The sequence below is a fragment of the Setaria viridis genome, chromosome 9 (assembly GCF_005286985.2).
Source record: "Setaria viridis chromosome 9, Setaria_viridis_v4.0, whole genome shotgun sequence".
Classification (NCBI taxonomy): Eukaryota; Viridiplantae; Streptophyta; class Magnoliopsida; order Poales; family Poaceae; genus Setaria; species Setaria viridis.
The window spans coordinates 45686657-45743659 of NC_048271.2; the positions used below are offsets into that span (position 1 = coordinate 45686657).

At 47.0% G+C, this 57003-nt stretch overlaps 3 protein-coding genes and 1 pseudogene across 3 annotated transcripts; 2 read left to right on the forward strand and 2 right to left on the reverse strand.

Moving 5' to 3' along the window:
• Window positions 1-8109: 8109 nt before the first annotated feature.
• LOC117835019 (galactinol synthase 2) lies at window positions 8110-9795 on the reverse strand. The gene is made up of 3 exons (XM_034714369.2): window positions 9315-9795; window positions 8886-9209; window positions 8110-8797 (listed from the first exon to the last, which is right to left on the reverse strand). The coding sequence occupies exons 1-3, from the start codon at window positions 9642-9644 to the stop codon at window positions 8429-8431; spliced, it is 1023 nt and encodes a 340-aa protein (XP_034570260.1). The 5' UTR covers window positions 9645-9795; the 3' UTR covers window positions 8110-8428.
• Window positions 9796-23394: 13599 nt separating this feature from the next.
• On the reverse strand, window positions 23395-25202 carry LOC117835738 (galactinol synthase 2-like; annotated as a pseudogene).
• Window positions 25203-28300: 3098 nt separating this feature from the next.
• Window positions 28301-32073, forward strand: LOC117839812 (small ribosomal subunit protein bS1c). The gene is made up of 7 exons (XM_034720238.2): window positions 28301-28644; window positions 29898-30173; window positions 30745-30825; window positions 30986-31267; window positions 31348-31458; window positions 31546-31632; window positions 31765-32073. Exons 1-7 carry the CDS (start codon window positions 28360-28362, stop codon window positions 31855-31857), a joined length of 1215 nt encoding a protein of 404 aa, XP_034576129.1. The 5' UTR covers window positions 28301-28359; the 3' UTR covers window positions 31858-32073.
• A 16562-nt stretch (window positions 32074-48635) lies between these two features.
• LOC117836302 (transcription factor MYB2) lies at window positions 48636-50818 on the forward strand. Its single transcript, XM_034715705.2, has 2 exons — window positions 48636-49109; window positions 49583-50818. The coding sequence occupies exons 1-2, from the start codon at window positions 48953-48955 to the stop codon at window positions 50380-50382; spliced, it is 957 nt and encodes a 318-aa protein (XP_034571596.1). The 5' UTR covers window positions 48636-48952; the 3' UTR covers window positions 50383-50818.
• Window positions 50819-57003: the final 6185 nt, after the last annotated feature.

A 57003-nucleotide genomic window follows, 5' to 3' on the forward strand; every position in this document is an offset into this window, starting at 1 on the left:
GATTATTCTTTACAATGGCCACGTCCCTTTATATTTATAGGGCGGACGTTACATAATTGGCATCTAACCACGCACAAGGCAAGTCACGTACACAATCTTTTCTAATAAAAAACTCTATCTCTAACTAACCCAACTCTATCTCTAAAATATTTTATTCTATAAAACAACCTCCCGTACATGCACAGATCGGCCGCATGCATAATTATTCTGGAAGCCTCCCACGCATGGCATGCAAAGTGCACCAGAACCCATGTTGTATATTCTAATCATTTTTATCCATACGTGCTGGCCTTTCCTTTATATCATCCTTGCCTCTCCTTGCCGATTAATCCAATGAAGCCGATTTGGACTCCGTGCCCATATGCACGCATGCTAGCTTCTCATTGTTGTATGTGGCTCCAATTATCTTGTACTCCGAATTTATAGGATTGGTCAAAATCCGGTGTCAACATAGGCCCCCCAGTTTCGGAGTATGAATGCTTCATGTTCCGAAACTAATTATAGAAGTCTGATACTTGTCTTCAGAGCTAATGACGTCTGATTGCAATATCCAAAGCCACGTCGACTCCTCTTCAAATATAAAGGACACCATCGGCATTGCCGGCAGTAGAAACAACAGATCAGTCTGTTGATACCAAAACTTGGTGCTGTAACCAGCAAGCTTTTGTTGTCAACACAGGCCCCCTAGTTTCGAAGTATGAATATTTCATGCTTCGAAATTAGTATCCAATAAATTCTATAAGCAGCCGATACTATTTTTCTTGAACCAATCAGCCGATGCAATTTTCTTTATTTGCCAAGCAGTCAATCGGCCGATACTATTTTTTTTTATTTCAATCAGTCGATGCAATTTTTATTTCATCGGACTTGCCATCAGCCAGTAGTACTATCGGCTGAAACAAAAACCCCATAGGCTGAAATACAAATCCATCGGCTACTATGCTTGCCGATACTTGCTTTCTCTTAAAAAAAAATATTGTTACTGATCCTCTTACTCCATCGGCCAAAATATAGCAAGCAACGCCATCGGCTGAGACAAAAACTACGGCTGAAATATATGAAATAGTATTATCGGCTGATGCAATTTTCAATGGCCGACGTAACTTTTTTATTTCTTCTTTCATATATCCCTTTGCCCATCGGCTGAAGTTTCTATCGGCCGGTCTTCTTCTCTTTTTTTTTTAATTTATTTGTTGCCCATCGGCGAGACTTCCATCGGCTGGCTTCTCTCTCTGTCCATCGGCCGGAGCTTCTCCTATCGGCTGCTCTCCCCCCCCCTCCTTTTTTTTTCCATCGGCCCACTGCTTTCACTCGTTCCTTTGCCCATCGGCCGACTGGCTCCTCCTTTTTTTTTATCTGTTCTTTTCCCAATCGGCTGAACTAATTTTCCATCGGCCGATGCCACGTTTTTTTTTCTTTCAATTCCAACTGGCTGACGCTAATCGGATGCCTCTCTCTGTTTTTTTTTCTTTTAATTCCAACAGGCTGACGCTAATCGGCTGATGCCTCTCTCTGTTTTTTTTTCTAATTCCAACTGACTGATGCTAATCGGCCGATGTCTTTCTCTACGATCGGCCGTTGTTTTTTTTTCTTAATCAGCTGATACAACTCCAATCGGCCGATCCCATTTTCCATCAGCCGATGCAATTTCCAATCGGCCGATCCCTTTTAATTCTTCCAATCAGCCGATACAACTGCCGATGCACTTTTTTATTTCTCTCTTGCCCACCCGCTGGAGCTTTTCCAATCGGCTAAAAAAAATGTTGCATCAGCTGAAAAATACTTCTATCGGCTGAAAAAAAAGTTCCATTGGCTAAAAAATAATTCCATCGGCCACTATGCTTGCCGATTATATTCCATCGGCCGATGCTTTGTTTCCTTTGGCTGATAAAAAAAAACAAAACTCCATCAGCTACTATGTGCCCAGCCGATACTTGTTTCCTCTGAACTGGCCGATATATAACATCAGTAAGGAATGATGGTGTCGATGTTGTATCGGTTTCCTCCGTAATTAATCTAGCATCAAATTTATCTATACAATGTGCAGCCGATTAAAATTAAGATCATCTCTTTGTACCATCGGCTCTTCTGGTTGGAATATTATATTGATTTGAATTAACTCCAACACGCCAATGCCGATGAACTTGATACAGCTGCTAAAGATGCTTTTTTATTGAATAAAAATGTGAGCCTTATAACCGTGTCCCACTGGGCGTGCCAAAAGTGTGTTGGCGCTAGAAATCGGTCAACCGAATCCAAGCGACCGACACACGACCCGGGAGAATCTGCTTAGCTCCTGTTCGGGTGAATGCCCTGGTGCGGTTCACGCGGCGTGCCAGCCAATCTGACCTGTTGATTGGCAAGGAAGAACACGTGTCAGGTCCAGAAATTACGATCGGCTAAGTTTCCGATCGAGAGAGTTTATCGGCGAATCGGCCGATTTACTGTGGTAATGAAATCGGCTATAAGACAGCCTGATCTCTATAGCCTTGTAGACAGGAAATTGCTAAAGTGATCGGTACAAAGCTTATGATAACAACACTAGGAACAGATCTAATCGGCAATAGATGAATCTAACGATAGAAAATAAAGAAAGCCGATACTACCGATTCCTAGCTGGATAACTGGTGATAAAAACTAGAAAAACAGGTAAAAACCTATGAATCTAGCAAATATCGATAACTAGTGAATAAATCTAAACGAAACAACAGCGATACGCCCGGAGTTAAAGCTTAGATATTACTCGATAAACGGAACTTACAGAATCGGCCGGAGATCAAGATGATGCAGCCCTGCCAACCCGCACGAACTCGTGGAAAAGAGAAAAGTAGTAGCGAAGTCGCTTGAAAGTAAGTACGAGGAAAAAAGTAGCTTGTTGTATTGATTGGTTGATGCCTACAGATTTACAAAGGTAGCTATTTATAGCCCCGTACAGATAACTTCTTAACCGACTAGAATTCTATCCCTAATTCAAACAGAAAACGAATATCTACAAGCACAATTCGTGCTAGGTTGGTTACTCCACGCTTCGTGGGCTGATTTCCACCTTATCCTTCTACTCCTCTCCAAGCCCATACAGGCCCAATTAGCCCATCCTCCTAATCGGCCGATTCCTTATCGGCAAAAGATTACCGATTGGGACTCTGGTATATTCGACCCATAGCGAGACAGAGGTCACCGGCCGATCTCACACTGTAGCACCATTTGGCCGATTCCCAACTGTGCTTCTCCGATTCCCCTTCTTCTTAGCGCCGATTCTTCTAGTGACGAAATCCGGCGTCAACAACTATAAATAGTTAATTATTTTCTACCTCCTTTAATTGTTCGTGTAAAATTCACATGTTTCAAAATTATAGATGTTTAATATTCAAGAGGGACTATTGAAGAAGGAAAGAGTAGCGGCAATATGTGAAGGTCTCATTGGATTCCCGGTGGAGGAGGTGGTAAATCCACAAGGAGAATTTTATTACGATGGACGAAAATTAGACGCTCCGAGCAACACCTCGACGGAAAGATCGTAGATAGTTTGATTTTTATAATACACTCAGATTTGTATAGTACGCTAAGAATTGTATATATATAGTAAGAATTATATCTATAGTAATCGTATAAATACTAGTTTGATTCGTTTAAATAGATTTTTCATTATAAAAGAAGTCGCAACTACTAAAGGTTAACTAAAGGGGTACGTACGTCATGCATGAAATTACAGGCGCCTGCATGGCGCGCGCCTGAAATTTCAAGCAGGACTTTAGTCCCGGTTGGAAAACCCAACTAAGACTAAAGAGGACATTTACTCCCGGTTGGTAAATTCAACCAGGAGTAAAGGGGCCTGTCCCGCGCCTAGCGTGACAGGATCTTTAGTCCCGGTTGAGTGACCCAAGACTAAAGATCCTTTTGCATCTCGATTGCTTTATCCCGAATGTATTTTCGAAAAATTTGTTCCTTGGTAACCGGAACTAAGGCCCGTTTTCCATCGGTGTCTCACAGCCCGCCCCCTACGTCTACATGCACGCGTGACGCGCCCCCGCGCGCGATCGATGCCCATGCGGCTATGCGTCAGAGCGGGCCTGCCGAGCAGCCGCTCGATCAAGTCGACCGGCGTATAAAAGGACGGCAACGGTGCCTGTTAGCACAGTCGCACGTAAAACGCCGCCATTTAATTTCCCAATACGTACAACCACAGGCGCCGACCACCGATCGATCGACGTACGCGTCGAAGTGCCATCAACCCCGTTGTTCAATTCGCACGCCCGGCCGGCGCCCACGGACGCTCCGCGGTGTCGCCGTCCCGGACTGGCCCGGCCGGCGACGGCGACCGAAGACAAATCCACCACGTGCACGGCCCTGTCAGCTCATAAAAGTCTAAGCACCGGCCAAAAAAGAAAATCGCGAGTACTAGACTTTTACGCGGGGAAAAAAATTGTTGCCTCGATCGGCTAATCAGCTTGGCCGCTACGTCTGTGGCCGGCGCCGGTCGCCGAAGCATCGTGAAAACGACTCCATCGGGATCCAATGAAGCCAAGAGGCTGATCCATTCAGCGTGAAACCCAGCATGCAGTGCACGCAAGCTACACGGATCTCTTCGTTCCCTCTCCACGTAGTAACGGTGCGGTGCAGCACGTCGATTTGTCAATGTGAACAATCCTCGACATTATGGGTGTGTTTGGTTGCATGCACCACATGATGCATGCATGGATGATCCTGGATGGGGTGGTTCGACCAATTTGCTTGTACCATATGGTTCACTTTAATTAGTAGAATAATGTATTAAGTGGGATGGTCTCATCCTGGATGAGCTGGTACAATTCACCCAACCAAATAAAAGAATCATTATTATTTTGAATCATTTCATACATGAATCAAATGATACAACCAACCAAACGCACCCTATATATGGCCATCCTGATTCCTAACCCCTGTCACTCTCGGCTAGTCTCAACGGCCCTGTGCTACGTACGAGTCCAGGTCCTCTCCGATCCAGAACGATTCCATCGACGCATCACATTGATAAATATGTCGCAGAGTCGCAGAGTGGTTACTTGCTAGGTTATACTGTATATACGCTAGCAATTCATAAATATTGTAGCCGTATGCCCGTATATACTTAACAATAGAGAACGTGTGCAGATAACAAGTCCAAATGACCTTTTGCGATCGAGGTTCGTTGCTAAGGGAAAAGTATGAAAGTGTGGTCCTATGATTTGTGTGATTAGTCGCAAGTAATCCTTCTTAGTCCTTGGATAGCATTCGTGCCGTGTTCTGGTCCAGCCACTACAAGCTAGCCTCGTGTCCAGCAGACACACCCTCTCAAGATTAGGTCCCGTTTTCTTCCGCTGACTTATTTTTAGCACCCGTCACATCGAATGTTTAGATACTAATTAGGAGTATTAAACGTAGCCTATTTACAAAACCCATTACATAAGATGAATCTAAATGGCGAGACAAATCTATTAAGCCTAATTAGTCCATGATTTGACAATGTGTTGCTACAGTAAACATTTGCTAATGATGAATTAATTAGGCTTAATAGATTCGTCTCGCCGTTTAGATTCGTCTTATGTAATGGGTTTTGTAAATAGTCTACGTTTAATACTTCTAATTAGTATCTAAACATTCGATGTGACACGTGCTAAAAATAAGTCAGTGGAAGAAAACGCCCCTAGGACTACGATGGAGTACCACCCCAAACGTCCCTGGCAATTAACTTTTGATAGGCTAGTTGCCGCTAAACGCCTAAACCATAGAGCAATATAGTTCGTCATGAAGATCAATCATATCAAACCGCAAACGGGTAGTTAACTTCAGAAACATGTGTGCAATGAAGCTTAATTAACTGTTGCAACCTTCAAAATATGTCCTTTGATTAGGACTGGCACGTGTTTCTTTAATCTGACACCAATTGGGATTGGCTTGTCTCAACCGCTTAGCAATCAGCATATACTGCATATCCCTGTCCTCTCAAGAAAAATCGCCTTTCGGGCCAAACATTAACGTACTGTGGTTAGCATGTCATTTGTTTTCATCGCGTGTCCCCTGCCAGAACACTGATCTTATGTGAGGTCCGGTGTTATTATCCGATCGCTGTTGGTGATGCCATACAGGCTACCTAAACGATAGCTACTAGCGGCAAAATATCTTTGCTGTGCAATTGTAGCGATAACCGACGGAAATGTCACGATGCAACCGAACGATCTCGGCTCGTTTCATTTTGGAGGGAGTCCCACTGGGCACGCGTGTGCAACGGTTCGTCTGTTTGTTGGGGAGTGAATCGAATAACGTCGTGTACTGCTCCTTTATCCAAAAATAAAACGTCGTGTCCTGTTGACTTCCGACAGCATGCTGGAACGCTGTAGTAGGACGACGAGCCGATGTCCGGTCACGGGTGGATAAGGAAGCCAGTAGCATCAATCAGGTGTCCGCCGCGCGCACCGGCCAGCGCTTTGCTTCCGGGTGGCAGCCGCCACCGTGCATGGTGCCCGCGTGGCTGCCGCGTGCTCCCGCGGGTATGGCGCGTCCGGCGAGAGAAAAGGACGGAGGCCCCGGCCAATATCCGCCTGCCTAGACGCCGCGACGCATGCCTCCGCGCATGCAGTAGCATGCCCGCCATGTCACACATCGATCACGTGCCGCCGAGCGGGGAGAGAGAGAGGCCTCCGCACGGGCAGCGCCCCTTCTCTGCAGCCTTGCGTACGGACGTGTCTGCTGTTCAATCGATCCTCCAGGATCGGAGCCTGTGTCGTCGGGCGGTGGTAGCTCAACTCCAGGACTCCACGGCACGGCACGAGCGCGCCACGAGCACGCTGCACGTACACCGGGCGGTGCGTACGCACACACCGACCTGTTTGACCTTATCCTGACGCACGCTGCAGGCCAAAACCACCGCGAACACCACGCAGCGTACGTGCAGTGTCGACGACGACGCGTACGTGTGCACGTCGGTATGGCGCGACCGCAGGGACGAGGACGATAGACCCGAAAGGACGGCGAAACACTTGCCTATGGCAGGCGGCAGCTGCAACCAGAGCCGCCGAGATCAAATCTGTTTGGATAATTTGTCATCCGTTCATGTCGGACTTCCTGACCTACCCCGTCCGCAGGTCCTGTCTCTCCTCCCGGATTCCAGAATATCGGCAGAGGTGGCACTTGACCGAGGGACTTCACTTACCAACGCGCCAGGTAAACGAGTGAGTGGAGACACGTGTACGCTGCCGATTTGATGCGTCGAGTCCGCTCCTGTTGGAGTTTTGAATGGTTGATGTGGTCGCTTTCTTCCGTGATCCACAGGAAAAACTTGCACGCTTGACAATCCGTGCGGTAGATTTAGGTTAAGCTTAAATCATCAGCACCCCTACTCCACTACAGCAAAAGAATTCCCCCACAGCCAGCAGTTGATCATCTCATCCGCCATTTTAATTCGGTTTCCTGGGCACCCGACGAAGCAAACGGTAACGTCAACATCGCCTGCGCGGCTACGCCTGCATGCACATACACGAGAGGCGCGGGCAAGGAGGATCTTTTATTTTCTCCACACCACACGCACGGTCCCACGGAGTCGTGACCAACATCGTCACGGGCCCAGGCTACTGTGCGTGCACTTAATCAGGGCCCCACCTGATGCTCCTGCAGTCCTGCTGCTCTCACGGCCCACCAGCCCTACCTAAAGCAACGCGCACGTGCTCTACGCTTCCCGCCGGAGCGAGAGAAACATCGAGAGACGTCGACGACCGCCGCGCAAACAAGAAAAATATGCGCGCCTCTCTGGCCTCTGCCGCGGGGCCATCGGATGCTCGCAAAGGGCGTCTAGCCGGAGCACTTTGCTTGCTCCGTAGCATAATGCCGTAGCCAAGGCTACGTCACACTCACAATTCATGCATCCGAGAACAACGTGAGAACTATCCAGAAACGTCAGGGAGAACTCTCAGCGCAAAAGAAATTGCCCGTGCGTCACACGCATCTGCAGTGGACTTCAGAGCAGCTGGCCCGCCATTAGAACAGAGGAAAACGAAGGTCCGGAAAAGAAAAGGGGGGGAAAAAAGAAGCAACGGAGCATCAACCACCAGACATGCAAGTGACATCAGATCTGACAGAATCACAGAGCAGAAAAGATTGCCCATAATTTCGCGGCTTGCTACTATATATCATAATTTACCAACCAAAATACAGATAATCCCCCGGTACAGGACAAATACTCTAAGCTGTGACCAAAGGGCGTATTCACAAAGCTCAATCCTGACCAACCCTTACACCTTGGAATGGTATAGTAAGCTCACACTCAACAGTGAACTGAACTGATCGGAAATTAGGCACCCTAATTAAAAACAAATGGAAAATAAAAGATCTCATAGTAATGTTCTGAAGTGATGACCGCGCCAGCCACAGCACGGCCACCGCCCACCGGTGGGTGGGAAGCCAAGGCCCACGGGAATCACGCGGCCGAGGGCGCGGTGACGTACTTCATCGTGCCGGCCTCCGCCAGCGCCGCGCGGATCGGCTTCTTGGCCACGGCCTCCACCTCGTCGGCGTCGGCGGGGAGGGCCGGCAGCCCCTTGAAGTCCAGGGTCTCGTCGTTGTAGATGTTCCACCACTTATTCACCAGCATCTTGATGTCCTCCCTGTCCATGTTGGGCTCCTTGCCCGTGTACCTCCACGGCTTCGACCCCGCCGCGCAGTAGTGCACGACCTTCACCTTCTCCAGCTGCACGTTCTCGGGGTGCCTCCAGAGCATGGCCAGCACCAGGTTGTACACGTTCGGGATCGGCTTGTACTGCTCCCTGAAGAACATGTTCAGGAAATCCTGCGAAAATACAAGAGACCAAAGAACAGTGATGAGCACACATGTAACTGGCGGAGCTTAATGAGCGGCGCCTGCGCTGATCGCTCACCTGCTCTGCGAAGGGGGTGGGGGGAGTCACGCGGAGGGTGTCGAGCAGGGCCTTTGCGGTGGCCATGCTGGGCTCGTGCACGAACATGCCCGCGTTGAAGTAGAGCGCCGGCGGAGGGCCGAGCTCGGCGGTCGGCCACGCGACCTTGTCGGGGCACTGCTGGCAGTAGCCGATCTTGTACTGCGGGGTGTGGCTCCACGTCTTCTCGCAGAAGCAGTCCATCACCGCGTAGAAGCTGCCCTTCTCAAGCTCGAACAGCTCGTCGATGTTCTCAAACACCTGGATGTCCGCGTCCAGGTACACCATCCTCTCGTACTCCACGAACTGCACAAAGCCGGCGTCAAGTGAGTGATCGATCGAGCAAAGCATTATATCGCAGAATTAAGCGCGAGAATGGCCAAGTGGTCCATGGATCAGTTCGTCAGTTACCTCCCAGATGCGGAGCTTGGAGTAGTTGATGACGTAGTAGGCCATGGCGAACTGCGTCTGGTTCTCGGGCGGGTACACGGGCTCGATCTCGCGGACGATGCAGCCCTGCGAGACGAGGATGCGGCGGTGGGACTCCGGCACGTCGGGCAGCACGGCCACCACCAGCGGGTACGCCGAGCCCACCTTGCGCAGGCCCTTGGCTAACCCCACGACGCCCTTCCAGTAGTCGCCGTCGCCGGCCAGGAACGTCACGTACGCCCTCGTCGTGGGCTTCACCGCCGGGGCGGCGGCAGCCTTGGCGGTCATCTTGCCGGCCAGCTCGGGAGCCATCTCGTCGCAGAGGGTTCGGTTCTCGGGAGCTACGAGCGAGCTCTGTTTGGTGGGATTTGGAGGCTGGTTAGTGGACAGTGGTTGATTTGTGTGTGGATTAAGCTCTTGTTGCTTGCTTGAGTTGCTTCAGCTTTGGCTTGGGGGTTTTCGCAGCGGGTGGTCGAGGGTTTAAATAGATAACCGGGGGCGAAATGGCCCCCGTCTGCGTCGGTCACGGGGCATAGGGGCTGTGGGATCTGAGGCGTACGTGTTTCGTCGTGTAATGATCGGACGGCCACAACGACGTGGACGGAACCTTCTCGGTGGGGCAGTTTCGGAATTCCACGAGGAAGACGCCAGAAACGGGGAGAATTGTTTACGGCGTTCGTTCCTCGGGCTCTCTGGAGTGGTGGGCCGGGCGGCCTTGTTTATTCAACGTTACCATTTCCCCTCGCTAATGGGTGGTTGATTAGTAATTTAATTATCCTTCCATGATCCTGCTTTCGCTGTCCTTTTTTTGGCGTGGGATCCTGCTTTTAATTGCATAATATATATGGCAACACTTTATTGTGGATAATCCGTTTTTACCTTGGCTCCCTGATCTGTGGATTTAATTACTAGTATATTCCTTGTCGTCGGATCAGGGAACGCTTTTAATTTGGTTTTCAGAGACATCCCACCTTAGATCTCATTGACATCTGAACTTGAAAACGAGAAACAAATAAGTGCAGAGTATCACGATAATTAAGCATATCCTTACCTAGATACTCGATAATCGTTACGTAATCCATTCTGTGAATATAGTCTGATATCGTTACGTCCTTTCCTTTTTCTTTTTTTTGAGAAAATCCTTTCCTTTTTCTTGACGTCAGCAAAGGTTTTTTAGCTCATGAGCAAAGCGAATGGTGCTCTCTGTTCTCATCAAGTTTTTTTCTCTCTCATTTTTTGTGGAACAGGTACGTATAGCTGGTGTCCAGTTTCACTTGTCAGTTGGCGCTGCGAGAATTTGTGATCGAGACGGGCCTGCTGCGTGCCAGTAGCACTAGTATGGGATGAGCGTGGACTGGTGGGAGTGGGACATTTGCAGAGTTCCGTTCGTCCTCACAATGTGCCACGTTGTCTCTTGAGCATCCACATCAGCCGTTCTTTCCCAGTTCTCACTTCTCACACGGCTCTCGTGACCTCATGTCGTTACTCCATCGTGCCATGCTGGCTGGGTATAAACAACTCGAAGACCCAGGGAACACAGGCGAGGCCGCGAGAGGCCAGGATGGTTCCGGAACCATGTATTGTATTCCGGCCTCGTTGGGTTCCAACGACCCTCAACTTCTGGAGCTCCCGGAGACGAGGACCACACGTCAAAACGCATCGACGGCCGTCCGATCTCATCGTCAAGCAGCGCACCGTCGCAAGAGTCGGAGGTTCAGGAAGGCCCTATGGCCCGCGAGACGGGCGGCTGCCGTCTCGCCTAGAGCTGATGTGGGCCTCCGTGGGGCACGCCGTACCTTTCTCTTGGCCAGTATGGCGACACGTGGACCGGCACCGCAGCTTCTTGGATTCCCGCCTTCCCGGGGGTGCGAGCTTTGCCGTCCCGGAAATGGTACTCCGTTCTGACGTGCTCCTGATGCTGACCAAGCGATTGATGGAGCATGCAGGTCGGTCATGGTTTGGTCGCCACCTTGGTGGAGCTCCGCGAGTCGCGACGCTTCTTGTCCGATCTCTCACCATTTTTCTCATTGCACCGACAACCATGGCAATGACACCTCGCTAAACTTTACGCCTGTCACATCGGATTGAATACTAATTAGTAGTATTAAATATAATCTAATTATAAAATTAATTGCACAAATGGAATCTAATTCGCAAGATGAATCTATTAAGCCTAATTAGTCCATTGTCAAATCATGGACTAATTAGGCTTAATAGATTCGTCTCCTGAATCAGACTCCATCTGTGCAATTAGTTTTATAATTAGCTCATATTTAGTCCTCCTAATTAGCATCCGAATATCTGATGTGATCATACTAAAGTTTAGCATCTCATATCCAAACATCGCCTTAGACGCACGCGATGGAAGCTCCCGGTGGGTCCCACGTGGGCCCCCTGTGTTTTTTTTCAATTTTTTATATAGCAGGGAAAGCATAAATTTTTTTAACAACATTCTCTCAAAAGTTATGACAAATGTTACGTGTAGATATCATGGAAGTTGTATTACGAAATTTATCATCTAAATTGTTGTTAGGGAAAAAGTTATGTGTACAAATTATTCGTATAGGTTACAGTTTTTTAAAAAACAAAATTCAAAGTTTATACATATAAGTTCCGCACGTTATTGAAGTTGTGCTAAAAAATTATCTTATAAAAATTATATCGTGAAGTTATGCATCAAAGTTATTCTGAAAATAAAAAGTTGCGGGATTTTAAATTTTTCAAAAAGGGAAGTCGTGAGCTGTCAGGGATCGAGCGCCGGTGGCCCTCCTGACGCGCGCGCTGATAGACTCCCGATAACCTAGTTCAAAGAAAACTTATATACATCTCACGTTAGGGGTGCTTGAATTTTTAGTCCGGACTAAAATTCATGGCATATCGAATATTTGGAGGCTAATTAGGAGGACTAAATATGAACTAATTATAAAACTAATTACACAGATAAAGGCTAATTCACGAGACGAATCTATTAAGCCTAATTAATTCATCATTAGTACATGTTTACTGTAGCATCACATTGTCAAATCATGGACTAATTAGGCTTAATAGATTCGTCTCGCAAATTAGTCTCCATTTGTGCAATTGGTTTTTTAATTAGTTTATATTTAATATTCCTAATTAGTATAAATATTCGATGTGACAGGAATTTTAGGACCTTCTTATCGTTGCCTTGGCAAAAGGAGCAAATTTAAAAAATACCTGTTAAGTGAACGAGCGTTTGCCCACTTTTGAGTTCATAAGGTCTCCCTCACTATTCAAAAAGAAATTCTCTCATCAGGCCCTCATCCAGCAAGCCAGCATCACAAGTTGTGACCATGATAGTTATACTAAGAAGATATTTGGATATAGTCTAATTTTTAGTTTAGGTCATATCAAATATTTGAATACCAATTAGAAGGACTCTAATAAAACTAATTGCATAAGGCATGGCTAATTCACGAGATGAATCTATTAAACCTAATTAGTTCAAATCATGGACTAATTAGGCTTAATAGATTCGTATCGCGAATTAGCCTTCATTTATACAATTGGTTTCGCAATTAACTTATATTTAATACTCATAATTAGTATCTAAACATTCGATGTGACAGGGACTAAACTTTAGTCCCTGGAACCAAACACCCCCTAAGGCAAAGCATGTCGTCTTCTACAGTGGATCTACTAGGAGTTGATTAATTTCGAATAGACATGACTACACTTAGAAAGAAACCCAAGTACCACCACGTACGGGGGTTTTGGTTATAGGGACTACGTATTAAATATATAGATACTAATTAGGAGTATTAAATGTAGGTTAATTACAAACCAATTGCATAAATGAATTAAGGTGGCGTTTGGTTCCCTTTGCTTATTTTTAGCACGTGTCATATCGAATGTTTAGATACTAATTAGGGGTATTAAACGTAGACTATTTACAAAACCCATTACATAAGTGGAGGCTAAACGGCGAGACGAATCTATTAAGCCTAATTAATCCATCATTAGCAAATGTTTACTGTAGCAACACATTGTCAAATCATGGACTAATTAGGCTTAATAGATTCGTCTCGCCGTTTAGCCTCCACTTATGTAATCAGTTTTGTAAATAGTCTACGTTTAATACTCCTAATTAGTATCTAAACATTCGATGTAATGGGTGCTTAAATTTAAGTCAGCGAACCAAACCAGGTCTAATTCGCGAGATGAATCTATTAAACCTAATTAGTCCATGATTTGACCATGTGATGCTACAGTAACTATGTGTTAATTATGAATTAATTAGACTTAATAGATTCGTCTCACGACTTAGCCTTCATTTATACAATTGGTTCTGTAATTAACTTATATTTAATATTTCTAATTAGTATCTAAACCTTTGATGTGACAGGGACTAGACTTTAATTCTGGAACCAAACAGCCATGTAGTTTATTCGGATATTGCTTTGGATAAACAACTTTCAAATCAACATAGCCACGAATGTATCGTTGGATCGGCGATCGTTAAGCATGTATCGATGTGTGAGAGTATTATAAGCTAGCGGGCACATCGACTCGAGACATTTCAACGGTCAGCTCCTTATCAAAAAAAAAAAGGTCAGCCAAGAACGTGCCTAGGTTTCGCGAGCTTTCCATGACGTCACCCCAGCCTTCTACTCTACCTGGGAATGGATAATGGCAGTTTACTGGCGCTATCTCAACCTGACCAATTAGCTCCGGTCACCTCGATCTGGTCGCACGTACGTGTTCTACCAACCTCTCAACAGCCCGGCGCCCCCGGTGCACCGTCAGTCCGTCACCGCCCCCGCAGACGCGTGCGTATGTGCACACGCCGGGTGGTGGTCAGCTAGCTATCCGGATAGCACCAGTCGCTCTCCCGGTTTACCCGCGCGTTGGCGGTGGCCGGTAGCCGACCTTGACGGACCGCGATGCGCACGCGCCCGCACGGCCGGCTTGGGATCTCAGCCGCCGACGGCGCGGACGGGGTTCGCCCTCGCTCGTCGTTACGTACGTGTGGCCGCCTCGACCGCGCCCGGGTACGTGATGCCGATACGTGCGTGCTGCTCGACGTGGGGGCGGACACCTCGGCGAATGGTCGGCGTCGTCGGTCGCGGTCGCCGCGCGGGAGGCCGGCCGGCCGGGCGCGTTCCGCCGCTTGGGCAAACGCCATTTGACGCGAATGGCACATGGCCGGTTCGTGGTCGTGGGGGGCCTTTCGCGTCGCTCTCCGTGGCGGATTCAGAGCAGTTACGGCGGTTGGTTGGCCGGTTGTTCTCGAGCGTGGGCGCGCGCGGTCGGTCGGAACACGGCAGCGCACCCGCTCGCCGCACGGCAGCGAGCCATTCGTTCGCGGCTTCGAGCCAGGTCCCGGCGGCCGGCGGGTTTTTTGACTTTCGGTTCCAGGCATGTGGGGAGTTTTCGTGCCGACGAGGCGACGGTCCACGCGTACCGCCGTGACTGCGCATCTATGGTGACTCGTGTCCAATACAGCATCAAGAGCGCATAGATCGACTACTAGCTAATTCTGTCCGGTGGGTCGAGTGTGTTTTCTTTTATTGCTTCGAGTCGTGTGGTGGTTGTTTGTGTGTTTTTCAATGTGTCTCTTTCTTTGATCTTTTGTGCTCTCGTACTGGCCAAGTTCTGTTTGACTTCATCAAGATTGTGTCTGTAAACTGCTTTCTTCTTAATCGAAAGGTGCTAATGTACTCTAGAAAAAAAATGCTAATTTTGTTTGTGCCCTTGCTCAAATTTTTTCAACGAATAAAGAGACGGCACGTAATCTATGTCAGTTTGTAGTAACCACAAAAGGCGAGTTATTTTTTTCAATCTCAGACGAGTTTTTGTCACTGACATTTGTTAACTTCCAGCTCATGTCGACGACGCTAGAGGTGCCCAGTCGGAGTTAATTGTGCTAGTGCTAGTGCCTCTAGGGACGAACAAATATTTAGCCGCTTAACAGTTAGAAATCTGACACAGTGACAGTACAAATATTTGAACAATTGTTATTTAATCAAAAATCGCAAAGCCATCTCAAAATGAAAAAAAAAACACTCGAGTAATAGTTAAAAATTTCATAGAGTAAAGCCTCGTATGTGCATGTCGAAGGACGTCAGGCATGGAAATAGCAAAGGCTCGAGGCCACCCGCTAATAAAGTGATATAGTGTAAACGTCTTGGAGGTGTGACCGTGTGAGTTAGCATGTGTATGGTGTTGGGTATGTTGTGTTGTATATGCTCAGATACTATAACTTGTATTAGAGAGTGGAGGTCTAAAAGAGTAAAAGAAGTGATTGTCAGAGAAATGACATTTTTGGTTTTGCTTCTCTCGTCAGAATGCAAAGTGGGCCTTTTGGTCGGAAAATAGTACTCCTTAGCCCAGTTTGTTGGGGCCTGGCTACCAGAAGAATGGGCCAATTCCTGAAAGTTTAGCATCCAAGTATCACATCAGTAGCCAGAGAATCAGTCTAAAAAAAATCAGTAACCTGAGAAATACCTTCCGAAAATAAGGATAAATCTGTAATCTGTCACTTCCTTCTATGTTGGAGACACAAATTACCATTTTAGCTTGACTGCATGGTAATACATGGTAATACAGACACTGTTACAAGTCTTTTAGTGCTCATTTGCCTGAACACTGCTTGCTCGCGTCTGAAGCAGCTAAAGACTACCGTTGTGGGAGGTCAATGAGGTTGGCACGGTGAACTTCAGGTGAAGGGGAGTGATGATAACATGGTAGGACTAGGCTTGTCTACTCTTAGGTTTGAGAGACCGCGAGAGTATATGAGCGACAATAGAGGAGGATACGAGGACACGGGGTCACAAACTCACGATCCACCAATTCAACGGAGAAATGTGATAGGTACTTAATATTTAATATTTGTTAGTATATGAGCTTGGCCCATATAAATAATCCTTAATAAATTTTAAAAGCTCACTAGCGTTATTAGTCTATATTGCTAATAGATGAGGGTGTGGGGGTTTTCTTTCCTATAAATACGGATCATCTCTCATGGAAAAGACGCACCATAGATCATTATACGGGAAAGCCCCTAGTTCAGGTAAGGTATCCCTAAGGCGGTCTATACGAGTTAGATTTTGCCTCTTTTACACTGTTGCGCCACCACTGTAGTCTTCTCCATTCTGTTGCGTCGGCGTCCACCGGCAAGTGGAAGAGCAGGTCTCTAGAACCACTCGTCCTTATGATCCTGCACTGGGAGAGGGCGAATAAGCTTTTGGGAAGTGCTTCGCGCAACTGCTCAAGTTCGTCGTCTTCAACTCCAGCTGCTGCGATCCGTCTGCAACACCATCATCGTCTCGTCAGCGCCGCTCGTCATCACGGCTTCTCGGTACATGCGCCGTGATCTAATCTAGTTTTTAATCAAGTTTTTTAAGATTATGATTATGTTGTTTCTGTTTTCTAGTATATTAGAGTTTTGCATGCTAGAATTGTCTCTTGCCATGATTTATTTATTTTAAAAATTAATACAACAATTGCTTAATTATCCAACAATTCAAAAACCGGCAATCTACTGATTTTATGATGGCTGGTTTTGTTGAATCACCGAGGCTAGAAAAGTTTTCTGTTGTGAACTTTAAGAGATGGCAATCAAAGGTCCATCTATGGCTTAATGAGATGCACATCTAAGACACGAGAAAAGGCGAACTGACTATGTGGACTCGAAAGGATGCGAAAGAGTTGTGGGATGCTTTGGTTACAAATGATGGTGCAACAGATGCAAGCAATGAATTGTACCTTAGCGAGAGCTTCCATAACTACATGATGGTGAACAACTGTTCTGTGGTAGAGCAAGCGCATGAGGTGCAGTGCATTATGAAGGACCTTGAGCAGCTCAAGTGTGAGACACCTGACAAGTTTGTGGCTAGATGCATAACTGCAAAATTGCCTTCCACGTGGAGGAATTTCGCCACAACTCTGAAACATAGGAGACAGGAGATATGAATTGAAAACCTGATAGCATCTCTTGATGTTGAGGAGAAGGCTCGAGTGAAAGATGTTGTTGATAAAGGAGATCAAGGCTAGTCTAGCGACAATATGGTGCAGAAATTCCCACGCAATAAGAATAAAGGAAAAAACAAGGTCGTCAAGACTACTACCTTCCAGAAGAAGAAGATGAACAAAACCAAGTTGTCTTGCTATACCTGCGGCGAACTGGGACATTTCTCAAAGGATTGTCCAAATCGCGCAGATCGTAAGGATAAAAGGGCTAATCATGGATCTGGATCCAAGTATGTCAACACAGTGACCATAGGCAACACTAAAGACGGGTAGGTAATTGTTCTTTCAGTTTTTCAATCTACCAGTTGGTGGCTTGATACGGGTGCCAATGTTCATGTGTGTGCTGACATATCTATGTTCTCTTCTTACCAGGTCGCTCAGGATTTCTCCGTCCTGATGGGGAATGGGTCACATGCTTCTGTTCATGGTGTTGGTACCGTATATCTGAAGTTTACTTCGGGAAATATCGTGCAACATAGAAACGTGAAACATGTCTCTACTATCAACAAGAATCTTGTGAGCGGCCCAGTCCTATGCAAGGATGGTTTTAAGGTAGTGTTTGAGTCCAATAAATTAGTCGTGTCGAAACATGGACAATTTGTTGGTAAAGGTTATGATTGCGGAGGCTTGTTCCGCTTTTCTCTTGCAGATTTTTGTAATAAGTCTATGAACCATATTTATGGCAATGTTAATGATGATGCGAGTACTTGGCATTCACGTCTGTCACATTAATTTTGGTTTGATGTCTCGGCTTTTTAGCATATGTTTAATTTCTAAGTTCACCATTGCCAAAGGTTCTAAGTACCATAGCTGTGTGCAATCGAAGCAATCTCGAAAGCTTCACGAGGTGGTTGAGGAGAGAAACTTGACACCTCTAGAACTCATACATTCTGATCTCTGTGAGATGAATGGTGTGTTGAGAAAAGGTGGAAAGAGATACTTCATGACATTGATTGATGATGCAACTACATTTTGCTATGTTTATTTGTTACAAACTAAGGATGAAGTATTAGACTACTTTAAAATCTATCAGGCAGAAGTTGAGAATCAACTAGAGAGAAAGATCAATCTTCTAAGGTCAAATCATGGTGGTGAATATTTTCCTAAAATCTTTGATGAATTCTGTGAGAAATATAGTATTATTCATGAGAGGACGCCTCCCTATTCTCCCGAATCAAACGGGGTTGCTGAGAGGAAAAACTGCATGCTAACTGATCTGGTTAACGCCATGTTAGACAATGCTGGTTTATCTAAGGTATGGTATGGGGAGGCTTTATTTACTTCATGTCATGTCAATAAAGAGAAAACTCCATACGAGTTGTAGGTTGGGATAAAACCATCACTTTCTTATTTGCACACTTGGGGTGCTTGGCGAAAGTCAATGTACCAATTTCTAAGAAGCACAAGTTGGGATATAAGATAGTGGATTGTGTCTTTCTAGGATATACTTAGAGGAGTATTATTTATAGATTTTTAGTAGTTAAATTAGCGGTACCTGATATACATGTTGATACTATTATGGAATATCGTGATGCAATATTTTTTGAGAATATTTTTTCTATGAAAGATATGCATAGCACTTCTACATTTCCCTCTGAGATAATTCCTAAACCAATTGCATCTATTGAGTCTTCTGAACAATCTGATGAGCATAAGGAGGTCAGTGAGAAGGATGACAGTAAAGCTCCTAGAAGGAGTAAGAGATTGAGGATTGCAAAATCCTTTGGTGATGATATTACTGTGTACCTTGTGGATGATACACCCACATCCATTGCTGAGGCATTTGCATCTCCAGATGCAGATGATCGGAAAGGAGCTATACATAATGAGATGGACTCGATTCTTTCTAATGGAACCTGGAAGCTCACTGAATGACCCTATAGCTGCAAACTAGTGGATTGTAAATGGGTGTTCAAAAAGAAGCTTAGGCCTGATGGTACTATTGAGAAGTACAAGACATGGCTTGTGACCACAGGCTACACACAAAAAGAAGGTGAAGATTTCTTTGATACTTACTCACGTGTCGCTAGACTGACCACAATTCGAGCACTACTTTCTTTGGCTATCTCATATGATCTTATTGTCCATCAGATGGACATCAAGACAGCTTTCTTAAATGAATGGTTGGATGAGAAGATCTATATGGATTAGCCTGATGGATTTGTGGTGAAGGGTCAAAAAAGTAAGGTGTGTAAATTACTAAAGTTTTTGTATGGTTTGAAACATGCGCCTAAGCAATGGCATGGGAAGTTTGACAGAACTTTAACTTCTGTGGGCTTTTTCATAAATGAGACTGATAGATGTGTGTACTATCACCATGGTGGGGGGAGGACTTATATCATGCTTGTATGTGGACTACATACTAATCTTTGGCACCAATATTGATGTGATCAATGAGGTCAAGTGTTTTCTATCAAAGAGTTTTGATATGAAAGATCTTGGAGAAGCTGATGTTATTCTGAACATTAAGCTGATTAAGGATGAGAATGAGATTACTCTTTCACAATCCATTATGTGGAGAAGATCTTGAGCCGCTTTGGCTACATGGATATCAAGGCTTCTCCAACTCCTTATGATCAGTGTGATACTTCGAAAGAATAAGAAAATTGTGAAAGATCAACTGAGATACTGTTAAATTATCGGTTCACTCATGTACTTAGCTAGCGCAACGAGACCCGACATATCTTTTGATGTGAGCAAGTTGAGCAGGTTCATGTCAAACCCGGGTATTGATCATTGTCATGCACTTGAAAGGGTTATGTGCCACTTGGTGGGCACTATGAGTTATGGGATTCACTATTCTAGGCACCCTGCTGTGCTTGAGGATAATAGTGACTCGAACTGGATTTCTGATGCTAATGAGCTTTATGCCACGAGTGGGTATGTGTTTACCCTTGGAGGTGGTGCAATATCATGGAGGTCTTGCAAACAAACCATTTTGACGAGGTTAACCATGGAGGCAGAACTTACTGCTTTAGATACAGCCACTGTTGAGACAGAATGGCTGCGTGAGCTCTTGATAGACTTGCCTGTATTTGAAAAACCAGTGATGGCCATCCTTATGAACTGTGATAATCAAACTGTGATAGTCAAAGTGAATAGTGCTAAGGATAATGCGAAGTCATCAAGACATGTCAAGAGATGACTGAAGTCTGTCAGAAAATTGAGAAACTCCAGAGTAATAAGTGTGACTTATATTCAAATAGATAAAAATCTAGCAGATCCCTTTACAAAAGGGTTATCACGGAATGTGATAGAAAGTGTATCGAGGGAGGTGGGTATGTGACCCATTTGAGTTGTCATAGTAGCAACCCAACCTATGTGATCGGAGATCCCGTGAATTAGGATCTAGGAAAAACAAACTTTTTGTTAACTAAGGAGAGTATTTATTTAACCCTCTCTAAGTGAAGATGAAATACTCTCAAATAATGTAAGGCAGGTATGTTGTAAGGTAGGTTGGCTATATGCCTTAATGTGATTCTATTGGCTTGGCTTCGATAAGCGAAGATGCTGTCCTACAAAGCATTTTTGAAAGTACGAACCTATATGAGTCCGGCTGTTAAACGTCGTAGTCTATGAGACTTGGGTGATCTCTAATAAGCTCATGAAAGAGACCAGGGAGTATGATGTATATGCTCCACCCGCGGAGTAGGCTACTGGTAACCATGTACTGGTTATAACTTTGAGTGAAACTTGTCCGCGCAAAACTAGCAATTCAAGACGTAGTCCATTGTCAAGTTGTAGATGAGTGTAGCTTGAAGCTCTAGGCAAGAGTTCAACTTAACAGTTCTTGCTGAAACCTGGTATATCAAACAGTAGTCAGAAACATGCAAAACATCTAAATGGGTATTTGAGATCTGGTGGAGGATTGTTAGATTTATGGGCTTGGCCCATATAAATAATCCTTAATAAATCTCGAAGGCACATTACCTTAGAGGAGGTACACCATCTATTAGTCCCGTACTGCTAATAGATGAGGGTGTAGGGGTTTTTCTCCCTATAAATATGGACCATCCCCCTCATGAGAAAGCCGCACCATAGACCATTATACGGGAAGGCCCCTAGTTCGGGTATCCCTAAGGTGGTCTATACGAGTGAGGTTTTGCCTCTTCTACACTACTGCACTACCACTATAGTCTTCTCCATTCTGTTGCGTCGGCGTGCACCAAGGAGTGGGAGAGCGGGTCTCCGGAACCACTCATCCTTGGGATCGTGCACCGGGAGAGGGGGAATAATATTTTTGGGAAATGCTTCGCGCGACTGCTCAAATTCATCATCTTCAATGCCGGCTGCTACAATCCGTCTGTAACACCGTCGTCGTCTTGTCATCTCCGCTCGGTACGTGCACCGTGATCTGATCTAGTTTTTAATCTTGTTTTCTAAGATCTTGATTATGTTGTTCCTATTTTCTAGTATGTTGAGTTTGGCATGCTAGGATTATCCCTTGTCATGATTTATTTATTTTGAAAATTAATACAACAATTGCTTAATTATCCAACAATATTATCATGTTGTTAGAAACAAATACGACTTAACAAGGAAGCATGACGCGATCCTCACCTGCTAACTCAGAATCATGGGGCTAAGGGAGAGTTGAGGTTTGGAAGGACCATCTGATCAAGGTCTAGCCATGGCGCTCCTCATCATTCACGTGGTGAGTTCAAGAAACCTTGATGATAGTTGTGTAATCACACATGTTGAGTTAATCCGAAGAATAATGTTATGCTCAATTAATCCTTGGCAAAATAGGCATTGTGGTCCTTGAACTTTGCACCATCCCTTAACTTTCAAATTGACCAATTTAGTCCGTCAACTCTTGTCTTTAGATCAAACTCGTCCTTATGCCAATGTGGTGCTCTATATTTTCGTGAGATAAATGCAAAAAGTCCCTTTTACCCTTAGCTCTTGTAGGTCAAATATGTATGTGCTCATACTCCCTTACTACATACACACAACAATATATTTTTTTTAACTAACACAAAATATGATTTCTAAAAAATGTATCTACTCATACTCTTTAAGCCATGCATGTGCTCGTACGAATTTGATATGCAAACTGTATGTAATCAAACAAGTATGTGCTCATATTATTTTGGTATATATGCATACGCATGCTTTGAAATTGACATGTGCTCACATACTTGTGGTACGGTATATATGCTCTACATATGTATTCATACTCTCCTGATGAACATATATATGCTCATATTTATTTTGGATCATAATGTTACTGTACTCCTAACGGTGGAAATTGAAGAGGGAAAGAAGTAGCCAAGGGTATAAAAGACTTTTCGCATTAGTTTGATGCTAATATGGAGCTCCATATCAGCACAAGGGACGAGTTTGATAAAAACAAAAATTGAGGGTCTAGATTGGCTAACATGGAAGTTGAGAGACGAACTTGACCCTTGTGCAAAGTTCAGGGACCAAAATACCTATTTTGCCTTGATCCCTAATATATCTAAAATTTCTTGTATTTTTTCTATTTTTGGAATTATTTGTTGTTGAATTTTGTTGTTTTCTTTGTCTGTGGTTTCAAGTGAATTTCTTGGGGGTACTAATTCATTTTGTTTAATTGAAGCGATTAATTAGTTTTAATTTCATTGATTTGAGTAGCTTCTGTTTTGAGTAGTCCCGCATTTTGCCTCCACGAATGCTTTGATAAGATTATCTAGTTGACGTGTGTAGCCTTAACCCTAAGAAGAAAGGTGTATTTTAGGTTATTTTTGAGACATAGGTCTTTTATCTTTAGAGTATATTTTAGCACCTATATATCTTAGGTCACCATAGCTTCAATAGTATTTCGCACACATACATTGAATAAAATTGATCGAATATTATACATCTACAATCATGAACAAAGGCAAAATAATGCCTTATGAAGACTACCCTTCTCGGAAACACTTTAGGTGTTATCGGTCCGCTAGCTAGGTGTTATCGTGTTGCCAAACACGTTAGCACCTAAATCGGTGTATGAAAATTTTCAACTAAATTATAGACGGATACAGGATAAAATCATCTATGTATATGTAAAATTTTAGGTCGAATAAAAAATTATGAAAGAAAACAAAAGAGAGAAATCAACACTTGAGAGAGGATAAAAGCTGTCCTTTTCTGATCTTAAATTCGTGATTATTCATGTGATGAATTTTGTTCCTCTTTGCATAAGTTTTTGGTAAAGCTCAAATTTTATGCGTACATAGATGACCAAATCATCAATCCATTAATAGTTTGATTAGAATTTTTTTTGTGCACCTGCTTAGAACACATAAGCCAGCTTGTAACACCATAGGTGCTCCCTTCTGCAGTGTTCAGTTGACCACACCAGGTATAGCACGGCCACCGGCGGCAAGCGACGGGATCACGCGCCCGTGGGCGCGGTGACGTACTTAACCGCCTCGTCGGCGTTGGCGGGCGCCAGTGGCAGGTCCTTGAAATCGAGGGTCTCGTCGTTGTAGATATCCCACCACTTCTTGACAAGCATCTTGATGTCCTCCTAGTCCATGTTCGCCCCCTTGCCCGTGTACCTCCACGGCTTCGATCCCCCGGCGCAGTAGTGCACGGCCTTCACCTTCTCCAGCTGCACGTTCTCGGGATGCCTCCAGAGCATGGCCACCAAAAAGTTGTACACGTTTGGGATCGTCTTGTACTGCTCCCTGAAGAACACGTTCAGGAAGTCCTTGGAAATTTCAAGAGACCAAAGAGCACTGAGCATACGCATGTAATTGGCAGAGCTTAATCGATGAGCGCCTTGCTTCGACGACCCCTCACCTGCGAAGGGGGTGGGTGGAGTGACGCGGAGTGTGTCGAGCAGGGCCTTGGCGGTGGCCATGCTGGTCTCGTGCACGAACATGCCAGCGTTCATGTAGAGCGACGGCGGAGGGCCGAGCTCGGCGGTCGGCCACGGCACCTTGTCCGGGCGCTGCTGGCAGTAGCCGGCCTTGTACTGCGGGGTGTGGCTCCACTTCTTCTCGCAGAAGCAGTCCCATCACCGCGTACAAGTGGCCCTTCTCAAGCTCGAATAGCTCGTCGGTGTTCTCGAACACCTGGATGTCCGCGTCCAGGTACACAATCCTCTCATATTCCACGAACTGAACGAATGAAAAAAATCAAGAACTCCATTACAGTATTACGCATTCCAACCATGCATGAATGGCGCAATTCTTGATTGGTTCTGTTGACGTTTTTCGAGGTCAATATACGAACGCACACGATCGTGCGGTGCGTGGAGGGGCTCACTGCAGCATCTCGACGCGGGCCAGTCTGATCGGTTACAGGGACCGGTCTAACCGGTTGTCAGGTAAGCCGACGGTAGACCTTCGAATACTCGTCCGGGAAGGATCCCGTCGGGACATGCGCACGCAGGGTTGCTCTAGGATCGGCAGGCCACCTAAAGCGTCTTCGAACATCGTCGAGACGAAGGAAGAACAGCAAGTAGTAGATTGGAAAAGTTAGGGCAAAAGAATAAAGAAAAAGATACAAAATAGTAGATTGGTTTTTGTCAATTGGGTTGGATGTCCTCAACCGGCCGAATCCCTTTATATTTATAGGGAGGGAAGGTCTTCCCCACATAAAAGGCAAAATCCTAATACAACTCGTGCTAAACCACAACTCCTACTCGGATTACACAGAGGCAGACCGGTCAGACCGGCCTAGGCAACCGGTCTGCCCGGGTGCTGATCTTGTGAAAATCGTATCTCCCTTATCCGAACTCCAAATCAGTCGTTCTATATATGAATGTTGATCTACTCGACGAGATCTAGGCAATAGTGGAGTCCAATCTTCATTTGGATCACTTTGATCCAACCGGTCTGCCAGGAACGTCACGTACGCTCTGGTCGCCAGCTTCACGGCCGCGGCGGCCAGCTCGGGAGCCATGTCGTTGCAGAGGTTTCGGTTCTCGGGCTACGCGCGAGCTCTCGGATCCGAGCTGTCTCGTGGTTGATTTGTGCTTGCTCTTGGGGTTTCCGCGGTGGGTTAGCGAGTGTTTAAATAGATACTAGTCGGAGAGCGAAATGGTCCCCGGCAGCGTTGGTCACATGGAATTCCAGAGGAAGCACGCGAGAAGTGTGAGATTTGTTTAGGGCGTTCTTTCCTCCACTCTCTGGTGTGGTGGGGCCGGCAGTCTTGTTTATTTATGGTTACTAGCTGATTTGGTGATTGATTAGCAATTAATTATCCATTCCAATGATCCTGCTTTGATTTCTTTTGTTTAGCAAGGGATCCTGCTCCATGCCAACACTTTAGTAGGTGCTAACCGAATCAAACATAATGCGCGGTATGGTAAGGCAAAGATTGAAGGCAATTAAAGTGTGCAAAGATGGCTCCCAAAGGATTAACCCTCTTTGTTCATTTAATTCAACAAGTATATTTAAATGCCACACCATCCTCACTCGGAGCATGCACATATAGCACCAGATAATAATAGCTTTGTAAGTTTTGTTCTAAGTCAATATTTTACTTTTGATCAAATCCTTAAAAATATAGTAATATCTACAATGTCAGCTAAATACGCTATCATAATATCTTTTATGCTGAATTTAATAATACTAGTTTTGTAAGATTAAATGGGCCGGTGGCCTATTAATTTAATTAAATCCCAAAGCCCATGCATATGTGTGGTAGTTACATTTGGAATAAAACCATATTGGAAGTTGAGAGTTTCCTAACTTGTACCAAGTTATAAGGTGGAGCCATGCTGCGCCTATTGAGAAGTTGAGGAAGAGATAGTAGGATACCAGACACGTGTGCACGCTCGCTCGCCTCATCGAGCCGTGATGCGACGCGACCAGCTAGCTTTGGATGGGTTTTGTAGTTTTTAATCTTGGTTTGATGACCAGTAACTGACGCTGGTTGATTGCTGGCTGTTCTGACACTGATGAATGTTACCACTGTATGGCTGTTCTGACACTGATGAATGTTACCACTGTCGGTTTTGATAGCTGCCAAATTACTGCAATTAACCTGGACGCTCAAGAGAGGTGCTTCTTCTCTATCTTCCTCGCGCAACACACTAGCCAACGAGCTCTCCCTACTGCTGCGCTGCTTTTGCTATTCCGTTCCGGTGCTCTATGTGCATAGACCACGCCGGAAGAGCAAGCCTCCGAAGCTATGCCCCACTGTCGGTTTTGATGGCTGCCAAATTACTGCAATTAACCTGGACACTCAAGAGAGGCGCTTCTTCTCTATCTTCCTCAAGCAACACACTAGCCAACGAGCTCTCTCTATGCTGCACTGCTTTTGCTATTCCTGTTCTGGTGCTCTATGTGCATAGAACACGCCGGAAGAGCAGGCCTCCAAAGCTACGCCCTTACCCGAAACTCTGCACCTGAGGAGTAGAAGGGTGATCAAGTTTTTGTGGAGCGCATCTGCGCGACTGCTCGCTGCGAATCACTACTTCCTAGAGACGCAACTGCACGGCGATCATCTGCACAGCATCGACTTTGATCAACTACATCGAATAGGCTCGGAATGTTAAGTAACAGCGCATCTTGCCAGCACTGCCCCGCTAGTTCATTATTTGTTTTATGCAGTATCCATAGCATGTTTTATGTTTATCGCTGTACACAAAGGATCATGCTCATGTCTTTGCTGTCATATATGTCATGTCTTATTTAATTTTTCGAATTAAAATTAACCAAAAATATCTCTAATTCCAATAAGTTTGATGTCGTATATGTATTTTTCTAAAAATTTAGTTAAGATAGGAAAGTTTGACTTACAATAAAATTAAAACATATTATATTTTAGAATATATCCAACGCACTTCCAACAATGGCAGGGATCTCAAGCACGAGCTCTCAGCGGGTACAGAGTCAAGTCGCAGTCCTCCTTGGTGACAACGCCAAGTACGAGCACCTGAAGCCTAGGAAGGAGGCGCCACGTGGTAGGGTGATGGTGTCGACAAATTTCCTGGCTTTGCACATGTGAAACTATCAACAACCAGAATATTTGTTTTGTTCTGGAACATTTTGTTTTGTTCTCAGTATAATCTCTTTTTTTAGAACTTTTTCCCACAGCCGGAACGTTTTCATTTATTCTAGAACAATTCCTTTGATTTCTTTTTGCTTCGGAACAATTTTGTTTACTACCTCCATTTTTTATAATTTATGATGTTGGTTAGTTTATTTTTTAAATATTAGAGGATGGAGAGGATGGAGGAAGTACTTCTTGTGTTTTTCTGGAATGGTTTTTCATATTGCTATTGATGAGCTAACTAATAGATCCGCTTACGGTAACGCTACGTAACATGTGTTTAGAATCAAAAAAATTGGACACTTCGACATATATTACAATAGTTAAATATCGATGTTGCAATTATTGTCTTTGCATATTTCACAGTGAATGTTGCTTGAAACACAGTGTTCGCAACGGGAATTTTCTATCCCAGAGTCGAAGCGATGCAGTCATTTTTATACATTATTTTTGATGTTGCAAATAGTGACCGCTAATATTACACCATATAATTTTTAATGTTCGTCGGAGCGTCCGTATGAAAAATTTCGCATCAAAGTCCGAGCGGTGTGCTAGCGCCGATCCGCTTATCCTCGTTTTTATGAGCTCTGCTGCGAAAAAAAAAAGTAGGTCACCTACATACACCTACCACAGAAAGGGAACGGGCCGACTGTGAAAAGGAAGGAGCCAGCCCATGATAGGTGCCAGCACAAAAGCCGGCCCATTATAAGCTGCCCACACTGAAACAGTAAAACAATGTTCATCGGTTTGCACAAATCTTGCTTGCTTGATAAGATTCCAATTTCCAACCCAGTGCTTGATAGCACTCAAAATTTCACTGTTTCCTTGCAAAGCATATGGCGTATGGCCGGAATCTGACACGCCGAAGCAGGCAGGAGAGGGCTGCAAGTGCAAGTGCTTGTGTTTCTGACCTGGCCTGGCCCAAACCAACCATCTCCGCTCCTAGCCTCCTATCCTAAACCCCACCGGATAACACGGGCAGCAGCGCCATCCCGATTCCCGTTACCTCCTCACCCGAACACACCGGACAAGCGGGCACCCAAGGAGCGAGCGAGAGAGGATGGCCTCCCTGGCGCAGCACGTCGCGGGCCTCCCGTGCCCGCCACTCTCCGGCGCGTCGCGCTCGCGCCGCCGCCCCGCGGCGCCGAGGCAGCCGCCGTCGGCGCTGGTGTGCGGGACGTACGCGCTGACCAAGGAGGAGCGGGAGCGGGAGCGGATGCGCCAGCAGTTCGACGAGGCCTCCGAGCGGTGCCGCACCGCGCCCATGGAGGGCGTCGCCTTCTCCCCCGAGGACCTCGACACTGCCGTGGAGTCCACCGACATCGACACCGAGATCGGCTCCCTTGTAATCCCTCGCCCCATCCCCTTCTCTGTTGTCCCTGCCTGCTCATTGGTGTGAAGAAGTAGATAGTAGCAACTGGTGCGGATAAAAAGCTGTTCGTTCTTTGAACTCGTCTATAGCGGTATGAAAAATTAAGTCACAAGAGCCTTGCCTGGAGTTGAATTGGATAGCTCTAGCGTGAGGGTATGCCGCGCTGCCACATTTTAGTTTCGAGTCTCCCAGAATGTGACCTGGTGCGAAAATGGAGTGAATGTTAGTCTGTCGCTTGTCTTCAGAGTTCAATTTTCAACTTACTTGGACAGTGCTACATTTCTCACTTCTCCTGTAATGAATTATAGTTTTTGGGCTGTGGTGTCACTTTTTCCCCCCTAGCGGTAACTGATTGGAGCATACTGGAATAACATAGTACTAATCAGCAATCGCTCTTTCTGTTGTTAGTCAATTTGTTTAGAAAAGAAATTAGTTAGTATCGTTCTTTTACCCAAGAACAAACAGAAACTTGTAGAATCAGTTGGAATTGATTGTTGAGCACAACTTGGATTAACTTCCAAGCTTCTATTCCCTAAGCTGGCTTGGATTATAGCTGTTAGTGGGTGAAGTGAGGTCCTGGACCCAGACCTTGCAATCTATTTGTCCTGTTTGAATGTGACAGCAGAGAGGAATGGAGGTATTGGTAACTAGTAGCTTCTTGCTTCATTCTATTGTCAAACTGACTTATCTCTTATACAAGATAGACCCTAACAATCTCTTACAGAACCTGTACTCCTTAAACTAATCGTAATTTTAACTACAAATTAATGCTTAAGTAAATAACCTAGCATAATGTCTTATAGAATTATCTCTAAGCTTGGTCAGCTTCCGGAGGAAACTTGGTGGCTGCTGCACCCGTAGCATGAGTGGCTAGAGTCCCTGCTATAATGCTGGACCTGCTGAATGTTGATTTCAGTAACTGAGATTGTGGTTTTCCCTATACTTTGTTTCAAATTAGATGTATATACACTGATTTTTTTATGCCTGTGTTATGCCGTAATAAAGCCAGTGTTTCAAAAATGGATATCAACCCATCATGTGTTACAAAGGTAAATGCTGAATCTAATCTTAACTTGGCTATCACCGGATTTGCATTAGTCCCTGAATTTTCCTATGTGGACTTGTGGTTCTGTAGTATTGTCACATTTTAACATAAGATCTTATTTAGCTTTGCTATTTTCATGATCTTAGTATCTAAAATCTTTTATATGCTTGTGGTATTTCAGATTAAAGGAACAGTATTCATGACTACCTCGAATGGTGCATATATTGACATCCAATCAAAGTCTACTGCTTTCTTGCCTTTAGATGAGGCATGCCTTCTTGATATTGATAATGTTGAAGATGCGGGCATTCGCCCTGGTTTAGTTGAAGAATTCATGATAATTGATGAGAATCCTAGCGACGAAACTTTGATTCTGAGTTTGCAAGCAATTCAACAAGAACTTGCATGGGAAAGGTGCCGGCAACTTCAGGCTGAAGATGTTGTCACCACGGGTAGAGTGAGTAAACGTTATATTGAAGCAGGCTTTTTTCTCTTCACCTTCTTCTTTTTCTTTTTTACTATTTTTCTTTGCTGCTCCTTTAAATGACTTGCTGTTGTTGGGAGCCAGGTTATTTTTTTAATCATGACCTCCTATTTGCCCTTGTTTATGTTGAACATGAACCGATCAGATTTTGTCCCTTTGAATGCCTACTTTAAGAGCACCAGCTATTGTTCCTTAGAAAAAAAAAATTAGAGTGCAGTTATTTATCTTGCGGTGCATATTCACTCTGAAAATTACTGCATTGACTTTTCCAATGTTTTTCCTGTTAATTTCCCCTATCAATTGCTAGATATAGTTCATGTGACAATTTACCATTACCTCGTGCTTTCTATGTGTAGTACTTTATGCAGGTTATTGTAGTTTGTGCGAGTTTGTTTCCCCCTGTGTTGTCTATTTCCTATAGTGTTGATATAACTATATGGATGATCTCCCTTGAGGCAACCTTGATGCCATTTGTTAGCTTTGCTGGGTTACCTTAGTTTCTTCAGTGTTATTCATTTGTGTTTCTTGTCAATCATGCTCGCAGGTGATAGGCGGAAACAAAGGAGGTGTAGTAGCTCTTGTGGAAGGGCTTAAGGGATTTGTTCCATTTTCCCAAGTGTCATCGGTTGGTTCTCGACCTTTTTACAGAAGTTCCTTAAATTATATGTTTTATTGCCTAGCATGAACTGTGTTTCGTGTACTTATTGTAGTTTTACATTTGATACTTTGCTTTGGCTGAACTTTACAATTCGTTGTTTAATAAAGTTTTGTTTGATCTTGATAAGAAAACAACTGCGGAAGAGCTGCTTGGCAAAGAACTGCCTCTGAAGTTTGTTGAGGTTGATGAGGAACAAGGCAGGCTTGTCCTCAGCAATCGCAAGGCAATGGCTGACAGTCAGGCCCAGCTTGGTATTGGTTCAGTTGTCTTGGGAACTGTTGAGAGCCTAAAACCTTATGGTGCTTTCATTGATATCGGCGGAATCAATGGCCTTCTCCATGTCAGCCAAATTAGTCATGACCGTGTTGCGGATATCTCAACAGTTCTGCAACCAGGAGACACCCTTAAGGTACATCTGTCATGGTACATGGGAATTATTTTGTACCCATACTTCATAGAGCTAAGATCATCGCGGCGTGTGGATTTCAGGTGATGATACTGAGCCATGACCGTGAAAGAGGCCGTGTCAGCCTTTCTACAAAGAAGCTTGAGCCAACACCTGGCGACATGATCCGCAATCCCAAGCTTGTTTTCGAAAAGGTAAGTGTAAAAATAAATAATGTTTGCACATTTGCTGGGTATGCTTTAGCTAACAAACTGACATACGGTTTCTTTGGCTCAAATCAGGCCGATGAGATGGCTCAGATATTCAGGCAGAGAATAGCTCAAGCAGAGGCAATGGCTCGTGCTGACATGTTGAGATTCCAGCCAGAGGTATTGCTAGCACCCCCCTTGTTATAATAATATAACATGTCAAAACGTATTTCATCTAACTTCAACTGTAAGAGTAAATCACTACGCGTGTAACTGATCTTATTAAATCGTCGTCCTGCATTGCCTCTTCAGAGTGGTTTGACCCTCAGTTCAGAGGGAATCCTAGGACCATTGTCATCGGACACACCTTCAGAGGATTCGGCAGAAGAATCCACGGATGAATAGAAGCGGTACAGAATGCATCAGATTTGGAAGATGTGATGGCTCATGGCTGTTTATCATACACATTTTTCTTCGAGCGAAGGCATGACAAAAGGCCTGTTCTGTTCAGATCGTTTCCCTCCTTTCAGTTGTGCTTGTCCCCATGTGTAGGAAATTTGGCAATGTAAGAAGGTTCTGTGACGCCGAAAAGAAATGTAATTTACCTCTCTTGTGAAGCTATCCAATTCCTGCAGGACCCCAAAAGTATAGTTTGGCCGTGAGCTTATATTTGTATACTCCATCCGTATTCAGCAGGGAACACGCAAAGTGTTACGAATTAGGCACCACGTTTTACTCAAAACCAAGGCAAAAGATGTGTCAACTGCAAATCAGCGTACGGAAGCCAATGTTCCAAGCCAAGTTTGCTGGTGCACTGTGGTGGAGCGCATGGTTATGGAACACTTGGCAAGTGGTTAAACTTGTTTGAATTGCCTACAACCCCTTCAATACAGTGTCACAACAGATGTTCATAGAAATGTTCATGCTGCCTCAACGAAACAGTACCGAAAAAGAAACGAGGGGCAAAGCTACTTTTTGCAACTTCGCAGGTTGACACTGGATAAACTTCTCTTTATTTTTTTTTATCAAGTCAGTTGCGCCTGGAGCAGCTGCTGTTCCTCATGGCCACTCGAAAGACAGAGGAGAAACGGTTTTAAAAACAGTTTGCTTGTACAACACAACTGTGCTCCCCGCCTTGCCCTTTTGTTCAAACATATCAAGCTGCCAAACCTTACTAGTTTCACTGATAGCGCCCTCCACTATTTTTACATACCAAACATATATCAAATGTCCCTTTATTTCCCCCCTCTGAGCACATGTCAACTCTGAATAATTTCCTCCAAAAAGGCTTTCACATTGTGAGAAATTTGGATTATATTCATTGAATTACCGGGGGGAGGTCAATTAACTTCGCTGATCCTCCTCAATCACGCGCATGTAGGCGTCCGCTGAAAGACCTGACGAACGGCTACCAAACTAACAAGGCAGGAGAGTCAGCAGCTAGTGTCCGTCCCTTTCCCAGTGCTTGACACATTTTTCTGAACCCTTGTACCCACCGCAAATGAAAATCCAGTTCTTCCCCGGTCAGGAGGACTCCAAAGTGCATTCTCCCCGGTATGGTATCTTCAGGTGGACCTACTGTTCATGCACGTCGACCGGTGGCTCGCCCGCCGGTGCGCTCGCCGATCCGTCTCCCCGCCGGCCCGCCGTGAGTGCGGATTGGAAATTGGAATTCGATGTCGCAGGCCGGCCGCGGATAAGCCTCCCGTCGTCCGCAACTTGTAGCTGGCACGACGAAACAAAAGCGTGTCTCTACGTTGAGCCCTGCAACGCAATGTAGCTGTCGATGGATCGATGAGCTGAGGTGAAGCTGCGACCGTCCATCCACCAGCTGAGACTGAGATCTTCATGTACGTAACGGCTCGGGAGTCAGCACGACAGAACGTACGTAGCTAGACGCGTTGCTTGGCGCGCTTGGCTTCTTCTCTCTTCACGGGTCACTGTGCTGTCAGCTACTAGTAGCAGCTACGTGGTGTTTGACCGTGAACAGGGAGGTATCTAGCCTGTCCCTGCCTACTACTGGCTGGATGGCTAATGCTGCTAGCTCACTGCTCGATCGCTCGATCGCTTAATAATTGGCATTTGACAAGTGGAGCGTGTACGTTGACCGGCAGCTCAGGAGGATTAGGTAGCATGGCATAACATGACAGTACAATGCACCATGCGAAAGGGCATGTATAAGTTTTGTTTATACAAAATGATGGGATACGGTGGCCTTTGCAAGTACTAACATATCACAGTCTCTGAACACTTTTGAACTGCGCGCTCTTTTCCTCTTTCTTGCTCCGTTTCAGCATGCTCGGTAATTGATTAGCAGATCAAGAAGACTCGAAAAGCTAAGGGCGACGACGCCGGGAGTCAGTACCGCTGCCGAATTCCGACGAGGTGAAACCGGTGCGGCCAGACACGTGGTAATACGTGTTGAGAAACTGATCGATCTCGAGAGGCCGATCGATCGAGTTGAACAACACGTACACGAAGTCCGCGCGCTGCGAGATAGAATAAACGGGTTCTTTTTGGACCCTTTATTTCGTGATCGACCGCGCCTTTTGAACTCAAAATGTCAAACAGCATACGGGGCAGGGGAGGGCGGGCGGCAGCGGCGGACCCGTCGCCGTCGATGGCTTTCTGCCTCCACTGACCGGTACAGATACAGCCGGATCGTAGCTAGATGGATATCCGGATGATAGGCGACGCGCGCGTACGCCGCACGCGCCCACAACCAGCGCCCAGCGAGCCGCCACATCTCGGCCGGAGACGAGCACCAGGACGTACCCGGCCCGGTGCGCTACTTGTGGCGGTAGACGTGACACGCGAACCAACATGGACGCGAGCGTCCGTACGTACATAACGTACACAAGCCACGCACCTTACGTACAGGTAATAAGTTGGTGGCGACCCACGATGGAGTTCGATCACGGCGAAGGAGTGGTGTGTGGAGACCGATCGGTCGATTGAGCTCTCGTTCCGCACATGGAGATCGATCGAGCACGTACGCAGCAGAGATGAGGAAGAAGAAGAAGAAGCGTGGCTGGCAAGTAGCAGCAGCTTCGATAGATGGAACGTGCCGTACTGCCGTGCCGCCTTGCTTTCTAACCATCTAGCTTACTCCCGCTGACCGGATGACGCGTCGTGCACTACCGGGGCGCTGCGCGTGCACGGGTGATCAAGAGGCGCGCAACTGGATCGATAGGCAGGGTGATCCGTCAGATCACACCGTACACGTCCGTGCGCGGGTCGGCGTACGACGGCTAGCTGATCGCAACGCGGCCACGCGCCCGGCCTCGAGCGCTCGCCCCCGCGTACGCGAGAGCACGACCGCGCGTCCGCTCTGCAAGTTCCGGCAGAAAGTTCAGTTCGGCGTGGTCCTGGGAAATCCCAGCCGAGATCCGCCGAGTAAGCCGCCGGCAGACGACGTACGGGGCTACTAGCTAGCTAGCTATAGTGCAGTAGTGCACTATAGTGCCCGCGCACACGCGCAGACGGCGCGAGCGCTAGTGCATGGCGCACGAGAGCGACACGAGCAGGCGAGCGAGCGCAGGAGTATCGATCGGACACGGTTCCGCTGCGTGCTCCAGGCCGTGTGCCTCTGCACTTTGCTGCTGGCCGCTCCACTATGCATGCGGCCGTCCAGAGATTAAACGGCTTCTAGCCTCAGCCATAGGCGAACAGTGGCGGCAGTAACAGCTAGCATAACACTACTAGCTAGCTAGGACGAACGCTAAGCAACAAGAGCTAGCTTGTTGTGGAGTGCCAGTAATGGTGGTGATAGCTCCGGCCGGGCCGTAGTGACACACTGACACTAGCTAGTGGTGGTGGTGCATCAAGATATGGGGGTGGGTCTTTTGTGTGTTGCGCCCCGGAAAAGCGGCTGGGGGTTGACGCCTACGTGCACTGCCCCCGGCCGTGCCCCGCCCGGGGCGGGCCGCGGGCGCAGCCGGCCGGCCCAGGACGTCGCGGTCGCCCTCCGCTTTCTTGCAGGTAGAGCCTGGTCGAGAGGCCAGGCGCGCGGCGACAGCGGCAAGCACACGACGGCGACGCACACGCACGTCTTATCCCCAGTGCAGTGCAGTGCAAAGCCCCGGGCGGGCAACCTAGCAGCTGCTGCTGCGTGCTGCCTACATGCCGGGGCCGGCCGGGCATCGCCGGCTATGTGGCCAATGTGCTCTGTACCCATCACCCGCTCAACTTTCCCGCGACGTTAATATATTCCTCAGGCCACTGCTTTTGGTACGTGGCTCGACCGATCAATCGGTGCCCTGGCTTTACAGTAGGTAGATAGATAGGTCCCCTGTTCCATCTCTCTGCTGCGTGCTGCATGCTTGGCTTCTCGATCGATCGGCCGGCGGCTTTGCATCTATAGCATCCTAGCTTGTCCGATACTGAACCCTAATTAGCTGCTGCTAGTGACCAGGGCTTGATCCGTTGTGTCATGAGTGACGGCAACCGGATTTCGCGTAAGCGGATAAGGCACAGCGCGCGGCAGGGGGAGGGGGGCTAGCTAGCTGCTCAAGTGAGACACCGGCTGCTAGCTAGTGTTCAGCTGCCCAGTTTTATCCTGTTTACTCTGCCACCGCTGCACTGATGATCAAGATATTTTGTATACATGCATTCATGTAGTAGTATAGTATGGCACTTTGGGAGATATTTGTACGCGTGCTGCGGCACTTTTACAGATATTTGTACATGTTGCGCGACAAAAGCGAGCGTATCAAACTGTTGACGGAGCTCTCGGGACGCCTAATTAGTGATCTTAACTGTTTGATAGCTATGCTCAGAATCGCATTTGCATGCTCGGAGTTTGATCAAGGAACACTAGCAGCTAGCCCTCTCGGAAGAAGCATTTGTAGTGATGTGTGATTGGAGGATGATGATTGATGGTCGTGTTCCTCGATCTCTCGTCGTGCATGCAGTTGGGCACCTCAGAAGGTTGAGGTTATCGCACTTTAGGCTGTGTGATGATATTTCTGATATGAAGCATCGAACCCATCCTAGCTCATTGCTACGCATAATTGACGCAACATGCATGATGCATCAAGGTAGATGCTAATATTAATTTTTCTTCTTCCTGCATGTTTGTTCAGCCCACACTTTGCGTGGCCATTTGCGTAGTGGAACTTGCAACTCTATCTCCAATAATCCTTATGCAACTGTACAAGAGCTTAACCCCATCCGGACTCAAAAGTTTCAGCTTCCGATGTATAACTTCACCGTACCATACCATGTGTATATATGCTTCTGACAGAGGAGCTTTTACTTTAATTTTTATATAAAAAAGAAGGATAGAAAAAATCACTTAAGCCCCCTTGGAAAATTAGAACCTTACGTCAGGAGGGAGGGTTTTTTTTTTTGCGAATGAAAGGAGAGAAGATTTGACCCTGCAGGCTACGTTTGCAAACTTTTCTGAATGCTTCCAAGGAATGAAAGGGGAATATAATGGCGTCAGTGTTTGCTTAGATAGATAGGAGTAGGTCGAAGAAATTTAATCCTCCCATCCCTTCTCTCATCCTGAGATAATGTATCTAAATAACTGCTGCTATTACCATTGAACATTGGCCGGGTGATTCTTAATCGCCAGTCAGTTATCGTAGCTTGTTGTATGCACTGTCGAGTTTGACCAGAGTGATGCCAGCAGTTGGGCCTGGCATATACGCAGCATGCTATACGGCCTCCAGTCAAAGCTTGATCACCTCACCCAAGCGAAGCGAGCTGAGTTAATAGCATTCCCTCTAACCCACTAATCAACGAAGCTGCGACTAATAATATCGCTTGCTAGTGTTTTACTGGCTAGCTAGTCTTTGTAACTTGACACTTCTAGAAATTTTTACCTTCTTCGGTATACTTTGATCGGCCTGAAGAGGACTAGTCAGCCTGATGCCCTGTTGTACCAACTAGGTTTTGTCTCAACTTAGAAAACAAAGGGAATGTTCATGCGAGTCAAATCAATTTCAGCGAAATCTCTAAGGCATATTCAACCTGTAAATCTTGTGCTTCGATCAGTCCAAAAAAGATGGACACCAATCAATTTCAACGAAATCGTTAACATTCAACATGTAAATCTCTTCTGTACTACCGATCAGGGATGTCCATTTCATACCGACATGGCGGTCTCCAGTTTGACCATAGTAGTAATTTTCTAGTGGTCAGGAATTATTGTAAAAGTACGGTTGTCATGGCAATCTTCATGCATGTCTTCCTAATTAAAAACATCGGCCGATATTGCGCTATGCATACAGATGTTACAGATCCAGCATATTTACTAATCTAGTTTTTCTTCCTCTCGGGGCATCATTTTCTCCATGGAGAGAAACAAACTGAAGACCTGAAGTGCCAACAAACGCCATGCATGATTATTCTACAACAGTTGATGAGTAAGCAGAAGCTGAGATTGAGCTGGGAAGTAGGCACTTGGTTGGTTATTATGCGGAATTCTGACCTGACCTTCTAGAAACCCCTGCATGCTTCCAACATGCCTCCATTTTTCTTGACCCACTTGCATTGACACAAACACTCTCGAAAGAGCTTAAAACCGGCGCATGATTGAGCATCAAATCAAGCAAAAGAAAACCAAAGCGTCAGCCGTGTTTTGTACTTTGCAGCACCATCCATCAGCTCATCACAGCTAGCTGCTGGCACCTAACTCTCCTCCCCGTCCCAAACCCAAAGTCAGCACTCCGCCCCTGTGCCAGTGCTCACTGTGGGCCCCACATGCAGCCCTAACATTTGTCCCTGTCTCCATGAACCCAATTTTTTTTTAAAAAAAAGGTCCAACATGGCATCGATTAATTTTGACCCTCGTGGCTTTGGATAACCGCTCGCGTTTGACCGGTGGTCTCTTGGGACTTGGAAATTTCCCGGCCGGGCCACCGATCGACCAGGGTCTGCAGGTCCCAGCTGCGGGCCCGCCGTCCGGTCCGAAAGCTGCGTCAGGTTGGTAGTATACGTGCGACGACGCCGACGCCGACGAGACGAGTATTGAAACAAGCAAGGGTCCAGTCGCTCATGACGCTACGCATTTGAAGGGTCTAAAGATTAGTGCCGCTAGTGGCAGTATACTTAGCGCAAAGCAGGTCTGGTCAAAGACGCCTTGGCTCTGAGCCAGCGAGCAATTAGCAGACCACAGTGCATTAGCCGACGTTGATTCTTCATTACGCGCATAATCAGTGGACAGTTCATGCATGCGTAGCACGAAAATGTTCATCATTTGTAAGACCTAGCGCATAAATCAGAAGTGGATGTGGGGCCAGCTAGTTGAATATGTATCTTATCACTTCTTCAGTCGTTGACACGTTTAAATTAAACACTTTGGACTCATGGCATATGTTTTTGTCTCATATATGAGCATAGTTATGGTGCGCCACATTTGCCGAAGATGAGCCACGTGATGAGTTTTTCCTACATTCATTTGCTTAATTTGTGGTGAGACATTTTTCGCCTTATTAAATACTGTAGTTTATATGCTTATTAATGCGAAAGTTTTGAGTGCCCCAAATTAAATAAAATGTTCACTATCAAACTAATGTCCTGTTTGGATCCACCCAACTCTTTAGAAACTTTCTTTTATCTAGCTAAAATTTAGCTAGGGGTGTTTGGGTCCATGGGTGTTTGGATCCACTAGCTAAATGATAGCTTGAAGAGGTATTTTTTATCCTACCACTCCCTGCTACTTTAGAAACTTTCCCCGAGGAATATGGAGGAGCAATTTGATCTTTTACCAGTTTAGCTAGGTTCAACCAGCTAAAAATTTTAGCCAGCTAAACTTATCTGGGTTCTGTTTGATCCATATCAGCTAAATTTTAGCTAGTGGATCTAAACATGGCCTGAGAAAGACAACTGCAGAACAAAAACTGATATTATTCATGTGGCTGCCATGTGGGCCCGCCTTCTACGGTTTTCGTTATGGGCTCCACTTGCCAGCGACTCACGGACGGAACACACTTTGACATGTTCAAAAGTCGCGTAAAGAAACGTTCACACGCGCGCATAGCCGCCGGCGTCTCTCCCGGCCGAGGAGTGCTCACGCGTTCGACGAGGCTTTGATCGTCGTCGTTGTCCGTCCGCTGCACGCGCGCGCACCATGAGAACAGTGCGCTTCTAGAATTCATAGACCTAGTCACTCGTGCCCTTGCTTAAATCTTAATAATAACTCATATTGCTCGGTGATGATCAGCGATCACTTAATTTGATGCGAGAGTAGGGACCATGGCAGCCATTTGCAGACGACATATACTTGGGCACTTGGCAGAAATATTTTAGAGGCAAATCGTACTAAGAAGCAGGTGAAGTACTCGGCAATGGCGTGGCAAGCATTAGCCTGTGTGCATTGTGAGCCCTAAAATATTGAGGAGCATTAGCATGCATATAGCATCTAATTAAAGCCCTAACTATAAATTATTTAAGGAGCTAGCTAGATGTGGTGCTCGATCATGATAGGGAATCAACAAAGTTGGTGCTGAGAATTACTAGTACTACTGTACTACATGGATCATCTCTTTCTACGGTGAAGTTGACGCCCTATAAAACAACAATATCGGTTACCTTGTAGGAGGATGCAAAATATCCTTTGGTAGTTGGTAACTTTGTTGAAAGGCTGTAATTTTCAGTTATGCGGATAGAATGATAATCAAGCTAGCTTGACAACGAGTGCAGGGGACTTTGTATTGGTGGCATCCTTTTCCTATGGCATTGTTGGCTACATGGCTCCGATCTATTTTAGTTAATTATCTCACCAGGTTAGGGGAAACCCACACTTGCCTATATAGCATAATAATAAGAATTCAACTGTGCATTTGGTAACTCTAATAATGATGCTTACTAGTAGTACTAGAATTCAATTCCGGTGTGCGTGTGTAATAATGATGTGAATCGTAGTGTACATCCAGATCCGGATGTTCCTGGCTAATCGATGAAATAATATCTCTATCACATTCAGCTAGAACTATTTAAAGTTAACTCATGTATATTAATATACATTTTGTTTGGATGTGAATTCTTCAATACAGTGTCAATTAAAGAGTTCATCAAAGACTTGTTTAGGGAAGACCTTTATAAAACTTTTTGTCACTATGCTAATAGCCACCTCTTTGATTCCAGTATTATTTTATATATCGTGCTGACTTGTCGTCATGTACGTAGTGATTATTGTTCACAGTGTTGTATTATTGTACGGTCCTTGATGGACACTACTGCTACAAAAGATGTGTCCCAATTGGAGTTCTTAATCATGAACACCATCAGCACACGAACTGTCCAGTACTTTCTAAGTTTGCCGCATTTAGTAGACCTTTGCATACGGAGCTGTTTAAAAAAATCATCTCAGATTAGTATACTAGCTAAATAATGCTAATACTTTTGTACCTACACAAACTTTCTTTTGCCAGTTAATGTTGATTACTATAGAATCCCCAATCATTATACACCTCAAGCAGTTTAGTTCATTGCTTGGGGGAAAAGAACCATCCAGATGCTTCATCCAAAGCACGGCCAATCCAACCACATGTTGCAAAAAATTTTCTTGTTTATCTGGGCTTGGTACTCATGATAAGAGAAGCCCTTATTTTCTATGCTTGCTTTAGTTACCATCGGAACCAACAGTGGTAGGACAGTACTGTTGGTAAAAAGTAGCTACGGACAGCAAGTTCCATGCAAAATGCGAAGTTCACTCCAGCTTTGTGATTGTTAAAGGTAAGACAGCTTGATGGAGCAATTTAGTACGCAAGCTGCAGCATAAAAGTCATTGCACCACGCTCTTATTCTTCCGTTTAGTAATTCTTTTGGCCGATGCTCTGATGATTCTGGCACATTGCAACGGCAGCAGCAGCACAAGGCTCTAAACAAGTGTGCTCAAGTGTGCACAAAACAAAGCGCAAGTCCATTTCCACATCACCAAAGCAGTGTTGTAAAGCTTGGAATATGTTCTATACTGACTTTGATATGGAACTTCTAGATTTCAACAAAGTCGTTGCATATATATTTTGCTACCGCTAGACGCGGGCGACGCGGTTGGTTAGTTTCACTGCAATGTTATAAAATGCTCAAATCAAGAACCTAGCTAGCAAAACAAGAAAGAGAAAGAGAAAGAGAAAGAAAAAGAAAAGGCTATGATGATCAGCTTTGTTGGTGTTTCACTATACGTCAACTTGGGACATGGGCAGAACAGCCATCTTGATGCCCATATAGAGGCTCTTTTCTAAAAGCTATTGTCCTACCATTTGATGTTAAGCATATCAAACAAGTGGTGCTTGCTTTAAGGGACATATTCTTGAGCTGTCCTTAAGCCCGGGGATGTTCGTTTCATTTAGATTTCTTTTTGTTTCTATCAACCTTATTTCAGCATCCATAAAGCAATACCTAGCTATGTATGTAGTGCCCCGATTTGGGCTTTTTTGCACCTAGCTTAATCATGATGTGAACATCTATATGCGTTTTTTTAAAAAAGAAATGCACACATTCTTACTCTTGCTCTCCTGAATGTTCCTCTCCGCGTTAATTCTCACATGCATGATGATGAGCTAGAAGAACGATAAATCATAGAGATTCTAAAAAAAATCTAAAATATTACCATCATTTGTTGGAATCAATCAAAACCATTGGATCTAAATTGTTTTAATTTACCACCTCTGTATTAAAAAAGTAACCCAAAAGGTTCAAAATAACTACTTATGAATTACCTACCTTTGTCATTAGAATAAAATAACAAAAAAACCGTAATACCTCTTCTAAATTACCCATCGCCATTATGAAAAATTAACAAGTTATTATATACCCATTTTCACCATTTTCAATCATCTGCCCATTTTCACTAGAGATGTTCCAATATTATAACATCTCCATGTGACCATGTCAGTCTAACTACTTTGTCTTGATCAGCCGCCTCCAGGATTGGAACACGTAAAGTACTTGGCCGAAACTACCTGAAACAAGTTATTATACTGATAGCTTTTGCACCCTGAGCCCTTTGAAGCCTACAAATACTGACCCACATCTCTAGTGCTCCCCTGATCGAACATTAACACGCTTATGCATTCACTTTTCCACTCACACATCACACACTAAACCTATGTGTCTCCCACTCAGCCATTAGTGTTTTGTTGCACTAAAATATTTGCAACGGCGATGGAAAGCCATGCAACCATCCCTATTTTACGCATCGCCGACGTGATCGTGTCTGATTTATACGAGGCCAAGATGATCAATTGTTTTTTTTTTGTTTGCGTGTGGTGCGCCTTTTTGCGAGTACTTGGATTCGAAAACGTGCATCGCGATTGATATGGAAGGTTAAATTTACTTAGGTTTTTGATATGGTGGTAGGAGTACTTTATTAGTAATAGCTTCCCCTGTCCTATTCTATCGCCATTGCCCCTCTTTGGAGGGCTCTTAGGAGACAAGAGCTGCCTCCTTGTCGATGGAACAAGAGCTAGCTAGGTTCTGCAAAGGACAGGCCATACGTGATACGCTCCTTATTTTTTTAGCAGCAAAAGTTTCAGAGCTGTGAACATTATGGAGATTAATGGAATATATGTATTTGTCGCATCCATTAAAAGTGTGGATATTTGGTGAGATCAAATTTTACGAATACTCCACTAGCATCCTTCGGGTGGTTTTGTTTAATGCTTAAGACAGTTCAGTAGTTCACTATACTTACTCTCGCCAATTGTTCATTGTTTTGTCACCAGAGGTTGCAAAAATCATAGATTCTAAGTCAGGGTTGGTGGTCTTTAGGTAGGATCCCAATCATAGGATCGCAAATATAAAAACTGTAGAAACGTAGATTCTACTAGAATCGTAGAATTAGATCCCTTTAACTCATATCTTAAAGTCGTAAAATTATATGACAAAATCAAAATTTTGACAACCATGCATCACTGGCGTCATGACCCCTTCAATCACCAATGGCTCGTACCGCTTCATTGCGTACGTCTATCTCAATCACTCTATGTGTTGCGTATCGCTTCATTGTTCATGAATATCATGGGCTCTTTTTTACTGTTTAATTCATGTAAAAAGTTCTGTGTGTCCTATCCTTAAGATGACATTTATTTAGAGAAAACAGGGGAAATACTGAATTTAAACATTGATCCTCAATGCATAGACAGATCAATCAAATTTGTTTCAGGAGAGCATCGAAGCACTTGTCCAGACCGAATTAGAGAACTTAGGCACGGTGATAATCATTTCAGGTGTGATTTAACTAACCACACTAACGCATGCATAATGATTAACTGACGCTTTTCTCCTCCCAAACGCAGACTTTGCACGTGACCTTATACATACATACACATCAAACGAATGTTTCACCATCGTGCGCATAACGTGTGGACGGTCCTCCGCCTCTTATTACTACCAGTACTGCGTACTTATCCTCGACAAGTCGTGGAAACCCACCCATCATCTCCGTGCGTCCTCGTACGAACGATGACAGGCCAGATAGCGAACAAAACCACCACTCAAACCATCATCGATCCCATCAGCTAAACGTGCCACGCCGGAGCGGCGGACCGGAACGATGACCCGCCGGCGGTTTTCCAAACGCTGGAGCCAAAAAGGAGCTCAAAACCACGTACCCCACCGCGCGGGGGCATGGGAAGCCTACCCCCCGGATCGGACACGGGTGGGTTCCGCTTCCGTGCATCGCGGTGGTGGGGGATGTTGGTGTCACGTCCCGGTTCGCGGCTGGTGGTGGAGTTTTTCCTGCGCCCGTACGTTTGCCCGCACCACGCCCAGGCTGGTAAGTGTACTGTTGCGCAATAGTAGGCGATGAAGGATGTTTTTCATGGTCGAATAGGAATTAGGAGCGTGCGATCGAACTATCGCATTGCAATTTGAGAAGTACTCTTCACGTACGTCACTAAATACAGGCTGGCGTGCCGTATACCTAAAACTAGAATGTCGAAAACTTTGACTAGTAACGATATTTTAAAGAGTACATGGATATATAAATATATTTATTTTGGCAAATATTTCTAATAAATAAATTACCATTATAGTTCAAAGAGTTTCCAATACTAATAATGTGTGTTTGTGTACTCTAAATTAATTGGTGGACACTAATGCTGAGTCTAGAACTCGGATCGTCCTAGCGGGCTTGTGTGTGTTTGGAATGAAGATATTGTGGATCTTGGGTGCTATTCACTTGGTCTGTAGGGTTTTCTGTGAAAGAACTTGTAATTGGAGAAGTACATGATATAATCTGGGCTTCAGGCCCCTTTGGGGAAAAAAACACAATAGTAACAATAGCATTATATATGTTCATACAATATGACAAAATTAAACATTTGGAATAAAAATTGAGAGAAATCAAAACTAACTAAACATAGCACTATGGTTTGTATCTATATTTAAAAAATCAAAGTGCCAAATATTTTACACAGAACAATCTCAAGACTAGCAAATTCCACTTTCTTTAAAGAAAAAAGAAGAGGTAGGGACTTATGGGTAGTTTTCTTATATTTTTTTTGTGAGGGTATCTAGAGTATGTTTTTTTAAGGGAAAAGCTAATGGATGTTCGAATGTTTCAGACTCTACAGAATTGGCTCATGATTGGTGCTTCTTATTCTCCTCCAGAGTCCCCAACTAGTCTCCAATGAGCTGGTTAGGTTTTTGAATTTGGGGCTGGCGTCTCCTCGGGAGGCAGAGGTGGCGCCCTATAAAAGGAATACGGTAAGAGTATGCGGTTGGGGGAAAGCCAAAAGATAAGGTTGGTACAGGCAGGATAGGATCTTACCCAAGCTTCATGTTCACGGGCCGTCTTTATGAAGTCATGGAGACCCTACCGCGGTGGCATGTGGACAGTGGTGTTCACTTCTGCTACTATTGTGACTGTCATTGCACAGCCAAACTGCACAGTTGATCGGTTGTACAATTTGAGCACGTATGAGTATTTGTAAAAAATTTGACTGCCGGCTAACTACAGTTGAGCTGCCGTGGCAGTAGCGGGTTCCTAACTACTGCAGCTGCAGCTAGCTCAACTGAACATGCTGAAGGTCTAATAAGATGAGTTGCTGCAATGATGGAGGAAGACGAGGAAGCACAATCGTTGGATCCTCATCAAAGGAATGAAAACTCGTGCGCTGTTGGACGCTATTTTTTTTTTAAAAAAAAGACCTAGAGTACGGTCATACAAGAACAAACTGCAAAATGCGCAACATTCAGTGTACCGATCAATGGTCACGGGATGTTGTACGCATCTGCGGTTGAGCTCGCATGAAGACAGCGATCGACGACATGCATCTCTGGCATAGAATGGAGGCACACCGCAAGAGCTGCAAGTGGCTGCGGCCTCAGCCGCAGTTGGGAGTCAACGGGCACGCCCGTCCAACTCAGCTAACACTTTGACCTTCATTTGCACGACGCTAGCCAACAAGCACAGCTCCGCAACTACGAAACCCGGCCAAGCTGGCCACGAATCCAACCAAACCGTGGACTCCCTCTGACCGCATCCGGTTTGTTTAAACCCCCCAATACACAATCCCAATTCAGATCACGCACAAATCCAAAATCCAGAGCAACAATACAAAACTGCTGCGCTGACGAACGTAAGAGCAGCCTGCCTGGACGACTCCAAATAATCCAGATCAACGATACAATACTGCAGCAGCAGCCTGTCATCCGAGCAGAACTGAAGTATCAAATCGAGTAATAAACCATAAGGATTAGACCAGTACCAAGCTGCAGAGATATCATACCGGCGAAGAAATAATGAGTACCCCCCGGCATGTGTTGAAAACCGGCGCATAAGAATCCAGCCGAAGTGCCGAGATTTTCAACCCCGGCGTGGAATCTGACCACACCGCCGGCCCAGCCTCACCATCTCTCTCTCTGCAGCCAAATTTTTTTTCATGCTTATACAAGCGTCAACTTGCATCGGCGGTTTTTAAATTAAATTATTTCACACAGCGCATTCAGCAGAGGACTTTGCAGCGCTGTTTCAACTCATTCACTCGGGAGTGGACTTGTACAAAATTCCGTCTAATAATAATTAGGGGCGACTCCGGCCAATTAATAACACCCCACACTTGCACAGTGGGAGACGACCAGGGGAGCATCGATATTTGGCTTTCTTCCGTTTGAAAAATCAAGCAAATCTTCTTCGTTTTTTTTCTTCTTTTTGAAAAGCCAAAAAAGGGGGCAAATAATCGTGTAGCGTTCGTGTTTGGTCTTCGTAATGTGACAAGATTGGTAGTTCGATTGGTCCGTCGTTTCTTGCCGTGCAGGGGAGTAGCTTGCCTGCATGCACGCACGCACGCAGGCTGGTGACCGCACGCAGGCTGGTGACCGGTGAGCGAGGCCGATCGATCTCGCGGCGACCGGTGCTGTGTCGGGGCTAAAATACGAGCAAAAATGTCAAACCTCGCGCGGTTTCTGTCGGCGCTGTTGCTGCCGTTCGTAGACCGACCATGCTGTACGCTCGGGGTTTGCTTGCATACCTCCGTAGACAACTGCACGGGGTAGCTATCGCGTATAGCTGCACGGGGCAGATTCACACGGCGCGGCAGAGACCGGGAGCCCTGACGCCAGGTGTGCGGATTGGACAGTGTGCCGTGTGCGTGGACAATGGCATGCAGTGACACTGATGGGAGAGGGGGCAACAGATCGCTGTCCCGGTGATCGAGGAAACAGCTATCCTCTGGTGTATACGTGGATCTCTTCATAGCGTCTGTTGGGATCTTTTTTTGCTTATCATTTGACCGAGAGAGGAGGGGGCTGGGAACTCAAAAATGGCGGTGGTTTTGAAATGAACAAGTACCAAACATTTCCGGGAGAAATTCAATTACGACTTTCTTGCAGGTGCATTTTCCAGGGAGCACCAGTTATTGGGCCACCGGTGTTATTACTACTCTCATCCAAATTTGCTCTTCGTGATAAAGAGCCTTTGGAGTAATATTTATGGTTTATTTCGCCTATATGTAACCTTTCAAGGCCTATTGGGGAACAACTTGTATTTGTCATGTTTCGCTCTTCAACTATTTCATTTTCCTCGTAAGCATCCGTCATTTGGCACTATTGTAGCTTTTGTATAAAAAACACATAAAGTCACGCTAAAAAAACAGATAGTCTATGTGAACAGATAGTCTATGTGAACCAGTAATTTTAGAGAACCTGGAAAGTACCAAAATTTGATACATGAAGTGTCAAAATTTGATGCTTAGCTATAATTATGTGAATAAGTCAATTACTCCGAGGTTATAAATCACTACGAATATAGTGTGGGTTGCCTTTTTTTTTATCGAATATGTAAGAGAATTGTGCATCTTTGTATTAAGATAGTAGAATTTTTTCAGTTTGCAATGCGCAACGCCTTGACGTGCGCACTTTGAACCGTATTAGTTATCGTGTGGTTGCCTCTTGGAACATCAAACAAGAACGTTTTTTGAAACGAGATCAAACAAGAACATGGTTTAAACAGTGCAAATATGTTCTCCTTCCTAAACACAACCTTTTCTTTGTGTGGTGATTTGGGGAGGGTAATTCCATATTTGCCACTTTTTAAGTATCAAAACCCTGCAAATTTGTTATTGGCTATGTCGATTGCACGTTGATCTAGGACCCACATGTAACTGACTCAGCTGAATTGCTGAAGGTAAACCCATTGGTTTATCCCACGTTTTGAACTGGGATTTCCGCTCGCGTTCATAAAAACGGAAGTTAATCTAGGACAATAGGTGTTCCGAGGCTGCACTGTGCCAACATTCGCGCAGAATTTGGCTTGGTTTTCCATGTGCTCAAATCAAAACCCACCGATCCCCACCTGAGTTGAGCAGCTGATGTGCACCGGGGAGCTGCCCTTTACATGCATCCACACCAGCTGCAGCTGGCTCGTATTTTCTACTCTCGAATCAGTAGCCTTGCTTTTTTCAAGCCAGGTCCACATATCGCGCGGCGAGCGCGTGCCCGGCGAGCTCTCGGCCTCGGTGGTGCGCGTTGCGAGTGCGAGTGCGCTAGCCGGGGCCAGGGGATGGAGCGATCCATGGAGTCAACCAGTCAAACTCCCCTCCCAACCCGTGTACGCGGGCTGATCGATCGATTAATTAGCCGTAAATCCCAGTAATTAAGCGGCCACGCCACCCAATCGGAAATGTCTTAATCCCCCCTGATTAACCCCAGCACCACCTAAACTTTTGCCTTTAAAAGGGAAAGAAATCAAAAGGGATAAACTAATCTCCCTGGTTGCGGCGTGCTCCCCCACATGCCTCTTTCTTTCCCAAGTCCACAACCAGCAGCCTACCTCCCCTCCTCCTGGTCGGCTCCGTCTATATAAGCCCCCGTTCCCCCTCCTCTCCCGCCCACTTCATCATCGCACTCTTCTTCTTCCTTCTCTCCCGCCTTCTCCTCTCGGCAGCAGCTGCCACCTAGCTCTTCAAACTCAAATCCTACTCCCACACACTGGTCCAGCTCGCCTGCGAGCTCGAGCAGCGATATCCTTATTCAGTTGATCGATCCACGATCAGCGCTGAGAGAGAAATCAAGCAGGGGAGTGATCTCGAGAGAGAGAAAGAACCTGATGGACATGGCGCACGAGAGAGACGCGAGCAGCGAGGAGGAGGTGATGGCCGGCGAGCTCCGGCGCGGGCCGTGGACGGTGGAGGAGGACCTCCTGCTGGTCAACTACGTCGCCTCGCACGGCGAGGGCCGCTGGAACTCGCTCGCCCGATCAGCAGGTGGGATACATATACTCCATGCCGGATCAAGTCATGGATCGATTACTTGTCAAAACTTGCATCTCCAATTAGTACAGCAGGCACAATTCATGGGCTCCATCACATCACCCACCGAGCACAACCAGATGCTCGCCTATCGCCTCCTCTCCGCGTTGCCGTACAAGCCTGAGGCTTGACAAAGATGTCACTTTGCATCTACATGCTAATATGGAAACAGATAGCTGCCTAGCTAGCTAGGGGCCTAGCTGCCATCCAGCTAACAAGAACCGCCTACAGTGAGTGAGAAAGGGAGAGAATTTTTAGTGGTTAGCTTCCCGGCCATAGGGATATTTACTTACTCCCTTCCATTACATCATGCATCTTGTCATCACATACACACTCCCGTGTCTCATCTGCATAACAAATTACTACTGGGCAGCAATGGCGTGATGTGACGTGTGGATGATTAATCTTTGTGTGTTCCTGTCATGCAGGGCTGAAGCGCACCGGCAAGAGCTGCCGCCTACGGTGGCTCAACTACCTCCGCCCCGACCTCCGGCGCGGCAACATCACGCCGCAGGAGCAGCTGCTCATCCTCGAGCTGCACTCGCGCTGGGGCAACCGCTGGTCCAAGATCGCGCAGCATCTCCCCGGCCGCACCGACAACGAGATCAAGAACTACTGGCGCACGCGCGTGCAGAAGCACGCCAAGCAGCTCAAGTGCGACGTCAACAGCCAGCAGTTCAAGGACGTCATGCGCTACCTCTGGATGCCCCGCCTCGTCGAGCGCATCCAGGCCGCCGCCGCCGCAGGGGCGCCGCAGCCGCAGACCGGCACCGCGGACACGCCCCTGTCGTCGTCGTGGCAGCACGGCGCCGACGACGGCCTCTACGCGTCGCCCGGCGACGCCTGCTGGCCCGCGGAGTACTACTCAGCCGCCGGCGATCACCAGCTGTTGAACAACCCCGCCGTCCCGGAGCTGTCGAGCACCACGGCCGGGTCGTCGTCTCCGTCCTCGGACTCCGGCGCGGGGGCACAGACATGGCTCGCACCCGTGGGTGAAGCGGAGTGGTTCACCACCGCCTGCGACGCCTCCAGCGCCGCCGTGGCCATGCACGACACCGTCCTGGCCGGTCACCAACAGCAGCAGCAGCCGTGCCTGCTCGGGGAGACGTGGACGTCGTCGGAGCTCCCGGAGCTCGGCGTCGCGGACTTCGAGATCGGCAGCTTCGACGTGGAGAGCATCTGGAGCATGGACGACAACTTGTGGTACACGCAGACGCAGGGCGTGTGAACTGATGAAGCCAGCACGGCGGCGTGGCGCTCCACGGCATCGGCGGTGGACACCTGCGTGTTGGATACGATCAACCCCCGGGGACGCCCAGAGCAGAGCTAGCTGAGAAACGGATTAGAAGAAGGAGAGAGATTATTTGGAGGATTAGAAGACGACGACGCGACGATTAATCTTTGTTCGGCTCAAGATTCAGTTCTTGGACCCCTTGCCTTGCCTCCGGGACTATTCCACTCCAGTTCTACACCGTTTCTTATTAATTTTATTTTCTTGTCTTAATCCCCTAGCGGCTAGGGTATATACGCAAAAAAAAAAGAAAAGGAAAAAAAGCGTAGCTGTTGTAGTGTAAGTGTCAAGTGTTTGTACGTGGCCCGTCTAATTTTACTCATTCTTTTTGAGTAAATACATAAATATATATGAAACTGAAGTTACTGAACTATCTGAAGATTCTGAAGTGAAAGTTGATGTACTCCTTTCCGAGGCAACGAAGTTACTGGACTGATCCAAGAATTGTACAGCTTCTAGAAGCGGTAACAACAAGCCCACAAAAGCGAACAAAGGTCCCCGACGTCAAGTCCAAGTCGTCTACAAGTACTACTCGAGGGTCCAGCATACGTACGCGCCCCCGCCAAATTCTCGCCGCTAATTGTGATCCTCATGCTGCGCGCCTCTCAGCAGTCTGAGTGGCGATCGATTAATTCCCCCCCTTTTTTTCCTTTCGGTTTCTGTTGCATCGTGGTTGGTTTAGTTATCATCATGATGATTATACCGACGGCGACGGCGACGGCGACTGAGACGATCCATTTGTTTATGCCGACATGCATGGATGTGTGTTTACGCCTGAGATTGTGATCAGGGGCGGAGATCTATCCATCTTCCATCGTCGAGTGAGCCGTCGCGTCAGCGCCAACAGTTGCCGGATCGAGGTGAGCACAGCTGCAGGCCCGCGGCGTTACACATGTTGCTCTCGCAACTCGTCAGGGGTAGTGAGAGACGATGAGCTCGCAGTCGCGGAGCACACTGTCAAGTTAGTATTAGTATTAGCAACTAGCGAAGCAGATTATTAGTGAGCAGAGCAAAAGGCAATGAATTTGAAGTGGATGCCGAGGAGATATGGTTTAAAATCGCAGCACTAACGACCTGTGCACGCGCATGTATGCTCAACGATGCCGAGCGTGTTACTGCTGCAGCAATAACAGCAACCAACAACGATGCGAACACGGAACACTTGCATGCAGCTGCGGTGCGGGGCCCCGCTCCTCTCGTCGTTGGGATGATCGAATGATGGATAGGAAAAGCGCACAAGTAAAAAGAGGCGGGGCATGGCCCCGCCCCCCGGGCATTGTATCTTCGGCTTCGATATCTCTTTCAGAGCCAAAGAGAGGGAGAGGGGGCCAGCACCCAGCAGCACCCAGGAGCCAGCCACGTTTTTCTACCTCCCCGGGGCCTATTTTCACACCGTATTTTGATTTTTTCCGTCCTTTTCCGAGGAGAAACAAAAGAAGAAAAACGTCGTAAAGGCGGCGTCGCCTGGGGGAAAAGCGCTCCCCGCGCGATTGTCGTGCCCCGGCCGACCTGAGCCGAGCTCGATCTCCCTCCACTCGCAACTGTCAGCTCAGAGCTCAGTTCTCGTCCACGATTTCCGCCGATATTTTGCCCTGCTCCAGTGCTCCTTGATGCCGTTAAGGAGGCAGCGGAGCACTACGGTGTCGCGGCAGGGAAGACTCGGTGCTGCGGCGTACTACGTATTTACGCCGGTGCGGTGGATAGATACGGGGACCCGCGCCGCCGCCGCCGCCGCCGCGGCGATGATGGATATATCAGCTGGCGAGCACGACGACGAGGCGGACGACGCGGCGGTGGGGCGGGCCCTCGCGCGAAGCGAGCCACGTCGGTCACGCACGACGGGCGACGGGTCAAGCAGCCAGCAAGCGCCCGCGGGGGGGCCGAGGCGAGGGCGGACCGAGAAGGCCAACTGGGCAACTGGCCCAGCCGTCGTGTGAACGGGTCAACGGCGCCCCTCGGTGGAGACCTGGAGCGGACTCGCGCAAGACCCTCGTGCCGATATGCATGGCGCCCTTTTCTTGTTGCGCTCTTTCACACCCGGCGCGTGGCGGGGGGGTTTTCCCGGGTTCCTACTGGCCGGGCCGCCCTCGCTTCGTCCGGGTCTCTCGTGGACGCCAACATCGGTCGCCAAGTGCTCCTGTTCCGCTTCCGCCCGGTGGCTGGGATGGCTGCCGCAAGTGGTGCTCGTCGGCTGAACCAGCTGAACTACGCAGCTGTAGCACTTGCACTTGCACTACCTGTGCACTGTGTACTGTACATCTTCTGGTGAGGACTTTTAACGGTGCTTGCTAATACTTTCAGTGCAAGGAGATTACTGTGACGTATGCACGCACTACGCAGCTGTAGCACTTGCACTTGCACTACGTGTGCCCTGTGTACTGTACATCTTCTGGTGAGGACTTTTGACGGTGCTTGCTAATGCTTTCAGTGCAGGGAGATTACTGTGACGTATGCACGCTTTGTAACATTCGGTTATCTTACCCGCTTGCTTTAATTTGGTCCTTATATTATGCGTCCAACAGGATCGTCTTTAAGACGACTGTTGCGTACTACTAGCTCAACAAGTCTGTCCCCGCCTTGACTCTCTAGCTAATGAACAAGAGTCTGGTTCCCACTTATCGCTGCCACTGCTCGATCAAGTGGCCATGTTAGATCTGCGGTTGATTTCTGCGACAAATTAACTTGATTGTCACAGATGTAAAACAAAATAAAATAAATCAGGGATCAGACCCGTGATCTCTGTTGGTTGCGAGAACGAGCCAGGAGCCACAATTAAGTATCTAACCGAGATCGCGCCACTCAATTGCGTCCACAAACTCTGAAAACTGCTGGCATTAACACTAGCTACCTGATTGGGCGATCAAGTAGTTGGTGGGGTTGCAGAGGTGATTCCTCTGGACTGGGAAGGACGCCTCTGTCAGGGGCAAATGTGCGGTGGCGTGGCCTACTGTTGCTCGTCCGACAATATACGGTGCTATAGGCGTTATGGACATCAAATTGGCAGGATTTGCCTTGCGCGCGCTGGCTTTGGCTCCAAAGAACCGACACTGACAGAGCATGGGCAGAGTTAGACATGGCGGTGGAACCTCAGGTCAAAGCACTGTTTGATGCTTCGGTTACAATCCAGATAGGCAATTGGATTGAGGGATCATCGGTGGCTCAATTAGCCACAACTCTGTATGAGGCGGTACCACGAAGGACGAGGCGTCAGCAAACAGTCGAGTAGGGCCTGTTGAATCGACGCTGGATACGGGCAATTCAGGGATCCCTATCCGTCCAGGCAATAGTTGAATGGCTATGGGAGCGGATTTCTGATCAACACTTAACAGATGAAGAGGATGTCTTCATTTGGAAATGGACGGCTAACGGGCAATTCTCATCAAAATCGGCCTATGAGGCTTTACACCAGGGAAGTGTCCGGTTTCTAGGAGCGAGACGTATCGGGAAATCATGGGCTCCTCCAAAGGTAAAATTCTTCATTTGGCTGGCTTCAAGGTGGCGGTTATGGACGGCGGACAGGCGTCATCGTCACGGCCTTGATGCAACGGATGAATGTTGGTTTTGCGATCAGGAGAGGGAGACAGCTGACCACATTCTGGTAAACTGTTACTTTGCGAAAGAAATCTGGTGGGGAGTCCTCAACTCCTGCCGCTGTGTCTGTTCCTTTCCAAGAGCCATGCATCTGCAGGAATGGTGGGACTTCCTGCGTCATCGACAGCAGCAGAATAGGAAAAGAGGATTCGATCCCTTGTTCATGCTCACAACCTAGCACATATAGAAAGAGAGAAACACAAGGTTGTTCAGAGGTGAAAGCAGGACAACAAACCAGGTTGTTGGGGTGGTGCTACAGGAAGCGGCACTATGGGAGCCTCTCGCATTGGTAGTCTATACACGAGTAATCATCATAACTGCTTGCGCCCTTTCTTGTTTCGGTTGTCATATGGTTTTATGTAATAATGTCTTTTAGAGCTCTAATTTCAGGCGTTTGCATTCCGTGCAACGCGTTGTAACCCATGCTTGTAACATAAACCCTCTTCTGCTTAATACAAAGATGCGCAGAACTTTTGCGTATTCAAGAAAAACCTTGGCTAGTACTATGGGATTGGATAAAAAACTGCATTAGCAAACAACTAATGATAGGTTCGCTTCAGGAGTAGTAACTGAAAGTCCCCTCTTCGTTCCTGAACGCAGGATTTTGATTGGCTTATGGTGGCATCAGTGGTAAATGCACTTTGGTCACTAGGCAACCTACTGTGATGTGAATGGTAATGACATCAGAAAGCAGAAAAAGCGCATGCATGCACCAGATATTAATCCGCGCTACCGGATTAATTAAAAAGATCGATCAAATTTTCAGCCGTTCCAATCATGCGAAGCACTAAACAAAGAACGCGCATGATATTATCTGTCTAATCGCTATCAACTCGGCGCCAAATATTTTTACGAGATCGAATCCGCTGCTGCTGGCTAATTAAACTGAGACCGCGCCGGGCCTAGCTCTCTACTAGTAGCTGGCCGGCCGGTATGTGTGTGTTGTGTGTGTGAACCTCCGTGTCAAATAGGGCTAGTGTTTCCGCACCATACATTTCGCCATCATCTAGATCTGATCTCTCCCATTCAGGCCCTGGGTTTCTAGCCGGTTTCATAGCGTCACGGCCGGCTGGCTGGCTCAGGGCCGGGCGTGGCCATCGCTCCACCAGCAGAAAAGCGGAGGCACTGCCGGCCGGCTTGTCAACGAAAAGAGGTCTTCCTCTCCCCGCTCAAACTGAAAGACTTGCGGAAAGCGCAGGAGAAAAGTCCAAGGCTTGTCCGCAGCGGATCGATCGGTGCCGATGCAAGTCGCTGTGAGGTTGTGAAATCGACAATTCATGGGAGCAAGTTGCGGGTCGCGGATCTCTCCTGATCACGAATTTTCTCTTGGCCCTGCGGCACGCGAGCGATCGCGATCCGAGGTCAAACCGACACGTTGGACTCGGGTCTTATACAAACTTACCTTAAACTCGCCTTATGGGTGTATTATCCACTATCCAGATATGTTCGTGGGTGGCACGAAATTCTTATTGGTGACAGGTTACATACTTATGGATATTTTTTCTTAAAAAAAAGGCACTATCGGATAAGCTAAATATATAGTGGTGTGAAACGGATATTTGCACATTATTGAGAACCAGCCCCCGCGTCGCTCTCCTCCCAGGGGCGACACGAGCTCTCCTCCCAGGGGCGACATGAGCGGCACCCAACTCGCCGCCGCCGCCGCCCCTCCCATCTTCGTCCACGCCTCGCCGCCGCCTGAGCGCGACTTCGGGAGCCCGCGTCCCTGCTAGGAAGGTGGCGGGGTCATTTCTCCACGTTAGGTCTTGGCCAGCTTGGATCTGGGAGCCGAAGGTTCGAGACGGTGCGCGAGCGCAGAGGGGCGACGGCCTGGCGGCGGATGCGAACGGCGACGCGAGGAACTAGGGCCGGCAGTTCACGGGCGTGGGCGGGGCCGTGCCCGCCCCGATCAACGACACGGCGGCGCCGGGCATGGAGCCGCCGCCGGTGCCCTGGGACAGCAGATCCGGGGTCTGGTGGACCGGATCCAGCGCCCCTAGGGCTAGATCCGTGCGGTGCTGCTGCCGGCGGTGCTGGCTATAGGCCGAACGCGTGGGGGGCTCGGCGAGGAAGGTGGCACTCCGGCAGCTCCGCGGCGGAAACGTGTCTGCGGCGGCCGCTGCGTATGCCCACGCGGAGCGGCAACGACGGGCTCGCGCAGGGTGGCCGCAAAGGTGGACGGGCAGAGGGCCGGTGCTAGCGGTTGTGAGGTGGCTTGGGGCGGGTTGTGGAGGCCAAGTGGCGGCGCCCGGCGCGGTGCCAAGGCCGCGCGACGATGGCCCACGGTGAGGCAAGGAGGTTGCGCCGGTAGTGGCGGGGCGTTTCGCCGCGGTGTGAGGAGGTCACGCGGCGGCGGCGGCGCACGCGGTGGAGAGATAGCGTGGCAGTGGCCACGGGTGAGGAGACACGTGTGATGGTCAGGGGGTGCGACAGTGGCCGAGTGCGAGGAACGGAGGCCGAGTGGGGGCGCATCTGGGCGGCGAGCGCAGCAGAGGTGGAGGTACGATGATGTGGCGCGTGGAGGCGCGACGGTGGCGCCACCCCAGATGGGCTACCATGGCTGTGGTTCTAGAGTGCCAAGCCGTGAGCGTGCAGCGAGGGGCTGGGATGCTCCGGGCGAAAGCCCTCGCCGACGTTCTTGCTGGTGGAGATGACGGTGGCGCCCTGGGGCGTAGTTTTTCCCGTTGGGGGCGTTATGCTAGAGCTACAACCTTGCTGCACAGGGTTCTCTAGGTGAAAACACTGTCCAGATTCTGGACGAGCGACGGCGGCGCCATTAGCGTCGTGCTCTTCTTGCAGGCGTCGTCTCTAGGGACCCAACGCGGTTTGTGGCATTGCTGGCCCATTGGTCATGGGCGGCCGCATCCAGTGGCGGCAATTACGCCGCGTGGCAAGCTGGACGGGTGTTGTCGAGCCTACATGGAGGCGATCACAGTTATGGTGGTGGCCAGGAGTTGTCGCATGGTT

Excerpts from the sequence above, each read along its gene's own strand:
- LOC117835019 (XM_034714369.2), bottom strand. The coding sequence starts at position 9,644 with ATGGCTCCCGAGCTGGCCGGCAAGATGACCGCCAAGGCTGCCGCCGCC. Across the intron at positions 9,210-9,314 it reads CCAAGCTCCGCATCTGGGAG|TTCGTGGAGTACGAGAGGAT; the intron begins GTAACTGACGAA and ends GGCTTTGTGCAG. Across the intron at positions 8,798-8,885 it reads CCACCCCCTTCGCAGAGCAG|GATTTCCTGAACATGTTCTT; the intron begins GTGAGCGATCAG and ends GTATTTTCGCAG.
- LOC117839812 (XM_034720238.2), top strand. The coding sequence starts at position 28,360 with ATGGCCTCCCTGGCGCAGCACGTCGCGGGCCTCCCGTGCCCGCCACTC. Across the intron at positions 28,645-29,897 it reads ACACCGAGATCGGCTCCCTT|ATTAAAGGAACAGTATTCAT; the intron begins GTAATCCCTCGC and ends GTGGTATTTCAG. Across the intron at positions 31,633-31,764 it reads TGTTGAGATTCCAGCCAGAG|AGTGGTTTGACCCTCAGTTC; the intron begins GTATTGCTAGCA and ends TTGCCTCTTCAG.
- LOC117836302 (XM_034715705.2), top strand. The coding sequence starts at position 48,953 with ATGGACATGGCGCACGAGAGAGACGCGAGCAGCGAGGAGGAGGTGATG. Across the intron at positions 49,110-49,582 it reads CTCGCTCGCCCGATCAGCAG|GGCTGAAGCGCACCGGCAAG; the intron begins GTGGGATACATA and ends CCTGTCATGCAG.